Source organism: Peromyscus leucopus, chromosome 19, assembly GCF_004664715.2.
Source record: "Peromyscus leucopus breed LL Stock chromosome 19, UCI_PerLeu_2.1, whole genome shotgun sequence".
In the NCBI taxonomy this organism is placed as follows: domain Eukaryota; kingdom Metazoa; phylum Chordata; class Mammalia; order Rodentia; family Cricetidae; genus Peromyscus; species Peromyscus leucopus.
The window spans coordinates 2,207,815-2,279,903 of record NC_051079.1 but is presented as its reverse complement, the minus strand read 5'-3'; the positions used below and the strand labels follow the sequence as shown (position 1 = coordinate 2,279,903).

The 72,089-nt window shown below is 42.9% G+C and overlaps 1 long non-coding RNA gene across 1 annotated transcript; it reads right to left on the bottom strand.

The window, feature by feature from the left end:
• Nucleotides 1-32,837: 32,837 nt before the first annotated feature.
• On the bottom strand, nucleotides 32,838-39,177 carry LOC119086227. The gene is made up of 3 exons (XR_005089450.1): nucleotides 39,091-39,177; nucleotides 35,394-35,465; nucleotides 32,838-32,968 (listed from the first exon to the last, which is right to left on the bottom strand). It is a non-coding gene; the product is annotated as an uncharacterized LOC119086227 (long non-coding RNA).
• Between the last annotated feature and the right edge of the window lie 32,912 nt (nucleotides 39,178-72,089).

Below are 72,089 nucleotides of genomic sequence, written 5' to 3'. Positions count from 1 at the left end.
GGACCTGGAGTATCCTTATAGTGAAAAAGAGAAATTAACAGAAAACTAGAAACTGCACATGTGAGATCTATGGGAGCCTACAAAAGACCAGATCTATCATGGGCATAGAAGAAAGAGGGGAGTTTCATGCTGTAGACATAGGAATTTTCAACAGAAGTATAGCAGAAATTCCCCAAAGCTAGGGAAAGGAATGCCTATCCAAGTGCAGGACACAGTTACTAAAAGAACAACAAACAGGTTCTTTCAACCTCCCCATATTATATTACAGTTAAAACACCAAATAATGGAACAAAGAAAAGAGAGAGGGGAAGAGGAGGGAGAGAAAGAAGTCACCTCAGATAATAGACAGTTTCTCCAGGAGGGCTTGGAGTCAGTGAAAAAGAGCAACTGCCATCCATCCTAGACCGTATTCAGCAAAATGGTCTGTCATGATTGTAAAAGAAAACCTTTTCATGACCGCTAAGGAAGCTCTACAGAAGATATGCCAACCAATGCTTGATGCTCAAGTGAATGAGAAGCAAATCCACAGGACTCAGGGAAAGAATAAAGCACAATAGGTCATTAGTTAAGCAAATGATAACTAGAAAAGTACCAAACAGTACAAAATCAACGTGACAGGAATTAATACACACTTTTCAATAATAAATAAATCCGAATATCAATGATCCAAACTCCCTAACCCTAAGAATAATGAACTTGAATATCAATGATCTAAACTCTCTAAGCCTAAGTTATGGACTAGCAGATTATACAGAAAAACAGGACCCATGTCTTTGTTGTCTCCAAGAAATGTATCTTGCCATGAGAGACAGACACAACTGTGGGTGAAAGGATGGAAACATTCTGAGTAAATGAAGTTAGGAAACAAGCGGATGCCACTGTCCTGAAGCCTGGCAAAACAGACTTCAAACCAGAATTAGAAGTAAAGAAGGCGACTTTATACCAACTTAGGAACAATCCACTACACATGAAACATGGGCACACTCTGTTTCATAAAACAATTACTACTGTATGTGAAGGAGCAGATCTACCTCAACTCAACAGTAGTGGTTGACTTCAGTGTCTATCTTCTACAATAGACCAGACTTCCTAACAACAAAAATAAAGATAGAAACATCTGAGGTAAATGATGTAATAGATCAAATGAACATAACAACTATCTGTAGAACATTCCATCCAAATGTTACAGAATATATATAATAACACACAAGAATTTTCAACATATGTAGGAAAGCTGATTATTTTATTTAACCACAAGTGAGTAAAACTAGAAATCAACAACAAGAGAAACTATAAAATATAAACAACTAATGGAGATTAAATAATAGGCTACTTAATGATGAATGGGTCATTGAAGAGCTCAAGAATGAAATAAAAAATTCCTAGAATTGTATAAAAATGAAAACATAACCTATGGAGTATAGTGAAAATAGTCAGATATTTTGAGTTACAAGTATCTACATTAAAAATTCAGAAAGCTTTCAAATAACTTATTGATGTGTCTTAGGGCCTTGATTAATGAAAACAAGCCGAACCAGAGTAGTGGATAGAAAGAAACAGTCAAGATCAGGGCATAAATTAATGAAATTGAAACAAACAAATCAATATAAAGAATTAGTGAAACAAAGAGATGCTTCATTGAAAACCTAAACAAGATTGGAAAACTCTTAGCCAAATAACCGAAAGAGGATGAAGACGAAAATAAAATTAGAGATAAACGGGGGGGGGGGCACTGCAACAGATACTAATGAAATTATTAAATATGCACATACCTTAAAAGTATGTATTCCACTAACTTAGAGAACCTGAAACAAATACATTTTTAGATGAACATGACCTACCAAAATTAAACCAAGATAAACATTTTAAATTTAGCTCTAACAAGCAGTAAGATTGAAACAGCAATAAAAATAGCTCAACTAAAAGAAGTGCAGGCCCAGTGGATTCACTGCTGGATTCCAGCAGACCCTTGGAGGACTAACACCAATACTTCTCAAATTATTCCACAAAACAGAAGAGGAAAGAGCACTATCAGGCTTTCACAAAGCTGTTATTACCCAATACCAAGCCAGACAGAGACAATAGAACAATAAGAAAAAAAAGAAAGAATGAAAATTGTAGTCTAATATACTTATGAATGTAGATTTAATAAAATATTAGGAAACTGAATTCATAAACACATCCAAAAGATCATTCACCACAATCAAGTTAGCTTTGTTCCAGATATGGAGAGCACAAAGCGGTAAATGTGATGAATCACGTAAATGTACTCAAGGACAGAAATCACATGATCATCTTAGGAGAGGTAGAAAACTTTTGACAAAACCCATCTATGCTTTTTTTTTTTTTTTAATCAACTTGACACAAGCTAGAGTTATTTGGGAAGAGGAAGCTCTACTGAGAAAATGTCTCTATCAGACTGCCTTGCAATTCCGGTATGGCTGGACCCAGCTCACTGCGTTGCCACCTAGGCTCCTGGTTCTGGTTGTCTAAGAAAGCAGGCTGAGCAAGCTGTGAGGAACAAGCCAGGAGCAGAGTTCCTCCATGGCTTCTGCATCAGCTCCTGCCTCCAGGTTCCTGTCCTGACTTCCCTAGATCATGGACTGCAAGCTATAAGACGAAATCAACAATCCTTCCCAAGTTTTTTTGGTCATAGTATTTTATCACAGCAACAGAAACAGTAACCAAGACACCATCTTTTCATGATAAAATTGCTGAAGAAACTAGGAATAGAGGGAACATATCTCAGCACAACTAAGGCCCTTCATGACAGATCTATAGTCAACATCTTACTAAATGGGGAAAATTGAACACATTCCCAGTAATATCAAGAACTAGACAAGGGTGTCTACTTTCTCCATCCTCAGTCAATATTCTACTTTAAGCCTTAGAGCAATAAGACAAGGAAAAAAATAAAAATGATATAAATAATAAAGAAAAAAGTTAAAGTATCCTTATTTGCTAATGATATGAATCTATTCACGAGACTTAGAAAACTACTAGTTATAAACACCGAGTAAAGTGTCAGCTTAAAAATTAACAGCAAAATTGAGGAGCCTTCCTGTGTACCAATAACAAACATTCAGAGGGGAAAAACTCAGGGAGACAATCACAGTCACAATAGTCTAAAATACACCTTGCAATAAACCCAACCAAGGAAGCAAAAGTCGTCTCCAAGGGAAACCTGAAAGTGCTGAAGAGACGTAGAAGAAACCCTAGAAGATAGCACTTCCCGTGCTTAGGTATCAGAAGAATGAGTAGCGTAAAAATGGACATCCTACCAAGAGCAATCCACAAATTTAATGCAATGCCAATCAAAATTTCAGTGCTAATCTTCACAGAAACAGAAACCTGCTGTGGGATGGTTTGTATGTCAAATGCTCTGATTGGTCAATAAATAAAACACTGATTGGCCAGTGGCCAGGCAGGAAGTATAGGCAGGACTAACAGGGAGGAGAATTGAGAGAACAGGAAGGTGGGAAGAGACATTGCCAGCCACCACCATGACAAGCAGCATGTGAAGACGCTGGTAAGCCACGAGCCACGTGGCAAGGTATTGATTTATAGAAATGGATTAATTAAAGATATAAGAACAGTTAGCAAGAAGCCTGCCATGGCCATACAGTTTGTAAGCAATATAAGTCTCTGTGTTTACTTGGTTGGGTCTGAGCGGCTGTGGGACTGGCGGGTGACAGAGATTTGTCCTGACTGTGGGCCAGGCAGGAAAACTCAAGTTATAGAAACCTACCTTAAAATTCATATGGGAATACAAAAGACACTGAATAGTCCAAATGAGTTATATACCAGATCCTTAGAATAAAAATAGCATCGGATCTGGTGCAAAACAGTCACGTGGATCAATGGAATGGAGTAGAGAACCCAGATGTAGCCATCTGCCGAGGTGCTTAGGGGTAGGACCGCTACATGGAGTCTGAGAATTCAGAAATCCAGGCCGCAGGGAAGAGCGTGGTTGTACACACAGTAGATGAAGTAACAGGTAAATACAAAACCTAGTCTACTTATTTGATCTCTCCCGTTCCCTCTCCCCCACCCCACGCCCCGTGTCTTTGCACACGTGTGGAGGTCAGAAGACAACCCCGAGAGTTCACCCTCTTTCCACTGTTTGGGGGCTCAGGTTAAGGGGTGTGGCGGCAAACGCCTTTACCCACAGGGCCACCTTACCAGCCCCAAGACCTAGCTGTTCTTAGTGAACTGTAAATAGTTCAGCTGGACTGGAGTACGAAATATGAGGCAGGAGATGGAAGTGGGGAGGTACAAAGAGACCATAATCACGAAGTCGTTCATACCAGTTAAGGTGCTTGGAGGCGCCCCGTAGGAGCGGCCACTGCTGGAAGAGTTTAGGTGGTATGGGGTGGAGTGTGCTCAGAAGTGAATAGTGATGGAGCCACTCAGGAAAGGAAGTCGGAGACAGCTACAGGGAAATGGAAAATGGTGGTAACCTGAAGCAGGCAACGGTGATAGGGAGCAGCCTAGAGAATGTACTAGTCAGTGGGCAAGATGGTCAGCTATGATGACAGAAAACCTGAATTAAAGATTAGTCCCAAGTCTCTGACGCGAAGGACTGGATCTGCCATTTAGTGAGCAAAGAATGGGAGGAAAAAATATGGAAGAGAAGAGTTTGCTTTTGGACCTAACAAGTTTGATTTGGTTATAGAAAATCCACATTGAGTTATCTAGTATGATATGATATCTAGTTATCATACGACAGACCTATAAACTGAGAAATGAATTTTCTGTGGACATAATTGAAGGCATGAAAGTTCATAGATTAAAACACCAGTGTCTGTTGTGTGAGAAAAAAAAAATCCCTAGCATAATACTCGTAGAGCAGGGAATCTCTCAGGCAGAGGATGGAGACTCCACAAGGAGACTCAGAGGTAGCCGGTAAGGTAAAGCTGGAGGGTGTGTTGTGGTGGAGGCTTGGTAAGAGTTCAGAGGAAGGAGTGACTAGCCACAGCAGCTGCTAGAAGCCCATGTCAGCCCGGAGTTCACTCTATTTAACCAGTCATTGGTGACCTGCCCTGAGCACTGTTCACGGGAATGCTAGATTCAGAAAGAAAAGGGAGTAACTTGGAAATGAGTCAGGGCTGAACAAATGTGGATCTTTAGGAAGTCTGGCTTTGAAGGAGAAACAGGACAGTTACTGTAATGAGCCACTGACTTTAAAACAATAGCTTAGGCTGAGCTGACTGGAAGCCTGATGGGAAGGAGTCAGTGGGAAGGGAATGATTAGAAGAGTATTCCGAGGAGGGCAGCTGAAGGGTTGAGCCTCCTAACAAGGCTGGAGGGAGAGTTGGAACTCTGTGAGGAAGGAGCAGGTCAGCCTCAGACAGGCTAGTCCAGGGTTCCTGGTCTGTCACAGCTGCAGGGAAGAATGAAAAGTTTTGAGTTTTGTGAGAGACATTGAAACAGACTAACTTTCTATTTCCCTCAAACTTCTGACTTTAAAACCGTTCCTCATGCTTCAATTTGGAAATACCTTAAAAATATTTTCATACTGTAATCCCAAAAGTAAAAATAAATGCTGCCAATTAAACTGTAAGCTGCACAATACTTTTAGAGGTAAAAAAATATGTAAAATGGACATCTTGGTGGTAACCAACAGGACTGTAATTGTACTTAGGACCCTCTCAGCAAGAGGGAAATCATGCCTGATACTGGAGACCTAGCCAATTGCCTGGAACTAGTGAGGCTGTGGATTTTGGTGGAGAACCTAGTACCACTGCTTTAGTGAGACAGTGCAATTCCTACCTGTACTCTAAATATTTACCCACAGATGAGGTGGCTCTCATCCTTCATCAAAGAACCTTTTCTTTGCAGCAGATGAAGATGAGCACATAAAGCCACCACCAATCAAAATGCAGAGAACAAGTTATCTAGTAGTGTCCAGCCAACTGATGCATCTGCTCCATAACTCCCACACCTGAGGCTCGGAGGACATTGCCTCCGAGGGGGTGGAAAGACTAGGAGCCAGAGGACCAGGAAGTCTGTCATGAGATCGTGTCTCCTAGAAATGGCCAGGAAACTATGCCCATGAAGTCTCAACAACATGGCTGCCTAAACACGATCTGAACAAGATGACACTGATGGACATGCTGACATGGAAGAGTTAAGTCTCATAGGACACCCACCCAAGGGACTACAGACCACAAGGGCTTCTGAGAGCAGGAGAAGCAGTCTTGCTCAGGGAAGAGCTCCACCACTGGGTAGCCAATAACTAGGGACCAGCCCTGAAAGCAATGCACAGAAGTAGTGTGATGTGGACTGAGCAGGCTGTAGTTATATGTTTGTGGGACTCTCTCTCTTGAAAGAGGCCAGAGAAAACAGGAGGGCACATGGGAGGAGTTGGAGGAAGCAAAGGGAAGGGATAAACTATGTAATTAAATTTTAATAAAAAAAATTAAAACTCATGAAATAAACTTCAGATTTGTTACACAGGGAATAAAAAGAGTTCATTCTTTTTGTCACAGACAGGTCTGGACAGAACTCTCAATTTAATTAACCCAAAAAGAGCCAACCCTGGCAAATTAAGTATAATATAGCAAATGAGCCAATAGTAGTAAGAAAGAGATAGAAGATAATAAAGACCAAGGAAGAGCTTGGTCTGGAAAAAATATAATGAAAAAGAATGGAAAAAACCTCCATGAGTATTTTGAATGTAGAAGAATTTAGCAATGACATATACATCTATAACAAGCAGTAACTATCAAAATGCATGAGAAGTCACAGAGCTAAGGAGATAGAAGACCAACACCATTATAGAACTAACTTACATAGAGTAACAGACAAATTAGATGCCATAAACCAGAATAAGTGATGTGAAGGACGGGCCTTAGAACCAATGCAAGTCCATATTTAAATAATTAGACATGAAACATAATGGAGGCAATGAGCTTGATATAGCAGAAAGACAACTGGAATCACTAAAGCAGACTGCCAAACAAACAGCACAGAACATACACTGATAAACAGAGAGATTATAGAACATCTATTGTGTAGAAGGTCATATCAGTCAAAGCACCATTCACATATATAACAAAGTTATCCACATATTCAAGTCAGTCAACAGCACATTTGTAACCTCAATGGAGAAACAACTATCATACGAAACCCTGACTTATAGCCAAAGACTAAGTTAAAATACAGAAATCAAGAGTGGAAAAGGCATGATGAATGAACAGTATAAAAAGAATGGGATGAATGAAGATGTAGGAAAAGTGAGATCTTGCTAATTTTAGTATCTTACTTAAAAAGGAACCAGTCGGTACTGTCTGTTAAACCTGTGGTTCAGTCATTGGTTAAGGCCATGCTGCTCATGTGACTTCATTGCTTTGCTTTACTCTGTCTTTGAAAAACACATAAAAGGGATAAATCTACAATAGGTGATTGTTCATCAGGAACAACTGTCAACTGAGTATTACACTAATTACTCCGGGGAATTACAAAGATGTTGAGAACATAGACTTGCCTTTGAATGGCCTCCATTTTACAGACAGGGCTAAAGTTGTGATGAATTTGCTTCACAGGATGGAAAGTCCCCACTGGCTTTTATGGTATACTTCCAGCGTGCTTACTAATGCATTTGTTTTGGACTCCAAGGCATCATTGTTAGCATCTGCAGCGTTTCAGAGTCTCCAGAAGTGGATCAGTTACCCTGCTTGCCGGCAAGAGGACAGAGTAATGAAGACAGAAGTTTATCGGCTTTCACATTTGGAACAAGTTCAGAACAGGAAATGTCAATGAACTAGATCCTAAATTAACCAGAACTGCCACTAAGTGAACTTTTTAAATACACATGAATTTAAACACATAAAGTTATGGCAAACTAAAAAAATATCACCAGAAAAGACTCATATCAAGGATAGGAGATTCACATTCAGAGTCCACGCTGGAAGAGCAGCAAATTCAAGTCCAGTGTCGTTCAACTTACTTTTCCATCCTCATTCCTGACAGTGATACACGACACAGCTCCAAGACCAGAGTCAGGGGTGCTGAAGAACTGGATGAGGGCTCCAAAAGACAAGGAAACCAATGTTTATGATGCTATGCTTCAGCTTTAGGAAAACCTTCAATAGCAAGGATGGATAGAGAAAACATTTGCGTGTGGACTGTGAACAGTAATGTAGAAGACTCACTCGGCTCCTGTGAGCTACATCTCCTTACAGCTTTTAATAGTTTTTACTCTGGCCGCAGGGGTTTGGAATTGTGCTTGCCAGGGTCTCCCAAGGGTCTCCTCTAGGAAGTGCCTTCTTTCTGCTCTTCGTAGCTCTGATCATACCCTGGGACCCTGACGTTTGCTGAGCTCTCTTTGCTTGGAAGCACCTCCCTGCTCCCCTCCCCCGACCCTGCACATTACTCCTGATGGCTCTTCTTATTTGGATGCATCTTCATTTCTTGGGAAGAGGATACCTGTGGAAAGTCAGGATGCCAACATGACTTTCCTTGCTCATATTCCCACCAAAGAAGAAGAACCAGACGTCCTGGTCTGAACTTAGGTTGTCCCCCAGGACCGAGTTGAGTTGTTAGGGCTCATGATGTGGTGTACAGTCATGCTAACATGAATGAGTTCTGTGAACTTTGATTTATTTTGTTTACTTATTTGAGTAAACAATTGGATTACTCACAGTCCTTAGTTCATAAAATACAACTGCCATTGTTTCATGGATGGCATTTTATTTGTTTGTTTTTGCTTTTGGTACTAGAATGAGCAGTGAATCTACTATATACTAAACAGTTAATACATTGCCAGTAACTTATAACTATCTTTTCCTTTTCTGTTTAATTTTTATTTTCTCTCTTCGCAGATGACAGTTGGATTTTTGAAGCTAGCAGATAAAGTGTATGTCTTTATTTAAATACAATCCAATTTACGTGAACACCAAAAAAGTTCCTTGAGATGCCAAGGTTCCAGGTATAGCCACTCACAAAGACAGAACCGAAAAGCTGGTGAGGAAATTCCACCAGGCAGAGATGTTCAGATGGCTATTACGGTAAAAGTGACCTTACTTTTAGAGCACATTGCTGTGGTATGGCAAAGGTACTGTCGGTGACACCAGCACCCATAAAGATAAAAACAATAAAAGCTGGTGCGGGTTCAGTTTTATAAATCAAGAGCTGTGAAAAGGTGAGAGAAGCTTTTAACGTTTGCCAATCAGAATGACTTTTCCTGTGTTCTGCAGTCAGGGCGGATGACTGCAGCAGCCCCTTCCTTTGGTTTAATGCCTGTCTCACACGCCTGTCTCACACGCCTGTCTCACACGCCTGTCTCACACGCCTGTCTCACACGCCTGTCTCACACGCCTGTCTCACACGCCTGTCTCACACGCCTGTCTCACATGCCTGTCTCACACGCCTGTCTCACATGCCTGTCTGTCTCACATGCCTGTCTGTCTCACATGCCTGTCTGTCTCACATGCCTGTCTGTCTCACATGCCTGTCTCACATGCCTGTCTGTCTCACATGCCTGTCTGTCTCACATGCCTGTCTCACATGCCTTGTCTCACATGCCTGTCTTACATGCTCGTCCCTGAGCTTCTAGTCTGTGAACAACTTACTCAGACCAAACTTCTCCTTTTCTCCAAGTTAAACTTCTGATCATATGAGAGGAACTGATAAAGGAGGCCCTGGTTAGCGATTTAGTTATTTGTTGTTCTAAATTAGCAGGAGGGGGGTTTCCTCCCCGTGTCGTGCCCTCCCCTCCCCCACACCAGGCTGTAGTCTTACATTTTTGCCTAAGCATGCCTGGGACTAAAAAAAAAAAAAAAAAGTTTGCTCTACAAAGCACATGGGCTGGTGGCGTTCTGGTTTGGAGGCTTGCAGGATTTTGCTGAAGCTTTAGTCCCCTCCCTGCGCCCAGCCCTGCGTGTGTGTGTGTGTGTGTGTGTGCGTGTGCGGTGCGTGTGCGTGTGTGTGTGTGCGCGCGCGTGTGCGGTGCGTGTGCGTGTGCGTGTGCGTGTGCGGTGCGTGTGCGTGTGCGTGTGTGGTGGGGTGCTCTTCCATTGACCTGTCTCCCTAGACTACTTATTACTTTTTTGTTTTGAGACCAGGTTGCTCAGACAGGCCTTGAACTTGAGATTCTCTTCTCTTTGCTTTCTAAGTAGGATTCTAGGCCAAGTATGAAAATATTAAAATTTTGTAAAATTAGACCTGAATTATGTCATTTGCAAAGCAGCTCATTATAAATAGTTTGAGAAGGAAAAGGTCCATGATCATTCTTAATCTGAGAGTATTTTTTCTTTTTATTTTCAAGAAGTACAGTTAATAACTGAAACTCACCCCTTCGTTTACATGGATAAAAACAGCTAAAAAAACCTAAAAAACCTGGCTGCTCAGATCGTGACATCAGCGCCCCCTAGTGTGCATCAGGTGCACAGACACAGAGCCAAAGTCCAGCCTCAAACGGGGAACTATATTCTTTAGACCTTCGGGGAAGCTACAGGTAGGGCCACCTGCAACAGATTTCTTTGTGATTCACTCTTATATCATCAATACCGTTTTACCAACAAACGAAAACATATAAAATAATAGAATATGTCAAAGAGTAAATGAGTGCCAGGACTGTGGAGGAGGAGATGTACAGGAAGCCTGGGAAGGGAATCAGTGCTTGTTAACTATCTGCTGAGTGCTTTGCTTCTTACCCTTTCCTCAAAGCAGAGGAAGAGATGGTGGTGTTTTCCTGTCAAGTTTTTGTAATGGATGCTAAGATAGGTCAGGTCCCACCAAGTCACCGCCAGATGACAACTCTGATTTTCTTGCCTGGTTTGTAAACAGGCATGGGGAGTGCTCCCTTCTGAGCTATCTTTTCAAGGATGGTTTACAAAGAAAAGTCTTGGAAACAGCATGTCCTTCCAGAGCAAATGTTTGCTTTTGAACAGGGCAACATCTCCATCAGAGCGAGACCGGACGGGTAGGCTTGGAGCCCCTTGTGAGATTGGGGTTTCCTGAGCCTGGCATTGCTGGAGGAATGATGTAGACCTAGTGTGTGTGCACAGCACAGACATGGCATCTCTGTTCTCCCGTGGTGGGACTGGAAACTGAGGCAAACACGAAGTCTATGCTGCCTGCTCTGGCCTAAATAATACACTTCTTTTTATTAGTTAAGGATTCTTGTATCTTCTAGAAGCTATAGAATTTTGGGTGATGAACTTGTGTTTAAGTAGGGTAGCATTTTGAGACTCTCATGGCTCTTGGTAGTCACCACCTAAAGGGACCCCTACCTGCGAGATGTGAGGGCATCCTATAGCCCTATAGTGGCTGCTCTTCCTAATCTCCCAGAGATGGAATATTCCTGCTTGCCAGGCCCTTCCTCTGACTACAATATTATCCCATTTTAAGAAAACCAGAGAGTATGACTAATCCAGGTGTCAAAAGCTGAGGCCAGCAGATGCACAGGACATACTATGATGTGACTTTTTTATTACATACACAGCATATTTCCTTATAATAATGTACTTTTAAGAACTTATTTTGATAAGCTGTACAAATTTAACTGTTTATATTATACATTTCTAGGGCTCTCTGGAATTTATTTATTCATTACATTTAGCATTTTAAAAACCCCAGAAAATTGAAGGCACTTATAAACAGGTTTTTACAAAAAATATTACTGTCTTTCTTATTCTTGGAAACTCAAAATTTGCTGTCAAATTTTAGAATCACAATATAGAGGTGACCAAAATGAAAATGAGCTTACTAAAATGAAAATCATTTAACCTCTTCTTAGAGAGTCTAATTCACCAGATCTGGGCTGAATCCAGGAGTCTACATTTGCAGCATGGACCCAGATAATGCTGATCCGAGTGTTTTGAGAACCACACATGAGAACTCTGTCTTGAGATATAAAAGAATCATCAGAAAGACACATGACTGAAGGCACACAAGTGACTGGTACAATGTCATGTCTCTAATGACAAAGTGGGCCATTTATTCAGTTAGGTCACCGGGAGCATTTATTAGATTGAATGAGTGCCACACAGGCATAGGGCTATTTGTGCTGTCTCAGGTAACAAAGGTAGAAGAATTAGTTATATTTTCTTCTTATTCACACAAGAAATAATTGTTGTCTACTATGTGTAACAATGTATCTGCTATTATAATTTCATTTTATAACCCCAGCCTTCATTCATCTTCTGCATTTTTTCCCAATTCTTTGAGTTTTTATGAGCAAGGGTGGAAATCATAGTGGACATGGATCTAAACTTTCTTATCTCTAAAACATGTCATTGAGTGTACACACACACACACACACACACACACACACACACACACACAAATCCATAAAGATTGGTTAAAGAAAACCTCATAGTATCCTTATTTTACAGGCTCACAGATCCATAAAGTTGGTTAAATAAAGCCCCATAGCATCCTCATTTTGCAGGTGTGAAAACTATTAGGAAGAAGCTAAGTGATTTGCCAAGAGCCACGGAAGTAGGAAGCATCATGCTGGGCCTTCATTCTCCATTTCTGGCGCCTGCCTTCCAGTTTACCCAGTGGGTCTCACAGTTGGCTTCCCACAAAGATCGTAGAAACAGTGAGGTCCCCTGTCACATTCTGGACATAATTTGATTTTGATGAAATGCGATTTACACATACACTTTCAGAACAGAAGACTCTCCTCTTGTTTAAACATGGTACACCTGTGCAGCAAAGAGAAAACCTGACATCCATACCATGTCATAAAAAATTGCCCCAAAGGAAAAGACAGAGTTCTGTTTCCAAAATGAAGCAGTATTTGTAATAAACAGAGGTAAGACAAGCTGAATTATAAGACATTGTAACCCTGTCCTCTGAGGTATGCACACTGAATTATCTTAGCAGTCTTCAAAATGCCCCATGGGAGGTGGGGAAGGAACCATAGAGCAGGCTCAGCTACACAGTTCTCCGTGGATTCTGAAAGAGACTTAGGGACCACACCTTTGGTTTCTTGTTCCCAAGTACGATGCCAGCCATTGCTTTGGGCTTCCTGCCTTTCCCAGAGACTTCTCTAGACTTGTGTTTTCCAGGGCACCCAGACCCTGTCTCGCTTTCAATAAGTGTTCAGTAACAACAATAACACAGAAGTGACTGTTTATTCAGATGGAAATTGACATGGGTGTGATAACATTTGAGATTTCAGTTTCCCACTCCCAAGGTCATAAGGAGGCTTGTGCAACAAGCGAAAGAACACATTTCTGTGGCAGGTTCAGGTCAGCAATGCTTACCTTTTGAGGTAAGTGTTGTTTTCGAATGTTCTCACATGTTCCCGAATTAAACCAACACCGATGAGCAAGCAGGTCTCATATTTATTTCATCTTTGCAAATGAAACTCAAAACAGCTGATTTCCTTACCACTGTAGTTTGTCTGAATTTGAGCCTGGCTTTTGATCCATTTTGGAAATTCATTTAGCTACACAGAGGGTGTGCAGATTGTCCTCTAGTTGGATGGTAGGCATCTCTTTAGAGTTGGGCGTCTGCCTATCTTACAGTGGACACAGTGACCTGGGTTTGACTGTCTGCTGCTTGCCTGGGCGTGATGTTAGTCAAGAAGCTAACAAGTCCCAATGTCTGCATTAATGAAACTTCACGACAAGGACTGGAGTTGAAGTAGTTCAAAGCCCGGGAAGGATTCCATGGTGGGTTTAACTGGAAAGGGCCGGGTGTGGTCGAACTGAGGACCCAGGGCAGCTAGAGTTCATCCTCTGTCTCTCTCCAGCTGCTGTCCTGCCTTTCTGTGCTGTGGGTCAGTCGTAAAGTGCTGACATGTAGCAGTTGTTTATGAGAGGACAGGACCTTCAGCCCAGTCACAGTCCTAAATATTTACTCAGGATTCTTATTCTCCTGGTCAAATCACTCTGAGACTGTGGCCCGAAGGGTTAGAGACTGGAATATTTCAGCTATGGTCACTGGAATCAGGGTACAGGGCATAAAATTGACTCCACTCAAACCAAGTGACTGGGGAGAGAGCTTTCTTTGTATTGGCGCGCGCGCGGGGGTGGGGGGTGTGGGGATAGTGTGTTCCAAATAGAGAAGGTATTCTAGATGTGTACTGTGAGATTTTGTTCTTGGCAACATTTTGGTTTATTTTTTAGATTGTATTTTAATTACAAGATTCCCCCCTCCACACCTCCCATATGCCCTCTCCTGCTCTCCTTCAAATTCACAGTCTTGTTAAAATCAATTGTTACTGCATGCATGTATGTTTCTGCAAATACATATATATTCCTGACCATTTGGCACTGGAAACCAGCTGGTGTGCTCTCCCCTGGGGAGGACCACCTCTCCCTCTCCCAGCACTCCTCGGCTGCCTGTAGTTCTTTGTGTAGGGCTGAGTCTCATGGACTTTCCCTGTCCACTTTGGCAGGTTCGTTGGTGTCCTCTCTGTTCAGCTCATGTTTGGGCAGTCGTGTTGGCGAGACTTTATGGGAACAGCTTCTGATGTTACTAGGAGACACAATCTTGCAGCAGACTCCCTGATCCGCTGGCTCTTTCAGTCTTTCTGTCTCCTTTTCTGAAACGTAGCCTTAGGTACTTTGTAGATATATCCATTGGGAATGGGCTCGGCAGCTGCATTTTGATTGGCTGTGGTTTTCTGTCGTGGTCTCTGCCGCAAAGAGAGGTTTTCTTGATGAGGGGTGAAGACTACACTTATCTGTGGGAAAAAGAACAAATGTCTGGACAGACGGTGGTGGCGCACACCTTTAATCCCAGCACTCGGGAGGCAGAGGCAGGCGGATCTCTGTGAGTTCGAGGCCAGCTTGGGCTACAACCGTGAGTTAGGATCATGCTGGGTTAGTAAATTAGTGGTTGCAGGTTCTCCTGCAGACAGTGATTTCACGGCACTGAGCAGTCAGCTAGGTCTCCTGTACCGGGCCTGGTCTCCGCTTGTGGAGAGGGTCTTAAGTCCACTTAGAGAGCTGTTGGTTACTGCTGAGGGATTGGAATCTATAAAATAGGAGTATAATATTGGCTTTTTCTATCAAATATATATGTCGTTAATTGCAAAGTTATATGTAGTTCCAGATATCTATACATTTAATTGCTTCATGGGCAGTTAATGTACCAGTTAATTTTATTGTTTTTTATTTCATTTATTTGTTGAAAATTTAATACACGTAGACAGTGTATCTTGATCCTACCTCCTCCCAACTCCTCTTCCCACTCCACACGTATATCTAGGTGATACATTCATTTTTCAAGTTGTACAACTTCTTGCTAACTCAGAGACACCTATACCTGGCTATCTGAAGACCTTGGATGCACTAACAGGTGGGTCTAGGACACATCCTTCCCTCAACTTAGGTTGATGGTTGATTTATGCATTGGCTTGACTGGGATATGCAGATACCTAGCAAAGCATTGTTTCTGAATGTGCATGTGGGAGTCTCTGGGGTAGATTAGCCTTTGAGTCAGACTCAGTAAAAGCATTAGTCCCGGTGGGCATCATCCAATCCACTGAAGAGAGAATGAAGAGGAGGAGGGAAGATGAATTCACTCTCCTTGACCTGGGACATCCATTTCCTCCTGGTCCTGACCATCAGAGTTTCTAGTTAAGACTTTAGACTCTGGTTCTTAAACCAGTAGCCACACCCTGCTCCCCGGGCTACAAGGCCTTTGGACTCCAGGCTGAACTGTACCACTTGGCCTCCCTGGGTCTCTAGCTTATGGATGGCACGTCTTGGGCTTCTCAGCCTATGGAGTTGCAGGGACCAATTTCTATAATAAATCTCTTCCTATATATTCATGTCTATTGTTTCTCTGACTAAATATTTCACCAGCGTCTTAAACTCAATAGACAAAGCCTGAACCACCGCCTTCCTCCTCAAGGATGTCCTCTGTATCTTAACCAATGGTCCTTCTGTCCATCTGGTTGTCCAGGGGGAAGTACGGCAGCTCCGTCTCTCTTCTAGACTAGCTTAATTAAGATAATCACCAGACTGTTGGTTCTAGCTACCGTCTGTCAGATGTTTCTAATTTTCTCATTTCCTACTGTCACTGTCTGTGTTCTGGCTTTCACCTTTCTTAGATTTCACCTTTCTTAGATTTCACCTTTCTTAGATTTTACCTTTCTTAGATTTCACCTTTCTTAGATTGCTACTAGCGGATTTTCTACAGTGCAAATTTCTTCCCCAATTAAAACTCTAGTGGGCTCCCTCCCTCCCTCCCTCCTCCCTCCCTCCCCCCCCCCCCTCCCTCCCTTCCTCCCTCATTCTCTTCCTCCCTCCCTCATTCTCTTTCCTCCCTCCCTCCCTCCCTCCCTCCCTTTCTTCCTCCTTCCCTCTCTCCCTCTTTCCTTCCCTCCCTCCTTCATTCTCTTCTTCCTTCATTCACTTCCTCCCTCCCTCCCTTCCTTCTCTTCCTTCTCTTCCTTCCTTCCTCCCTCCCTCCTTCCCTCCCTCCCTTCCTTCTCTTCCTTCCTTCCTCCCTTTCCTCCATCTCTTCCTTTCTCCTTCCCTATCTCTCCTTCCTTTAAGGACTATGAATGTTAAAAATCCTTCTTGTGACCTGAAGTCCCCTTTGTTATTGTCACCTGGACTTACATTTTGCACCTGATCCCTTTCTGTTTCTTTTTGAAATTCTGCATCTGATTGTGTTGAACTGGACATAGTATCCTGAGACATCATGGTGCCTCATATCTCCAGACCTTCAAATGTGCCATAGGTTACTCTTCATTATAGAGCCAACTAATTAATGACAGTATGTCGGCCATGGCAGGTGCTTACTACTGAGAGCACCTATCATTTTCCATTTTATCTCTTAACTGAGTCTTATTTATGTATTGACTGAGGTCCAACCAAACACTTTATGCTAGGATATTTACTCTTGAAGACAAAAGTTACCCTGGCTAGATAGTGATTATTGGGGGCGGCTTGATTATTCTTGGGAAAAAAATGACACCCAAGGATGAGGGCTGTAATTCAGTGGTAGAGCACTTGCCTAGCACACACAGGAACCTGGCTTTGACTCACAGTACTGGCCCACCCCAGTATAGTTCTATGATTAGTGGACATAACTGGAGCTGCCTTCCTGGGGGAATTTCAGAGCTGGTCTTCAGAGAGCCACTGTCACCCAGAAGGGGAAGCTTTTCTAACCCGTTCTCCTCAGTGAATGGATAGATGAATTTATTAGGCTCTGAGAGGCGGAGAATGCATAGTTTTAGTGTTAAGGGAAGGAAACGTGGGTTTTGATGAAGGTAACAAGGCCACACACTAGCCTGACCTTACAGACAGAGGGAGGAAGAAGTCAGCGGAGAGTGAACTGAGGGAGGCTGGTGGGGTTTGTGGGGCTGTGCCGGAGAAGCCAGACCAGGAAGTCCAGCAGCTTGTCATGGACCAGGCTCAGGGCACAGGCTAAGCTGGCAATGGCTGGTATGGGGACGAGTAGAAATGTGATAGTCAGATAAGCAGTGGACTAGCAGATTCATATTCTAGGCCTGGATCTCCCACAAATGAGCTTTGTGTGTTTGTCTGAGCCCAGAGTGTTGGGGGGGGGACTGTTGTAAATCAGTTAGTTTTACTGCATGTACCACCATTGGCAAAGCTGTAGCATGCAATGATATATTGATACGTACACATTATAGTTTCTGAGTTCCTCCTGGGATTTTACGTTAGGACTGGCTGGAGAGAGGGTTCAGCATTGAGAGCATTTGCTGATTTTGCAGAGAACCTGGGTTCTCTTTCCAGCACCCACATGGTGGCTCACACCCATCTATACCTCCAGTCCCAGGAGCTGACCCCAGTGAGCACATGGTATACACAGACTTACACACAGGCAAAATACTCATATGTGTAAAATAAAATAAATCTAAAAAAAACCTCTATAAAAGGTCCAAGATAATATTTTTGTCAAAAAAAAGTTGATTATAAAGGAACTCGATCATTAGTTCCATCATGTCTGACTCTATTCTTCACAAGAAAGTGGGCAACCAAAATTGAATTTACATTTTTATTGTTATATTTTATCTTAAAAAGTATTTCTGAAAGAATTGTTTTTAAAACCCAAATATAATCATTTTGGCAATATGAGCTTATATTAAATGATTTTTAAAAGGCAATGTTTAGAAAATTGTAAAAACAAAACTACAACTTAAAACTCACTGCTTATTATGTTCTATGAGGTCAGAGTTTTTAACGAAGAAAGGAAAGTGAGTTTGAGAAAATAAATAGAACGTTTTTCTTTCAAGTGGAGTCACAGGCGTACTTTTCCTAGGATGGAGCATTCGGTCTCACATGTAAAGTTATTCTGTATCTGGGGTTGGCAAAGCATTGAGATAAATTCCCACAAGATCTGATTATAGCAAGTTCTTGGACAGATGCTTATCTCTAATTAATAGTGTTTTCATCCACACTAATTATGTGGTCGTATGACATAGCCTTGCAAATCATATCACGCTCTGGTAAAGCCGAACTGATTTAATTCGATGATTTCCCAGATGAATTTGGGGATAGTCCCCAGGATAGAGTCCAGAGACTCAGCTGATGTTATTTGGGGAAATGGTTTTACGGTCAATCCAGGAACATGTCATCAGATTTCTTGTACAGATTCGTTTCTAGGAGGTGGAAACCGATCCTTCTGTGGTTACCCTCTGGCTCTGAGCGTTCTTGCAGTGGGTGTCTGTTTATGGCCAAAGGCAAATGTTGAGGTGTCAGAGTCTGTGCAGTTTAGATCACCTCTTCTAGGACCTAAACAGACGCAGCCCAGTTTATAGTTTATGTTGCTCATTTTTCCTTAAGTTTTTGTTTCATTGTGTTACCAGCAGAGGCAGTTACAGATTCCAGATTGTTCCCACGACTCAAGCAGACAGGAGAACCCTGTCCACCCAACTTTGCTGAGGCAGCAACAGCCCCATTCACGGCTGTCCCAGCTCACTCTGTGTTGGAGCAGAAGCACCACGGCCCCAGTGCTGGTGAGAACACTTGGCGTGAAAAGTCACGGGCGAAAGAAAGGCGTCTCATTGAGAATTCCTGTCATGGGGCTGGAGAGACAGCCGAGCGGTTAAGAGCATCTGTTCTTGCCGAGGAAGGACCTGGGGTTCACTTCCTAGCATCCACGTGGTGGCTCTCAGCCATCTGTAACTCAGGCTCCAGGAGACCTGATGTCGACACCAGGCATGCTTATGGTGCGCACACAATCACAAAGGCAAAACACTTACACATAGAGCAATCTAAAAAAGGAAGCTAAGGCCAGGGGTGGTGGTGCACACCTTTAATCCCAGCACTTGGGAGGCAGAGGCAGGAGGATCTCTGTGAGTTCAAGGCCAGCCTGGTCTACTAAAAAACTTCCAGGACAGCCAGGGCTGTTACATGGGGGTGGAGGGGAGCAGAAAGGGGAGGGGGAGGAGAAAAAAACTTAAAAGAAAAAATCCTGTCATTTCTGCTGATCCCCTCAGTCGATGAGAGTCCCAGGTTCTTTCTCCAGTGTAGATCTGGGAATATTAACTAGCTGAGCTGTTAAGCTCTGGTTAAGTCTTAACCAGTCGTTGTTTGCCCTTGCCAGCCAGTCTGTTTAACTAGTACTAAAGGAAAATACTTCTTTGCCACAGAGCTTCTTTTACCCCAGCCTTCTCCACAGGCACAAGCTACAGGTATTGAAGAGGAATTTAAAGTTCATTGGGGGCTGTTGAGCTGGTAAAGGTGCTGGCCACCAACCAATGACCGGAGTTTGATGCTGGGAACCCTCAAGGTGGACAGAGGATGTTATCTTCTGACCTCGACACCCAGCATGTTACATGTGTGCACTCACATCCAAGCCCACACTTCAACACAAACAAAGACGTGTAAACAAGTGTAAAGCTAATTTCTTCAGTTCTGTTATTTTATAGCCAACCCATGCAGCAGTAGGTGTTCATTTACTAGTGGGTGGTATAGAAGCCTAATTTTATTTTCTTTGTCAGGGTGTGCTTTGGGGGCTTAATGTGGAAAATTAGGTGATCATGAATGGAAAGCAATTGTGTAACCATGTACGTTAGATTCATTTTAAAAGAATTTTGAGATGAAACATCCTGACAGTTATACTGGTTCATTAATACTGTCAAAGAAGTTTTGTTGTTGTTTGTTTTTTGTTTGTTTTTTTCTCTTACCCCTGGTATTGGAGATCAAACCCAGGGCCTTTCATCTACTGCAGATTCATGTACCCAGAAGCTCTTGCTTTCTGAGTGAGAGTCCAGCTACCGAGTTCAAACTGGCCTTGAAGTCCGCCTACCTTCTCACCATACCAGGAACTCTAGTTGGAACCTCTCTTTGCACACAATACTTGATAGATACACTTCCTAGAATCTGAAATGTAAACTCCTCTGATGAAGTGCTTTATTTAGAGATCTGCTTTTGTGTAGCTGGTCTGTGCTTTTCACACTTGGGCCCATTTAGCTTTCCCTACAATTAGAGATGCTCCTTCATCTTGTTGGGTGGTGCTGGGGACTGAACCCAGAGCTGTATGTACAAGTGCTAACCACATCCTACCCCTGAGCTGTGTCTCCAGCCCCTAGAGATGCTGTTATGAAAGTGAAGACTTCCTTAATTGAGTGAATTAATCGATGAAGACTTACAAGGAAGACTAAATCTCCCTCCACCAAATCTGTGGCAAGGTCTGGGACGCTATTGCCTTTGGCTCTGTCAGAGGATTTATATCCCTAAGGGCTCTCTTGAATTTGGCAAGTGCTTCCTGTTTGCTGGATGACACATTCCTCTGGCAGTGGGTAGGTGGAGGGGAGTATTCCTGTACAGTTTGCTCAGCTTGGAATTGCCAGGAAACCTAAAGCCTTTGCTTTCAAAAACACACAGCCTAGCTTTGCAAACCCCAGAGGATTGGGGGAGAAAGCCGTGCAAGCCCCAGAGGGAAAGCAGGGCTTTGAAGGAGGACAGGGCCTCCCTTCCCTCCTCTCCCTTTATCTCACTTCAGGCTGTAAATCTGTCCTCCATCTTGGATTGCCTCGTTGTACCCAAATGCCAGGCAGACACATTTTGGCTGAAGTACACTGACTAACCCTGCCCCAAGGGGGACACAGTCCCGAGTCTCCCTCTGGTGGACCTTTGCTGTCCACACTGCTCTGTCAAGTTAAGGGAGGAAGGAACTTCAGAAACACAAATATAAAAACGTATCATCTACCCAGTAAAAATATTTCAGGACACCAGCACTGTGCATTAGTGTTTTCCAGACACTAACTAAATTAAGTTGCACACATGCTTCTGTAAACCCGCTTTATTTACAAGGATTTATCCAGACTTTGAAAGTTTAAGTAAGTCGTTCTTTGACACAAAGCAGTTTCCTCTCTACTTGATGAGGGAAATAAACCATCTTTCTCTCTTTCTATTGTAACAGAGGAAGACCAATGGATGGGCTGTATAAAATGTGTCATTTCTAATTAACGCCTGGGCAGTTCTCTGGGAATTTGCTTTGGGAACTCTCACAGTGAGCCCTACTCCTGGGGAGGTTTAATTTGTCCTCCAGCAGCACGCTGGCAGGCAGGTCTCCAGAGAGCTCATGCTCCCGGGGCTTCCTTTGGGTCCTCGGCACTGCTCCCTTCAAATGTGGGATAAAGTGTGGCCACTGCTCCGTGGAGCCTCGCGGGCTCCTGACCTCTGCCATTATGTTCTTTTGTCTTCATTCACGTTCAGACCCAACTTGGGAGGCCGGACTGGAGACAGACCACGTCTGTCTGTACCAGTTCCTCCCTGACTGGAGACAGAGCCGTTAGTCCGTGCTGATTTTTCCTTTGTTGTTTTTAGGTTAACTGTCATTCAGTTATCCCTTTTAAAAGTTTTCTTTCCCTGAAGCGGGCCATCTCTGTAGCCCAATTATGAATAGCAGCGATACAACATTATTACAGCTAGGTTTAAATAAAGGTCCTTCTTGACTTTAGCTCTCTGAATAGAATCTGGCATCATTTTGTAATTTATTTTTAAAATTAAAAAAGGTGAGAATTTATCTTTGGGTGATAGTTTCGGCTCTGGGGGATTTTATTACATGCAGTCCATTCTGTGACCTCCGCCATCAGCAGAGGTCAGCAGTGCAGCACCCAGCTCCACCCAGGTTGTCCTGTCCTCCTCCACTCCATCCCCTCTCGGTCCCCACTGTTTATCCTCCCCACAATAGCACAGACTGAAGCAAGTAGTAGGCACCATTCTGAATCTGGCTTCCTTCACTCCTATGCTGGTTCGGTGTTTATTGACGTCTTTTCATGCTGTGGACTGGATGGTTCTGTTCTGGGATCCAAATTCACATATTACGGCCCTAATCCCCAATATGGTAATATCAGACTTTGGTTGGGTCATGAGTACGGAGTCCCCACGATGACCTTGGTGCCTCCTGAGGGGATGGTGGTGAGACTGCTCTCGGCCGGGAGCTGCACTTTACAGTGAGGACTTTCCGGAGTCTAGAACCGTCCCTGAAGTTACTCAGCTAGCCTAGGCTCAGCTAGCTAGCCACAGGTTAGTCCAGTGTCAGCACTGGTTCCTGCTTGTTTCTGAATGGTGTCCAAGAAGAGGATGCATTACTGTTAGTTTTCTTACCAACGGCACATTTGAGTTATTTCTCTTTGTTGACTATAAAGGAAGTTACTAAAATATTTACACAGCTTTTAAATTTTTATTTCTGGAGGATAAATACCTATTACTGATATTGCTTAGACACATGACAATTGCATGTTTAATTTCACTGGGAACTAACTGCCCAATAGTTTTCTAGACTAGCTGCATCATTTTGAATTTTATCCACAGTGTATGAGAGTTCTACTCCTTCCATCCAGTATTTATTTGGTTTTCTTATGTTTACATTTATTTATCATCATCATCATCATCATCGTGTGTGTGTGTGTGTGTGTGTGTGTGTGTGTGTGTGTGTGTGTGTACACATGGGTGTGTGTTTGCCATATGACAGGTTTGGCTTCTGTGCGATGGCAGGTATGTGGAGGTCAGAGGACAGCCTTGTGCAGGCGGTTTTTTCCTACTTTCATGTGGGTTCCAGGTCTCAAACTCAGGTTGCCAGGTTTATGTGGCAAGTGCCTTTCCCACTGATCTATCTTGCTCGCCCCTTTGCTTTAATCTTAGTGATCTCAATCGGTGTGTAGTAACCCCATTCCAGGTTTAATTCGTGTTTCTGTAACGATCGCGGTTGTGGGTGTTCTGCTGAGTTTTTAGAGCTCTTTGCACTGGGTGCAGACCCGTTAATGGCCAGTGGTGGGAGATTTCCAGCTGCCTGGTAGCTTGTCCTTTAATCTAACAGCATTTTTCACGGGAAAGGCTCTCTTCCTATGTTTTTAATTCTGTTGTAGAATATGAATATAAATATGTATGTTTATTATTCTAACTTTTTTTTTGTAAAAGGAAACCTATTTATTTATAGTTTGGCCAAACAGTAGAGGAACCTGTTATCGACTTGGGGGATCACAACCCGTGCCCCAAGTCAGGTCTGACCACTTGTCTTCAATAAACCAATTAAAAGAGATAAATTAATAACAAAGCAGAAAGGGGGTTTTTCCAGTGTGGTCACACGGGAGAGGGACAAAGAGGCGGCGGCTTGCCCACGTTTGTCTTCAGGGCCTGAAGTGGGGTCAGAGTTTAAATAGTTCAGAGTTTTAAATGGTGGTGTTCATGCCTAATTGAACGGTGACTTGATTTAGGCACTGGCAGCATTACAGATTACTATAGACGAGGTTGGGAGTCTTCTTGTGTGAATGAGCTGAAGTACTGGAGATCTAGTTCAGTAGAGCACCTACCTAGTGTGGCCGAGTTCCCAGATTTGTCCCCTGCAAAATAACACACACACACATACTTACATACATACATACACACACACACACACACACACACACACACACACACACACACACACTACCTCTTTTTGATACTGGCATTCTGTAGATGTGGTTTGAAAATCAATTTTACTTTAAGGTAAATCTTACTTTTTTTGTGACTGAGGAGATAACTAGCCCTTCTCTTCCCCAGCACACCATCACCCTCACGCTGGTCAGAGAAGGAAGCAGTAACCCATGGGTCGACACAGAAGAGCCTTGGGACACTGTGGAGGGAGGGCCCGCAGCGGTGGGGGCGGCTGGGACACTGTGGAGAGAGGGGCCGCAGTGGTGGGGTCGGCTGGGACAGGCCTTCCCGATTGCTAATCAGCTGGCTTTCTGGAGCCATCAAGTTGGATACTTAGGACAATGCCTTTAACTTGGAGAGTCAAGAAGGGTTTGGATATACATGGGAAAGCATCTGATTATTTTTGTTTTTATTTTTTCATACCAGTTTTCCATAAAGCAGAGAAAATCTGTATCGTCACATCTGACTGGTATGTGAGACTTCATCTAAACTCAAATCAGCACACCCTGGTGAGGTATGTACTTTTTCCTTCAGTAATTTACTGCTTCCCCTGCCTGAAAAGTCTAGTAAACCAAGTAACAATGGAGCTGGGTAGAAAAGGAATTGTCTCATCTTTAAAATAAGAAACACCGTGTTTTGGCAAAAGCAGCCGCAGCTTGCTACTGTAAACACCAGCAATCCTGCCACAGACAGCTGTGTGCTGGTGGGGCCCCCACCCCGGGAAACATGTGCACAGTTCAGACATACACACTGCACCCAGGCAGCAACAATGGAGAATGGGAGCTGGAGGTCTTTTCCCAGGTTTTATCTTTAGCAGGCATCAATGTCCAGTGTAGTAAGTCGGCTACCAAGTTCTCCCAGAAAGACTCTTGCTTCCTCTGTTTGTATGAAGTTTCCTCCAAGTGTGTGGCTGGAGAGACCCAAGTCCACAAAGAACAGCAGTGTGGGACAGGATTAATGTCACCTGTCTTTCCTTGACGGCTCTGCTCTTGAGGGCTAACACACTTTAAGCAATATAAAAAAACTCGAGATCTGTACATTTTGAGTCCCAAGCACCTTTTTCAGGAAAATTACAAAACCTGGCAGGCAAGAGACATGTTTCTGCCTCAGAGCTGAACATGCCACCATGAAGAAACTTTATTTTGGGATGGTTCTGAGTATATTTAAAGATACATGAGTGGCACTGTTTTGGAATACAGGTATTTGGCTTTTTTTGAGCTGACTGAAGTGAGGGAGCAGCGTGGGAATCTTTTATGCGCACACAGTACCGCAACATTACGAAGACAGCAGAGAGCTGAAGGGGCGGATTACTGAAAGCGTAGATTGACAGATGTCGAGACAGATGACATCTCCAAGGAGACGTGAAATGTCGTCTAGTCCGGTTGTTCTTCACACGAAGGGGCATCACTGTCCCTGGTTAGAGCTCAACTCCAGGCTTTGCTCCCCAAACGTGGATGGGGCCTGAGGTTTTAATGATTTTTTTTAAAGAATGTTTTAGATTTATGGCGAATTCATACATACATACATACACACATACATACATGCATGCATGCATACATACATACACACACACATACACACACATACATACACACATACATACACACATACATACACACATACATACAGCATGCATGCATACATACATACACACACACATACATACACACATACACACATACATTCATACATACACACATACACACATACACACACACATACATACATACATACATACATACACACATACATACATACACACATACATTCATACATACATACATACACACACATACATACATACACACACACATACACACATACATACATACACACATACATACAATGAATCTTGATCATTTCCAGTGCAAATCACCTCCCCAAGCCCTGATTCTCACAGTGCTCTCCTCCCTTTATGTCTCTTCACAAACTCACTAGTCCAGTCAGCACGCATCTCCTCCACTCCTGTTCCCCAGCTCCTCAGTGAGGGGTGGAGCCACACACACCCGCGCTCAAGTGTTGACTGGCTCGATCTTGTGCAACTAACCATAGCTGTTGTGGGTCCGGGTCCACAGGTCGTCACACCATGCCCAGAAGACGGCATTTCACAGCGCTCCTCCTGTTGTGGCTTTTATATTCCTTCTGTCCTGTCGTCCACAATGTTACTTGAGCCACGGGAGAGTGGAGGGAATACAAATCTCCCATTCAGGCTTGAGTAGTCAAAGGTCACTTTTTCTTGGCACTTTGACCAGCTATGAGCCTTCGCACTGACCACCACCTGCTGTAAAAAGGAGTCTCTGTGATCAAGATTGAGAACAGCGCTGATCTATGGGACAAACAAATATTTAGAAGATAATTTGATAAGATATCCATCCATTCAGAAAAACAATAAGTAGTTGGCCCTGAACCTCTAGGGCCTATCACTTTCCCAGCCATGGGGTTTTGACCAGGTTTACTGTACCAGGCACGACTTCCTGACTATATGTGGTGGTGCACACCTTTAATCTCAGAACTTGAGATGCAGGCAGAGGCAAGTGGATCTGTGATTTTGAAGCCAGCCTGGTCTACATGGTGATTTTCAGGAAGCCAAGGCTGTGTAGAGAGACTCTGTCTCAAAATACCAGCGTATAACACATATCTGCTGTGTTCTATTATACACGCACACATGCACACACACACATAAATTTAAATACACACATATTTAAAAGGAGTTTATATAAACATACACACAGGGGCTGTAGAGATGGCTGCACAGTTAAGATGGCTGCTCTTGCAGAGGACCGGGCTTCTATTCCCAGCACCCAGTTGCAGGGGGTCAGACACTTTTCTGGCTTCTGCAGGCACCAGGCACATGCGCTGCACAGACACACACACAGGCAAACACTCATACACATAAGATAGCACAAACTAGAAAAGGTTTATAAAATTGTGTATTTTAATTAGCCTATAAAATAGTGGAGTTCCGTAAGTTTTTTCATATATCCTTAGCTTTGGTTAACTTGCCCCACCCTCACCTCCTCCCACTCCTGGTTAAACCCTTAGCCTCTAGCACCCCCCTGCTTTTAATGACGTTTTCTGTAATGTCAGCGGTTCTTGTCTGATTGTACCTTAGCACCTCTACCATAGTCCCGTCTCATTTTACATTTGAGGCAAGTGTCTGCCTGTTTTGTGGAGGTTGTGATTTTATTTGGGATAAACTCTTGTTGCATACAAGTTATTTCCCTCTGTCGAGGAAAGCGTTGTAATAACTGCGTCTTCTGACACAACCTCTTAAGCTAATTCTGTCAGTTGGAGTACCGATGTCGTGTCGTCTGTTGAAGATGAGAGAGCCTCTCACCGCATTCCATCTGTCACTGTAGACGTCCCCTCTAAGGCGTCTATGGCCATCATGGCCCGCCTCTCTTACCAGAATCTCTCACAACATTTCCACTAAAACAGTTCTTCTCAAAGTTCCCAGTGCCCATCGTATTGCTGAACAGAATGGTCTGTTTCGGTCTGTCTCACCAGCACCACCTGTATGCCTCTACTTAATTCTCCTTTCCCTCCTCGGCTTTGGGATACTGCTACTCTGTTATCTTTCCACCTCACGTGCCCTTCCTCAGGAGATTCTGCCTACTCTTCTCTACCTCCCACACTGGAGTTCTGCAGCCCTGTCCTTATTGATATCCGCTCTCTACATGATTATCTTCAGCATTATTGCCCATATAGAGAGAATTTGCAAACATATCTGCAGCCTGCTTACTTAAACGCTAAAATCTAAATTAATATGCGTAGTCCTTGTTTGGGAGAATAGTATGAGGCTGTAAAAAGGAAGCAATCTAAAATGATGCAAAGGCTTTTTAATAATTAACGAAGAAAATTATGATCATTTATGACTTCATTAATTTCGTTACAATACTGGAAAATTTAAAAATAAAAGCTAATACTTAGGTCATTATAGTTTCAGACATTAGAAACATTGAGAACTGAAGTATTTTGTTCCTCTGTGAAACAATAGTTTGAGAGATCCAGAATAAGATGGCGGTGGACTGGAAGTTGATTCTGAGTGACTCAAGTCAAGATAACACAGAAGGGCTCATACTTCAAGAGACCAAGTGAGAAGCCGTGGAAGTCACAGAGGTGGCGACAGAGGAGCCGCAGAGTGAAGAGAAACCAAGGGGGCTCCGACAGGGCAGCGCGAGGCCCTGGCTGTGCCGTTCCTTCCCCAGGAGGGGAAAAGAAGCGCCTCTGACAGGAAGTCAGGCAGCCCGGGTGACTGAGGCAGGCTGGTCCTCCCGGCTGGTCCTCCACAGGGTGGTTTTTGCAGTCCTCGCCGTGAGACACAGTGACCCCTCTGGTCCGATCAGCCAGCAGCAGAGAGATCTCTTCTGCTATTCCATATGTCTTAGAGGGTTTTATCGAGGTGCTGTCTTGACAGGGAACCTATTGTTGAGGATTGAGAGACATGGAGTGGAGAACAGAGAGTAAAGAACCAAGGAGCCATGAGATAACTTGTCAAAGCACCAGTGTGAAGGAGCAACATGAGGCAGTCACAAAGAGGGGAGGGCCCAGACACTAACACACAGAAAACTCCCAGTGGCATAAGGGATAGAGCAGGAAATGAAGTGTGGATGACATCAGCTTGACCCTTGGAGCCTGAGGGGCTAAGCCCATCCCCTGAGGATAACTGCAGAGTACCAGCCGTGAACCTGAATCAGCAGGAAGGCCACTGATATTTGGGGTCACCCTCTGACACTGGGACTGGGGACACCTTCAGTCCAGCAGACTACTTTACACACACAGGTGCAGCCCCTGGACAGCATGTGTGCAGACCAGAGGACCACTGTGGGACTCACCTCTTTTCTTCTGGGACATGGGTCCTGGAGCTTAAACTCAGGTCATAGGCTTGGTAGTAAGTGCCTTTACCCAGTGAGCCATCCCATAAGTCCCTGTTTTCAACTTTCTCAGTGATACCAGGGATTGAACTTTCAAGAGCAGGCTTTACACAACAAGAAGATGCCTGGATAAAATGGAAAGATCCAAAACTAATGAATGCACAAATTGTAACACAGAAACACAAAAAGGCAAGGTAGCAAGACTTCTCCAAACTACAGTTCCACCAATGCCGAATCCAGAGAGGCTGAAGAAGGTAGACTGTAAGAGGAATGATTCAAAAGTTTACTTGAAAACAAGAAAGTTGGCAGTGGTGGCGCACAGCTTTAACCAGGCAGAACTCTGAGCATTTGAGGCCAGTCTGGCCCCAAACACAGCAAGTTCCAAGACAGCCAGGGCGACACAGAGAAACCCTATCTTAAAATAACAAACAAACAAAACAAAAACAACAGCGAACAAACAAACAAAATCAATGGCCTCAAACAAGACGCAAACAAGTGCATGAAGTAGGAAAACCAATATAAGACCCAGAGAAGAAAGTCGGCAAGGAAGTTGAAATTTTTAATGAAGACAATGGAAATGTTGTGTGTTGGTCACTTTTCTATTGCCGTGAAGAGACACCATATCATGACAACTCTTTTAGAAGAAGGAATTTAGTTGGGGCTTGCTTACAGTTCCAGAGGTTAGTCCCTTGTCATGGTGGGGAGCATGGCTGCCTGCACACAGACGTGGTGTTGGAGAAGTAGCTGAGAGTTTTACATACAGACATAGGCAGCAGGAGGAGAGCGACACCTCAAAACCCACCAAGTGTCACACTTCTCCCAGCAAGATCACACCTAGTCCAACAAGACCACACCTCCTAATCCTTCTTAGGTAGTGTGACTTCTTGATGACTAAGCATTCAAATACATGAGCCTATAGGGGCCTCCACATGTTGGAAATGAAAACCTCATGAATTAAACAAAGACAGTAGAAAACAGTAGGTTAGAGCAAGCTGAAGAAATAATATCAGGGATCGAAGGCAAGGTCCAGGAAATACTGCATCCAGGGATCAATAAAGAAAAGGGGGAAAAAAAAACCCAGACCAACAAACAAGCATGACCACAACTTTGGTTCAGCTTCAGAGAACTTTGAGATATGATCAAGAAACCAAATTTAACAATTGTGGCCTTGAGTTCTTGATTCCTGAGAATCATATGAACCGAATCTCACCCAAGCTGACAGACTCCAGCATCAGTAGTGAAGGCTACAGCTTGTCATGGGTCCTGGTCCATCACACTGAACTCCTAGACTTGCTGATATGCTTGTGTGGCATTGCATATCAATGGGAAAGCTCTGTGAGGCAGATAAGTGAGTGATACAGGCAGATGGCAAAAGACTCAGGATGTTGGACTGGCTGTCATCACATCACTTGAAAGAAACTGGAATCAAACAAGTACAACATCCTTTAATATTTAATATTTTAATCTAGACATCTCTCTTTCTCTATATCATACACACACATTTTGGGGGGAGAGGAAGGAGATGAGCAGAAGGGGCAGGGAGAATAAAATTATGGAGTATGAATATGAACAAGGTATAAAAATATACATATATGTCATATTGAAGCTATTATTTTGTGTATAAACTAAAAAAGTTGATGACAATAATTGAATAGCATTTCCTGACATTGCGGCTGACTTGGCCAATAAAATGTAGTTTGACTGTTTATTGTATCATTTATAATATGGAGTATTTTTTCCTATGCTTTGAAAATTGTTATATCCCTTTCTAAGTTTGAGTCAGCTTCTAACATTTAACATTCTCTGGGAATTCCTTTAATTTGAAATAGTTTGATTATATCATTTTCTGTGGAACATCCTCATCTTTTCCCTTACAGCTGTGTTCTTGTTTTATGTTTTGAGACAGGGTCTCAGGGTATCCCAGGGTGGCCTTGAACTCATTATATAAACAAGGGTTGACCTTGAACTGATTTTCCTGCCTCCACTTCCTGGATACTGAGCGTGTAAACATGTGCCAGGCTTATATGGTGCTAGGAATGGAAGACAGGGCTTCATTCACGAAAGGCAAGCCCTCCACTAAGTGAGCTGTGTCCCCAGCCCCACCTCCTCCTTTATGGTGATAAATTTACTTCAAGTGTGTGTGGTTGCACAGCCAGTGTCTCTTAAACAGTGGCCACTTCAAATGTCCTCAGCCTAACTATTTCTTCTTACAGCTACTCCTATTCTTGTTTAAATTTCACTTCACCTCTCTTCCTTTACTACTCTTACCTTTGATGAACGGTTTCCTGTTATGATTGTCTATTTTGTGAAGTATCATGTGGATTTATGACTGAGTGACAGGGAACTACATATTGACACACTTTACTATGCTTTAAATGATAAAATAGGTCATCTATACTTTGCACCTTCCTCCAAGGATTAATTCACACCCTAAGTCCTCCTAGAAACCTTCTGCAAAACTTAGCTTGTAACAACATGGCCTCCTGTGCACCCTGCGGACTTTGTGTGGACTCCTCATTAGTAGCTGTGTCTTGATGCTGAGATTATTATTTATCTTTTTATTTATATGCTCTGACTCAACTTTAATATAATCAACTGTGGGAATAGATTGTATCTTACAATTCAATATCTTCAACACGCCTCATACAATGCCTTGGACAACAAATGCTACGGATGCTAAGACTGACATTGTGGTGAAATGTTTATCAAAGTGTATTCATGGGGTATTAATAGGCACTGTAAGAAAACAGTGTTCTATGTTCAGTTACCTGACAAACTCCAGAGAACTTCTTGGAGCCTTTAAATGAACCAAGTTTTATTTGCAAATCTTTTCTAGAAAAGGAACCTATCAGTTCCTCAAACTTAATTGACCATAGAAACTATTTTGTGTGAAAGTTTTCCTTGGATTAATCTCTTGAGATGTATGCTCAAAGTTTTCCTAAAGCAAATAGTTTGTTTACATAGAAATTTCTGGAGTCTAGGGCACAACAATAGATAGGCAGAGGTCATACAAAGAAGTGCCATATGATCCAAGAGAGGCCTATGTTATATATGAAGAGACAAAATATTCACACCCTAAAAATCACTAATGAACATGTGGGAAGAGGCACTCCATTACCTCACAATACCTCAGACATGCTTGGCACACATTTAATGATCATATATTTTATCCTTTCATTTAAAAAGGTACAATGTTTTATTTTATTTTATATTTGTTTTATCTTATGTTGTAGAATGTGATTTGATCATATTCACCATCATTCTTTGTGCTAACTTCTCCCAGGTGCATCCCCACCTGCTCACCTCTTTCAACTTTATCCTCTTTTTTTTTTTTTTTTTAACAATTCAGTTTTGCTGCCCATCTACTCAAGGGCATGGGGCCGTCCACTGGAGTGCACTTGACCTATCAGGGACCACACCCTTCATGGAAACTGGCTCTCCTCCCCGGAAGCCATCGCGTGTCAGTAGCTCCTCTGCTAGGGCTGGGGGCCCTCGAGGTCCTCCTCCACGCCAGAATGTGGACTGGCTTGGTCCTGTGCAGGCAGCGCCACACTGCTGTGTTCCTGAGGGCAGCAGTCCTATCGCGTCCAGAAGATACTTCCTTTTCTGTTATTCCAGCTGCTGGCTTACAAAACTGTACTACAGGCCTCGACACTGGGAAGTCTTGCTTTTCTGGGATAAATTTTGTTTAGTCATAGAATCTAACTATTGGAATGCATTAATAGAGTTACTTGTTAATACCTGATTCAGGTTTTTTATTTTTATTAATTTTAAGTGTCCTTAAATTTTGTTGGGTTAGCTTTATCGCATTTTACTATTATAATAGAATAATCATGTGGATTTGGAAGCCTTCCATTGTTATTTATGCTGAGAGAAAACAGCTATAGACATCTTGAATTTGGTGCCATTTTTAATGGAAGAGTTTTAGCATAAGTTTTAGCAGTTGGGGAAGTTTTGCTCAGACATTATCTGCTTCCTCATACTTTAAATTTTGTGGGTGTAAAAAACATGGTAGATATTGTCAATGGTTTGTGACATCTTATGAATAGAAAACATTTTGGTGCAGAAACCAGAATAACTGAAAATAATGCAAATTGGGTCTTTCACATACCTGCTAATTTTTCACTAACTTTCTGATGTCTAAAAAGAAACCAATGACCCACAAAGCCCATGTAATGATTTGGCTGCTGCTTACGGCTCCAACCTCATTTCACACCATCTGTCCATGCATCAGTCACAGGGTCTTCCTTCTGTCACAGCAACACACCTGCCATCTCCTTCCCTCTGGTGATGAGGAAAAGTAAAACAGTTGTTGGAGAGTGAGAAAAGGTCTCTTTCAAGAGATGACATGTCATTTGAAAAGGACAATGAGGTTCCTCTTTGGATTCCTGAGCGCTGTGTGCACCCTGTGGCTGCTGCTGAAGCCCAACATGGCAGAGACCTCTTGGGCCTTCATGAAAAACTCTCCCCTTCTGATGCCAATGGGAATTGAGAGCCCAATATGGCCAGTTTTGACAAGCATTAATGTAAGCCTAGAACTGTAGCCATGCAGTTGGATTCTCCAGAAGGTAATGTATAGTAACTGCTTTTTCAAGTATGTTTGAGAACATGTCACCCAGACACCTTGGAGATTAAGGATAACCCTGAAGGTCACTGACCTCCATTTGTTAACAGTAGCATGCATGCCAGCTAAGCCTTTTCATTTTCCCAATCCTCTTCAAGCTGGTGTAGTACCTACTTTTCAGGAGTGGCTCTGTGCAACATTTATTGGCCTCCTGAAATTCATTTAGCCTCCCTTTGAAGATACCTTAAAATTTATGAGCCTGAATATAGGCATTATAAGACCATTAGTTATGATCCTTATGAGCTGCCTGTTGTTTCTTTATGGTTCTTAGTTGTTCTTTTGCAGAGCTGCCAGCTTCAGTCATGATGGGATCAAGAAAAATGGGCCTTGGTGGTTTGTGTTCCTGGAGTTGTATCCATGCCAGTGGATGCTCACACACTCCAGAAGAGAATTTGACATTGCTGCTGCCGTTGTTGCTGTTATAGCAGTGGCAGCCACTGCTGCTACTGTTTCTGGGATTAACATTTCATAATTGCTTACTACATCTAGCACAGTGGAGACCCTGGCAGCAAAAGTAGCTACCACAATTAGTTAATCTTTCATTCTATTGGGCATGATAAATTTAATTCAATAGTTATATACATTTCGACTGGCTTTGAAAAATTTACATTTATAAACTCAAGTTCCATTTGCTTTTGGGATACCATTTTACAAGGACTCCAATTTGCAGTAAGGCTCATTAAGGAAAGGAATGGCTCAGTTGCCTTTAGCCTACTGGCTATGGGTGAGATAGGACCTCTGTTGGTCTTTTCTGTGTCGAACACACAGATTGCAAGCCCAGTGCCACTTTGAGATCTTTGGCAGCAGTTAACTCTGCAGCTCACACACGATTGAGCCTGTATGATAATGAGTATTCAGAGATGGGTAATACCTGGGGGGCACTCACCAACCTAAGACAGAGTGTCTGTGTGGCCTGGGTAGGTGTCTCCATGACGGGTAAGGTGAGCTGCTGACGCCCCACGCAACCTAAGTCAGAAGCTCATTTTTTAGTAAAAGGGGGACCTGTAGGGCCCTTGTCCCCATTTTGGATAACTGTTGCCTTGCTTGCTGACCTTGACCTTGATATCCTCCCTATGCTAATTCCCTGCCAGGTTCCACCCTCCTGAATACTTAAGGGGAGTTCCTTGTCTGTGTGTCCTGAATAATGGGCGTTAACAGCTTAGATGCAAGATTGTAAAACATCAGTAGCGAACTTCTGCCCTCTAGGGTTCTCCCATTGTGCTGTAAGCCTGTAATTAAGACCTTCCCACTCCTTCAATAAATGGCATTTGGCATTAAATAAATAAATAAAAAAAGAAAAGAAAAGTTCAAGGGTTCATAGCTGGGTAAGACTGATGATTACTATTCTTCTCTGGTAACTTGCTTAACACCTTTGAGCCTGTGGAAACTAGGATGAAGCTCCCTGCCAAGTTCCTGCTTGATTTCCCCATGTTCTAGGACTCACGTGTGTGGTGTCTTCAGCAACAGGGCCTTACTATTCAGTTCTGGAGGGTAAACAAGAGCAACAGCAATAGCCTTACTGGTTTGTGTCTGTGGGACTCCACTAGCTAACAAGTCAGAAGAGGTAGCCCATGCCTGCCCTGGGCTTTTTGTTAGTCTGTGGTTTCTAGGGGCACTGTCATCCCATTATAGGACCGCTCCGTTTAAACTCTTCGGAATTGGGTGTATATGTATTTCAGGAAGACCCAGCAGTAGCAGGTTTCCACATAACTTCTTCCCAAGGTCTTTAGTGTTGTTCCTCCCTGCCTCCCATCCTCTTCCTGCTCTTCCAGCTCCTATCCCACTTAAGCTTTCTTATGCTATTATTCCCCTTGGCCCTTTACTCCACCACATCGTATCTCCTCTCCCTTGAGCCCAGGCTCCTCCATGTCCCATTCCTAATTTCCCAATCCATTTACCTGTAAAATTTAGAATTTCATTTTTAACATCGGACTAAAATTCTATCATGTAGATGTACCACATATTCATTATCCGTTCATCCGTTGATGGATGTCTAGGTTTTCCATTTCCTGGCTCCTGTGAATAAAGCCCATATCACTAAATTTTCGTTTGTTTCCCAGTTAGACAAGTTTTTAAAATACGCACATGATCTTTTCCACCTTTGCCTTGCCTTCTTCACAGTGTTCAGCATCAATTCATGCCAGAAAGGACGACATGCTGAAGCCAGGTAAGGACAATGACTGGTTAATGAGCTGTGGACTGGGGGTGAGTTGGAGCCTTCAGGCTTTAATTTATTATCTAAGATAGGATAAACCATTTTACTAGATTTTCAAAAGTAATAAGTGAGACAATATTCTTGAAATTGCCATTACTATGGTCTTCAGAGACAATTATTTAAACATTGTATGACAATGACACATTTAATACAAATTGCATTTTCTTAGCCATAGGACTAAAATTTCATTTTCAGATACAAATATCCTGGGGCTAGCCACAAATGACCCTTCTTCTCCACTTTAGTCAGTGGGAGGAATACCTAGGCACCTCCACAGGAGTGAGAACAAAGTTCCTTAGCCACCAGGACATGATTAGGATCTGAAGTTTTGGTTCTTATGAATTCCCAGGCATGTACATCAGGATTACTGTTAATTTCTATGTTATTTCTGAACACTTCATCACAACAACCAGCTCAACACTTCGGAAAGTTGCAATAGTGTGAGGATTAATGCGTTCACAATGCCTTTACCTAAAGATGGCTCCAACAATAACATTTTGATGTAATGAAGAAAAGGTTTATCCTTTCCAAGTTTGGTTTGAGAGGAGGAATGGTGAGCCCATCAAAAAGATAAGGGTACACAGAAAGAAAACCAATGGGACAAAATGTTCTTCTTCATTCATGTTAATCCTCACACTTTAAATTTCTTATTTTGTGTATACTTTTTGCCTGAATATACGTCTGTGTAGCATGTGTGTGCTTGGTCTTACAGAGGCCAGAAGAGGGTATTGAATCCCTTGGAACTGGATGGTTGTAAGCCATTGTGTGGATGTTGGGAATTGAACCCAGGACCTCTGGAGGAGCAGTCAGAGCTCTTAACCACTGAACCATTTCTCCAGCCTCAGTTCTCATCTCTTAAAACAGAACACTGTACTTATTTCACGTGTATACTTTACATACATACTTACATATGATATGTGTTAATGTATGTGATGCATTTAATTATAGAGACATTTGATCATGTAATTCTGATGTCATCCTACTTAACATCTAATCAACAGTTCATCTCTTGTCATTCCTAAGACATTTACTCTTTCAAGTGAAAAGCCATGAAGTTTCATGTATTATTTGGTTATTATGCCCCCTTTTTTAGTCTCATTGTCTTATGGAATGTGTGCATTTTAGATTATTTTAGTGCCTTCTTCAATGGCTGTTTGTTTGTTTGGTTTTTTGAGACAGGATTTCTCTGTGTAGCCTGGCTGTCCTGGAACTTACTTAGTAGACCAGGCTGGCCTCGAACTCACAGAGATCCACCTGCCTTTGCCTCTGCCTCCCAAGTGCTGGGATCAAAGGCGTGCGCCACCACGCCTGGCTCATGGTTATTTGTGTGTGTGTGTGTGTGTGTGTGTGTGTGTAGCCAGATTCCTCTACTTTGTGCACTTCTTGTAAACTGGAAATTGGGTCAAAGCTTTGATGAAGCACAAATTAAACTCTTGTGTATGGCGAGAGTACACAATCAGTGGTGCACCGTGTTGACGTCATATCAGCTTGTTCCACTGGGGAAGTGTGCTGATGCACGTCTGTAGTCTAGCACGTGGAGGCCAGGCAAGAGGGTCAACGTTCAAAGCCATCCTCAACTGCACAGCAAGTTCCTGGCCAGCCTGCGCCGCCGAGATCCCATCTCAATAAAATAAATAAGTAATTACTCCAGTAGTGAATGCTTGGTTAAGGAGCTGCACCCTTTCATTGTAAATGTATTTCTTTCTCCTTGAGATTAAGTAGGAATTGTGTATAAATATTTTGAGATTCTATGGTGAAACCATTTTTTTTTCCCCAGAGAAAGACATGTGTTGTTTACAGCGGAACCCTGAGAGAACGTGTGAAGATATGTCATACCTCTGTAGTAGAGAAACACGGAGCTGGCAAGACATGACACATTTGAACAGACAGACACTGTGCCTTTGGCATGCTGGGAGAGGACTTAGTGAAGGGTTCAGCTGGGGCTGCCTCGGCAGTGCTAAGTAAGGGAATCGAGATGAATAAGTTCTGAGAGGAGATGGGGAGAGTGTGAACCTTAAGATATGGTCTCTAGGGCAGAAATCTTTCATTTTTCTCTCTGTTAGTATCAAGTAATCACCTAACTAACCAGGGACCAAAAAGCCAGTGAGAGGAGCTGAAGTTTGAAGGCTGCTGATAGAATGGCCATGGCTTTATGCATATTCTTGAGGGGGGTATGTGTTGAGACACAGTCTTTGCAATGTAGCTCAGGCTAGCCTAAAACTTGCCCTCTACCTGCCTCAGCCTCCTGAGTTTGGGACTACGAGCATTTGCTACATGCTTAGCTGTACAAGGACTAAAGAAAATACTTATTTTTGTTTTGTGTGCATGCATGTTTTGCCTGCATGTATGTATGTGCACTACATGCATGCCTAGTGTCCATGGAGGGCAAAAGAGGACATCAGAGCCCCTGCAACTGCAGTTACAGACAGTTGTGAGATGCCATACAGGTACTGGGAACTAAACCCTGGTTCTCTTGCAAGAACAGCAAGTGCTCTTAACTGCTGGGCCGTTCCTCCAGCCCCCATATATATGGATTTAAAAAAGAAATTTAAAGAGCATGGTGTTGATTTGGAGGGAAGAACACTGTCTTCTTATCTGTTTGAAGTTACAGAAAGCCTCATCTTTGGACATTTGTTTGGGGCTATTCCCAGTATTGGGACAACTTTTCTTTTTAAATATATATTTTATTTTTACTTTATGTTCATTGCTATTTTGCCTGCATGTATGTCTGTGTGAGTGTATTAGAAGCCCTGGAATTGGAGTTACAGACAGGTGCGAGTCACCATGTGGGTGCTGGGAGTTGAACCTGGGTCCTCTGGAAGACAGCCAGTGATCTCCACTACTGAGCTATCTCTCCAGGCCCATGGGACAGCTCTTGAGAGCAGCATGGTGAGATGCTCTGGAACAAGGGGACAGGTAACCTGGGACTTTGTGGTCTCATTCAGATCCACCATCAGGCCAATGGTGGAGGATTGAACCACAGTGGATCTAGGCGAGTCCATTTGCTGCCATATGAGGACGCCAAAGTCCTGAGAACTGTGTATGTGTGTTCTGTGAACCAGATGCAGGACATATAGGAGGGAGAAAGTCTAGGAAACTACTGGATGATAATGGCCCATATAGGCTCATATATTTGAATGTGTAGTTCTCAGTTGGTGGAACTGTTTGGGAAGGATTAGGAGATGTGACCTTGTTAGAGGAGGTCTGTCACTGGGCATGGGTTTTGAGGTTTCAAAAGGCCACACCAGGCCTAGTCTCTCCCTCCGTCTCTCCGTCCCTCCGTCCCTCCGTCCCTCCCTCCCTCCCTCCCTCCCCTCATCTCTCTCTCTCTCTCTCTCTCTCTCTCTCTCTCTCTCTCTGCTTCTATCTTGTAGATATGATGTAAGTTCTCAGCTACTGCTCCAGTGCCATGCCTGCCTGCCTGTTACCATGCTCCTCTCCACGATGGCCCTGGGCTTACCCTTTGAAACTGTAAGCATGCTCCCAATTAAAGGCTTTCTTTGATAGGTTTCCTTGGTCATGGTGTCTCTTCATAGCAAAAGAACAGTAACTAAGACAGAAGCCTACCTCAAAGAGCTTGCTGACACAGGCAAGATTATTTCACAGGAAGGAGAGCTGAAACTTAGAGCCAGAGGATGGGGTGTAGAGGCTGTAAAGAAGCATCCATAGGAAAAGCACTGGCCTCTCCAATGGACCTGTTATGATGTCATGATGGAGGAGAGGTCACCAAGGAAACAACATGGTCCATGAAGAAAAGAAACCGTCTTAAGCTCATCCCAGGATGAGAGAGCCCCAATAGGGCAGTTCTGTTCCCCGTGGGGTGCAGCTTCCCTGCTCTTCAGGAACAGAACCACCACCTCCTCTCTCCCACCGTGAGAAAGGGGAGGAAGCACAGTGAGTGAGATGTCAGGCAGGAGGAGAAGAAAGCAGGGGCCAGGGAAGACGCTGGTGCCCTTTCTGCCTCCTACAGTCAGCTCCACACCAAGGAGCTCGGTGCTGGAGAGAGGATGTAGCAACAGGACGTGAAGTCCAGGTTTGGTTTTTGCCTGCGACGTGGGACAGAGTATTTAAATTGTTGAAGTTGACTGGCTTTTTGGATAGAAGTGACACACTTTTCTTTCTGTGTGTGGAGTTTTTCACTTTCGTCACTTGAGAGCAATGTCAACGCAGACCACAATAGACCTGTTCTAGATTCATCTAAAGGGTAGAAGAAAATCAGACAGTGAAGGAGTCTGAGTGAACAGTGGTAGAAAGTGATACTGATGGGTTCTTCTTGCACTTTGGCATTCCCATCTTACAGCACACTGGATATTCTTCTGGGAGGAGAGACATTTTACTCCTGTGGACTTCAAAGCACCAGCATATACCAGAATCTTCTCTCCAAAAACAAATTGTATCCAGCACAGTAAAAACTCCAAGTTAATAAAATCAGATTCCTTCTTGTGGTTAGTGGAGACCACGTGAGTTTCTAAGTGCGGAGGACGTTTGCTTTTCTTTTTCTTCTAGTTGTTTGACTTGTAGCTGAGGAAGATACTTCATCGAGCTTCTGCCAGAGAGGTCTGCAGCTTGGAGAGTGCTCACGGGTCAAGAAACAGGGATAGCAATGGAGTAAGTGGAGGCAGGGGCAGGCCTGACCCCACACTGGAAGACTGGATGTAAAGTGAAGCAAGGCAACAGGATAGGCCTGTTGCTTTTATTCAGTGCATTAACATGAAAAGCATAACGCTACATATCTGTACACATTTTAGCTAAATAGGCTCCCAATTCAATTTAATCTCAGAGACCCCTGCCTCTGTGTTTTCGCTTTGTCTAAAAGGCCCTTAGTTTTTAGTTTAAGGATCTTGGGTTGGGTTGTTTTCAGCACATCGTTTTTCTGGAAGGCCCAAGTATGGCATTACTTCACCCTGCAGTCCCCACAGGGTCTGGGCAATGTTCTTGGAAGCACAAAGATGATCTCACACAATTGGAGAAGGGGCTCCTAATAAAATAATAGTCCTTCTCTCAGGCCACTGCACACTGCTAAAATATATTACTTTTTAACCTTTGGCTAAAATCCCATTTAGAACAACTCAAGTATCAGCTTCCTGTCAGCCTTACCACGTTCAAGGCTATAATTTTTGACAGCTGTAAGAGATCTAGGATTTTGTGGGAGCCCAGATGAGCTGTCTGTAGAAACCCTTTTGTGAGAGTCATTTGTCCAAAAAGGCTGGATCATAGACTCTCCAGCCTTGCAGTCCTCCAAGCACTCGGATTATCACAGCAGTGCCTGCTCAATTTCCTCTTGGCAGGCATGGTTCACCCTGGACCTGAGTTCCACCTGTGAGGGGCAAGGAATTCCCTCCAAAAGCTTCAGAAGTTTCTGAAGCTTCTCAGTCACAGCCATTGAGGAATTTTAATGCAGCCTTGGGTGTGTAATATAGGCATACAAATAAAACATTTCCTGATAATAAATGTATTTTAAAACAATTCTTTGGCATGCATATATTATCATTAAAGAGGAAAGCAAATTTGCATAGTAATAAGATTGCTGTGCTTTACAAAATTTATGCCCAATGTACATAATAATGGGCTTCATTTTGACATTTTTATACATGTACATAATGTATTTAGAGCATGCACCCCAACACCCACTGTTATCCCACTCTTGCCCTTTTGAACCTGTTAATCCTCTCCCCAACTAGTTCTCTTCTATCCTATTTTTGTGGGTTTTCTTTTCTTTTTTTCTTTTTCTTTTTTTTCTTTTCTTTTTGTGGCCCAGTGAGTTAAATTAGGATTGCTTTCCAGGAACATGGTAGAGAATTATTTAAGGAATATTGACACCTTACCGGGTGGCTACATACTGAAGAAAATATCTCTCTGTTATCTGTAGATGAAATGTCTTGCTTTTAACATAAAGAATTAAATCACAGATAAATAGTTAGTAATGCAGGATGCAATACACCTTTAACAGTTTATAGAGCTAATTGATTTTTTGATTTTGTTTATCAGCAATGTGGTACAAAATGGAGGAAGAATTCTTAGAGCCATTCTAAAAGTTCTTGGAAATTCTATCCTATCCCCAAGCAAAAACTTGTTTAATTGTTTTCTTAATGCTTTTTAAAAAAATAAAACTCAAGTTGGCAGGTCAAATAGCAATTTTAAAAACCAAACACGACAATGATACATTTCGAAGATATGGTAATTTGATCGGATATGTAACCTGGCTGGGGGCTGGGACCCTCAGCTGCCCCTAAGCAATCCTGTAGGTGGAAGTTTCTCTCCTGCCTGCCTGTTCCCAAGTACCTAGCATCCACTTCCCAAACAATCCACTCGGAGGCTTAATATTGCTTATAATGCTCTGCCGGTAGCTCAGGCTTATTATTGACTAGCTCTTACTCTTGAATTAACCCATACTTCTTATCTATGTTTAGCCATGTGGCTTGGTACCTTTTCTCAGTGCGACATTCTCATCTTGCTTCCTCTGCATCTGACTGGCGACTCCTGACTCTGCCCTTCCTCTTCCCAGCATTCTTAGTTTGGACTCCCTGTCTATACTTCCTGCCTGGCTACTGGCCAACCAGTGTTTTATTAAACCAACTGATGAATCTTTACAGTGTAGAAGAGAATTATTCACAGCACACATAATCCATTCCATCTTTGACTTATAATTTGTGTGGTGACACATTTTTTTCTTGAGCTAACATCTGCCTCCATGAAACTTTCACTCATGGAACCTAACTCTCCCCTGTAGGTCTGCATGCAGTAAGTTTAATTCCATATTAACTGGTTTCAGATAGTTATTGTTTATTCTGCAACTCTTTTGTTTGGGTTAAATAATATAGTTTGTGGAACTACAATCTTGGGTTGAGGGTCTTTTACCTAGTGTGGTGGTTTCAATGAACATGACCCCCCATAGGTTAGTATATCTGAATGCTTAGACACCAGTTAGTAGAACTGTATGGGAAAGATTACAAGGTGTGGCCATATTGGAGGAGGTGGGTCCCTGGGCGGGGGGCTTTGAGGCTTTAAAAGCCCTCACCAGACGGAGTTCTCTGCTCCAGTTCTAACAGGGCAGCCATGAGCTGAGGGGAAGTGGAGATGGCTTGAGCAGGCGCAAAGGACCTCAGGGACTGTTGTCTACAGCTAATGACTGCTAAGCCCCAAGGCGACATTCGGTGCTGACATGCAGGTCGACTGCAGGGTTTTGCCCTTGGCTTACCGAGGGAGCTGTGCTGCTGCAGGGCCCCCGTTCTGAAGTGCAATGCAAAAGCAACATCATGTATGCGCATTTATTGGAGTTTTTCTTCAGTTTTTCCCCTCTCTTTTAGCTATGAAACTTGAAAGCACGGATCTCCTATCTCGTATAGCTAGACCCTCCCATGGGCAGTATGACCATGTCTCCTAACTGGCCATTTTATAACACAACATGAAGAATCCTCTTCAGCCTTGTTTTTCCTGAGTTGTGTTTTTCAGTCATTACTTCAAGGAAAACTAAATGATTTAGTTGGAGGAAAAACAAAATAAAACTAAAAGCCCCCCCAGGCCCAGTCACTCTCTCTGCCTGCTGCCTGCAGATCCTCGTAAAGCTCTCAGCTGCTCCATCCAGCTTCATGCCTGTTTCCCACCATGATGATGATCATGGACTAACCCTCTAAAAGTGCAAGCAAGCCCCAATTAGAGGCTTTTCTGTATGAGTTGCTTTGGCTGTCTTGTCTCTCCACACAATAGAACAGTACTAAGACACCACACATGTTCCAAATGCATAATTGAGATGCCCAGAGCTGAATTCAGTCTTGTTTACCTCTTTCTCTTCAATACTGTATATTTAGTAAAAGGCTACAAAGCAGAGGACCACTGGATTTTCTCTTAGGATCATATCATACTACTGACACAGCATTTGTTAATGAAAACCCTCAAAATTTAAGTGTCAAATGTCACCAAATTTAGACATTCATTCTTTTAACCTTTGTGTGGGACCTTGTACTTGTTCATTCTAAATTTTATTTATTTGATTTGGTTCATTGTTCCAGCTTTTTGTGGCTCTTTATAAATCTTGATTTTCTTAATCAACAGCATCTGTTGTGAGTCCTGGCTTTAATGAGCACACTTTCCGTATTTCTATCTTCTTCATAGAAATTAGGAGGACAGAGATGTCAGCAGAGAGTGGATTGACGTGGGACCTAGAGCCAGGGCCTTACTGTTGAGTAACAGTGAGGTCTGGGTGCAGATGTCAGAACAGCTGTGTGGAGTGGCGGTGTACCGAGAGGTCAATGATGTTCTGTTGCTCTTACAGTATACTTTCTTAATAAAATAAAAGCAATAAAGGAAGTGTTTAAATTAAAAGCAAGAAGCCACTTAGTGGTACACAACTTTTTTTTTTTCTTAAAGCTAGTCATGTCTGTTTTTGAGGTACAAGTCACTTCTCCAAACCTCAGTTATTCTTGTGTTTAAAAATAATAATAAAGACTTGGTGGTGGTGGTAACGCCTTTCATCCCAGGACTCAGGAGGCAGAGGCAGGCCAATCTCTGAGTTCAAGACCAGCCTATTCTAAAGAGTGAGTTCCAGGACAGCCAGAGCTACACAGAGAAAACCTGTCTTCAAAACCAAAAACCAAAAACCAACCAAACAAAACAGAATACAGTTTTCAGACTTTAGTTTTTAGGTACTCTAGTTCATTTAATTGGTACCTAACAATGTAATTTTGCTTAAGCAGTGCTTACTCTATGTGGGTCTTCAACCCCCCTTAAATCTGCTCTAAGTCTTAACAGTGGCAAGAACACTGTTAAGTGACAGATGCAAACTCTGTTTCAGTTGGTACACTGACTGAACAGGAGGGGGACTGGACTTCAGGAGGTCAGCTGAAGGATGGGTTGGATTTTTGAGCTGGTAGTGGATCTAGAATGACCCTTCATGAGAAAGATTGCCAGTTAAGGTCAAAGAAAAAATACTGGAACTAAATTTACAAAGAGGTAGTAATTCCCTCCTGATTAATGACTGCACATAGATAAAATTGCCAAGACAGATAATGTTACATTCCAACTTCTAAAAAGTTCTCTTCATCAACTGGATACTGAAAGCTATGTTTAAGCAAGACTAATTAATAAGTTGTTTGTGAGTATGCATGCCTAGTAATGGGATCAGAGTTCTTTATTTTCCTTTTGTTTATGCAGTATCATGGTTACATTTTGGCTATGTTTTCTAAAGTTATGATCTGGACTGCAAACAAGTTCCTAGTCAAACTATTATGGGGTGTTTATAAAATAAATTTGGAGTGTAGTTTAACTTCTGATTCTCCTCTCTACATGTATATACACAAATCTACACACATTCCATCCATCTCTCACAGAGTCACAGAATATGTTCATTAGCCTTGTCTAGCACAAATATTGTAATTATAGCTCACTTGTACATGAATATTGTTATGAGCCACCACCTACCCTTGAAGATTTTTACTTTTGTTTGTAGGCAGTATATGTACGGAGGTAAAAAGCCATGTGATGTCTGCACACACTTTCTACTTTAACTGAAATGGATTTCTGTGGACCTCCAGATGTATTATGCTACCCACTTCTCCAAAGCTTTGCAGATCTTCTTCCCTTTGCCTAGAATGTCCCTGTAAGTTCCCCTGATTTCCAGCTCTTGCTCAGTCCCTGGTGCCCGTCATTCACACACCAGGCACCACACAGCACAGTGTGCATTTATTTGACCATTCCTTCCCTGTTTATAAACTCTGCAAAAGGAAAGATCTTGGGTTTCACTTGTATTTCACTGTCAATATGGAGCCCAGCATAGGGGGTCTGCTCAGGGCATCAGATCTTTGAGAGGAACTGGGAAGAAAGTGGGAGCTTTAGTTCAGCTGAATGTGAAGGTTTGTGCAAGGCATGTCATAGAAGTCTAAGAATGCTTGAAAGCTGAACTGAGAAACTGAAGAACACAGCAGGAAGAAGGTGGTGAGGTACAGATGGAGCAGGAAAGGATGGAGCCCCAGGGAACAGAGAGAGGTGTGGGAGATTTTTGCCCTGAGTTCTGGTGGGCTCTCACTGTGCAGATGGTCACGGGAAAGCAGAAGCTGCCAGGATGGGTATGATTGGAACTTACCCAACTTTGAGGACTTTGGCTAAAGCTACTTATCAGGACTTAATAGCCCTCTTCAAAGCAGAATGGTGCTATAGAAAAAGTCTAGACTTCAATGTCAGGCACACCTAGTTCTAGAATGTACTATAACTTTTATTATCCATCTGATTTTGAGTCAGACATTTGACATGACCACATCTTAGTTTTATCCTTTCTTAAAAGAGGACAATCATATTCATCTTGGAAAGAGTGCAGTTAAATGAGAGGATGTTTGTAATGTATCTAACTAGCTGTCTGGCTCAGAGCAATTATTGGATAAATAGTAGCACTTCTTAATATTAACCAGACTTAACCTTTATAGGACTTTGGAATCATTCCATTCTTGACTCTAAATTGGTCAGTATTTTAAGATCAACAGTTTGAAGAAGTATTTTAATCAGTCTTGAAGATGACTCAAAGTTGAGAAAAATAATTTGCTGGCTGACAGTCTAAGGAGTCATAAAAATCTCAACAGCCTAGAAGGACAGGCTGAAACCAGCATAATAAAGCTAATAGGGATAAATTTAGACTCTTGATTTTTGTTAAAAGAAGCGACTGAAACCAGAAAAAAGAGAACTCGCCTGATAGTTTATAAGAGAGAGAAGGCTCAGGAGGGCTAGCTCATTGTCAGTTAACACAGCCAGCTGGGTTAAGGCTGCCAAAAAGCTGATGTGATCTGAGGGCACAGGATGGAAACAGAGCCTCCAGAAGAAATAAGGTAGCTGTCCAAGTGTCCTCACTGGTCGGACTACATCGAGGGAGCTGTGCTTGGTCATCTGTCTGCACTTGAAGAGAGGCAGGTCTTGGAGAGGGTTAACTCAAGGGCCAAAGCTCTGCAAATCGTGTCATTTGAGCTATGGTCAAAGGCAGAAGGGATGTTTAGTCTGGAAAAGAGGACCGGAGAGGTGCAGATCAGGAGTGGAAAGCAGGTGGTTTGTAGCCCTCTCCGGCTTTGAATAGTTGCAAAACAAATCTGTAAGAAAAGAGCATGATTGGAAACGACAGGAAAGGGCCCATGCGGTAATGAATGTGGTCGTGTAAGCACACGTACAGACACACTCCCTGGCATTATGAACTTTCTAGATGTGCAAGGCTGTCATTTTGTCACTACAGCAACTTTGCTAGGTGAGAAATTATCATTTTACAGAAAAGGAAATGGAGACACAGACTCAAAGTCTGTGGGACAAATGGTGAGCCGGGGCTGTGGTTCAGATCCAGTGTGCCTGGAGAGCCTGGCCTTGCAGCCCTGGAGCAGATGAAACAGTACTGTCTGCGACACAGGAGTTTCAGGCTAAGCCCAAGACAGATTCCTGACAAAACAGAATGGGGGTTCAACCTCATTTCTTAATGTTTTCTCACTCCCAGAGATGGAGAGTTTTGCTGCTTAGAAAGGCAGAATTGTAGCTCAGGATTTTTTTCTTTGCCACAATTTATTTTTTTAAAAATGCTTCTAGAAAATTTCAACTATTCAAATATGGAAAAGGGCATCTCTAATACCTGTCAGAATTGTAGATGTGAAGTTTTTCTTGGGCTTTGTCTGTGGAGAATGATTCTGTAGTCTCTTTGTCTCTGTTGCTCTGTGATTCTCAGGAGGTACATTTGCTTTGGCCCCATGGCAATTCCCAAAGCTCTTTATACACAAGTAAGAGCTCACCTCCGGGGCTGCTTTGAGGTCTCAAGACCCTTGCAATGTGGGTTTTGTGTCATTCCTGGAGACATGACCTTCTGCTATGCACAGCTCCAAGTCTGTGTATATGTATCTTGAGCTCTCTGTCTTCAGAACATGGTTTAGATTTTCAATCTGAGGCTCTTCTAAGAAAGATTTAGACACCAACTTACTTTATACACATGTATATATCATTTGTTTAAAAATCAGCTCAAAAGGGGAAAAATAAACCGTATCTTGGTTCGCCCTTTGGAATGGAGCATTGCTGAAGGCATTTCATTGTGGCCTTTTCATGACTCAGTGTCTGGGAACCCATTAATAGTTTTGAGAAAGACCTGTAAACTTTTCTAGACCCTTGAAATTCTTCCAGTGCATATCATACCGATACAGGGTTGTCTCAGAAAAATCTTTTTTTCTTGTAACATATGTGGGAGTGAAACTGATATAAGTAAAACGGTCATCACAATATTGCCTCACATAAGTAAGGATACTCTTAGTGATATCACTTCTGGTCTTATGCAGAGCATCCCACAGCGCAGTAAGATTAAAACTGTGTCTCCATCAGGAAGCCTTTGTCTTCAGTGAACCCTCTGTCAACTAGAGGAGATGCCCTCTCCTCCCTGGCAGTAACAAGAGGCCGAAGAACTCTGGATCCCATGGGAAAACTGAAAGCAGAGTTAACATCTCTAAAGAAAGTGCCCGTAGTCTACTAAAGCCCACACTTCAATCCTGCCGATGTCCTTACTCCGTGTGGAATTTATCCCAAGGGCCCAGGCAAGCAATATCACTCATTTAAGTCTGACAGACATGTGCCTGTTCTTTACACTTCTTCTGGTTCTGTTTGTCATCCACAGTTGAAGACTCCGGTGGGATCAGGTTCTGTACTAAGTGTTTTACATTAATATCCGTTGTCTTAAACTCCCACAACAACTTCCTGAGGTAGGCAGTGCCATCTCCCCTTCTATAAGTGAGGAAAGAAATTAAGCCCTAGGCAGGTTAAATACCTCATGCCCATAACGCAGCTAGCAGGTTATAGAATTTAAGATAAAAATAATGTAAAGATTTCCAAGCAAGGATTATGTTCTGAGCACGACACCCTGGTTTATATTATTAGAACTGCAGATGTACAATAACTTCATAAATGAAGGACTTCTCTTGATATTTCTTTTTTTTTTTTTTAAGATTTATTTATTTATTATGTATACAGAAGAGGGCACCAGATCTTATTACAGATGGTTGTGAGCCACCATGTGGTTGCTAGGAATTGAACTCAGTACCTCTGGAAGAGCGTCGGTGCTCTTAACCTCTGAGCCATCTCTCCAGCCCCCTTCTCTTGATATTTCTATGCATATGCACAGCACACTTCAATCCTGTCTACGGTACCCTCTCCTGCTTTTTATCCTCCCATTTCTCTTCTCTCTTTGCTCTCCTCCCCTTGCCTAGTAGACCCGTTCTCTGTGTAGCATCCACAATCAGAAACAGAGCAAGGAATATCCACAATCAGAAACAGAAAGGAATACACGTACACTTATTATTCAGGTTCCTTTTTTCCACTCTTACACAGTCTCAGAGCCAGATCAACCCACAATGAGCTGCGTCTCCCTACATCACTTAATGTAATCAAGACAATACCATGCCACAGAAGACACGCCCCCCGCAGGCACGCCCCCATCCATGCCCTCAGCTGACCCATCCCCCGCAGACACCCCCTCAGACACCCCTCCGCAGACACGCCCCCGCAGACGCCCCCCGCAGGCACACCCCCACAGACACGCCCCCGCAGACACGCCCCCGCAGACACGCCCCCCACAGACACGCCCCCCACAGACACCCCCACAAACACCCCCCCAACAGACACGCCCCCACAGACACACGCCCCCCGCAGACACGCCCCCCACAGACACACACACCCCACAGACACGCCCCCGCAGACACACACACCCCACAGACACGCCCCCGCAGACACGCCCCCGCAGACACGCCCCCACAGACACGCCCTCCATACATGTGCTCAGCTGACCCATCCCCTGCAGACACGCCCACAGGCCAACCTGGTCTACTGTCCCCATCATTGAGACTCTTTTCCCAGGTGACTCTAGGTTGTGTCAAGTTTAAAAGGCTGATGAAGAAATAAAAGGTTAACGTGAAAAGTGTATGTAACTGTAAGAACTTGAGATACAGCATTAGAAAATGGAGTTAGTGAATTAAAAGGGGGCAATAACTTTAAATATATTATAGACATACTTTGCAAAACCATTTGGAGCTTTTAATGAAAAACGATAGCATCGGTTTTGACATTGATTCTGTGAAGCAGTGGAGTAAGGATTCTTCAATTTTATTGGATGAGTCTCCACCTCTTTGTGTTTCTTTCATCTGTGAGTGCAGTCTCTAATGTCTGTCTTTCTGTTAACATGCTAACCCTCCAAACTTCCACAGTGATCATCATTAGCCCTTTCCAGCCCCACTGTCCAACGCTTCCACGGTCCTGACACACCTCCCACCATGGCCTCAGCCACACTGCTGTATCTTCCCTGTCATGGTGGACTCAAACCATCACCCCCAATAAATGTTTTCTCCTGTATGCAGTCTCTTGCAGCTAGTTTGATTACAGGAATGTAAAAGTAACTGATATAGGAAGTTGGTATCAGAAGTCAGGTCTTTTCTGGGGTTATTACTTGCTCCCCACTCCATCCTATCCCATCCCACCTCACCCCACCCCATCCCATCCCATCCCATCCCATCCCATCCCATCCCATCCATCCCATCCCATCCCATGCCATCCCCACCAGTGCTGGCTTTATACCCTACCCCAATCATCTACTTACAACCAGACTTTTCATATGCTATAAACATGTATAAGAATGGCGATATTTTTATATAAAATTTAAAAAGACTTATTTATTCTTTCTCCATGTGAGCCACTGTAGAGAGACCTGTAATAGTATACTAAACCAAGAGGTCATCCTCCACCTAACCTACATCTTTTTGATTTAGAACTATGACAATCCAACAGCAGAAGCCAGGATGCTCCGTCAGAATCAAGTCTGAGTCTTCCTTTTTAAACTGGATTGCCACCAGGAGGCATGGCAAGTGGGTGTGTTTAGAGGAAAGAGTGAAGGGCTGTGTTCCAGACGGCCAAGGGAAACTTGTAAAGTAGGGCTGTGTAACACCCCAGCTTAGTTCCTTCCCTGTAACTTTTTAACTAGGGGCAGGTGAAAGAAGATGAGCATTTACATTTTCTTTATTTATTATGATATGGGTGTTTTGCCTTCATGTGTGTCTGTGGACCACAAGCATGCAGTGCCCCTAGAGATTGAAAAAGGTGTCAGAGTCCTGGAACTGGATCTCAGATGGGGGTGAGCTGCCACAGCCATGTGGGTGTTGAGAACCTGAGTTGTCTGGAAGAGTGAGTGCTCTAAACCATGGAACTGTCTTTCCAGCTCAAAGATGAACTTTTGAATTATGGCTATTCTGAGTGACTAAATCAGGGAATGATGGATATAAAATGAGAAATAATTTTGTGTTGATTTAAAGAAAATATTAATTTTAATTTTTATTCGTGTGTGTGTGTGTGTGTGTGTGTGTGTGTGTGTGTGTGTGTGTATGTGTGTATGCCACATATGTGTTGGTGCCCTCAGATGCCAAAAGAATGAGGTCAGGTCACCTGGAAACAGAATTAACAGGCAGTTGTGAGTTGGGTTAACTCCTAGGAACTGAACTCAGGGCCAGTGGAAGAACAGAGAGTGCTCTCAACTCCTGAGTTGTATCTTCAGCCCTTTCTACTTATTCTCCCTCTTACTGATGAAGAAGAGTGTTAAATGTTCTTTAGATACTTCAAGTATCAACTCTTTGAGTGTCTTTATGACAAAAGGTGTAAGACCATAAATTGTCTGGAAAGCCCAACCCGAGAGCTTGGTTATGAGGGTCACAGTGTGTGTCTTGGTTCAGTTTATTCAACTAAAGCAATAACACTGTACACCAAGTGTTGGCAGCTTTGGGCTTCCACTGTTAGCCCAGGAAGGGCCCCAAACTCTTATACAGTCAACGTTTAGAAGGGAGCAGGACAACACCATGGCCTCCTTCCACATGAGACAAACGGGCTCGTTCTAGCCATAAACCACAAAGCAATGACAGCGTTTGTACCAGAGGCTTCCTTGTATCCAGTTTACAGTGATAGACAGACTGCCATATCTTATGTAGTGATGAGACTGTGTGGCAAGGTGTCTGGTGGTGCAGATTTGATTCTCGCTGGCCTTATCAGAGAATAAAGCCCTACTATAGAGGATAATATATGTGATCTAGGCTACGAGACTGGCCGTCAAAAATAGCTTTCACAGTTCATAGCTTCAAAGAAGATGTATGGACTTGGGGTTTTTACCTCCAAATGGCAAGCAGGTGGCGAGGCCATTGGCAACAATCCAAGAATCAATAGAAACACAGCACGTTTAGTCCTGGCCAGTGCTGTTTGAAGTGAGGGTTAGGCTTCCCAGGCTGTCTGTTGTGCTGATTGGCTCCTGACTGCCGTTCTTCTGGAGCTGTCCTTGCCACTGGAAAGCTGCGACTGCCCACATCAGCTACACAGTTTTCAGAATCATCAGGGAAGAGTTGTGTCAGGTGGAGGAACCCTGTGAAGTGGAGCAGATTTTCCCCAGTGAGGCGGTGAACAGCTCATTTTTGTATGAGGCTGAATACTATTTGGGACAGGGCAGCTGTGCTCTTGATTATACTGTTTCCATTTATATTAGCAAAGCTTGTTGGGTCCTTCCCAACCTGTTGGTCAGTAATCCCTGGTTGACTCATCTCAAATGGGGATGAGCTACAAGGTTCCATGCATCTGCTATTCAGTTTTAGCAGGAATTGGCTGTCTAACCACCGTTTCTCAATGGGATTGTCATACTGTGGAAATGATGACACTCTTCCTAAAGGAATGTCTTTGGGTGGAAGCTAATCCTTCTAGAGCATATCACCCAGATGACCATGTCTAGAGCTATAGTACACAAAAACTGTGCATTAAAAAATGTAGATACTTTTAAGCATGGGGCTCTGGGTAATTTGTTATATAGTAATAATTAACTAGTATAACAGTGCTAATATTTAAGAATGTTGTGAAGTCCCAACAATAATTTAGAGATTTTATTATCAATATCAGCTCCAGTCATCATGAAGGGTATAAAAAACCAAATATAATTCTTAAGTTCAAATTAGCACTTCAAGATCTTTACTTGGCAAAATCATTAATCATAGAGATTGGTAGCTAAAAGGTCACAGGGTTTTGGGGACACAAATGTAAAGTTTGCACAATAGCTTGTTTGATAGCTTCCAGAGTGAGTGGGTTTGAGCTCTCTTCAATCTCCATGCTGACTTCAAAACTAATAGCTATAAAAGATCAACAAGCTTGTCCACATCTCAATAGCAAAAAAAGGTCCAGATTTTGTATTTGCTTTTTTTTTTTTTTGGGTTTTTTCGAGACAGGGTTTCTCTGTGTAGCTTTGCGCCTTTCCTGGAGCTCACTTGTACCCAGGCTGCCTCAACTCACAGAGATCCGCCTGGCTCTGCCTCCCGAGTGCTGGGATTAAAGGCGTGCGCCACCACGCCCGGCTTGCTTTGTTTTTGAGAGAAGCAGCGTGACAGTAGATTTTCCTTGATTCTTGGGTAGTTTAAGCATTGAGAGTCCATTCACATAGCTCGAGGGAACTACTTAGTAAGCAGAACTCTGAATTTTGCTGATGGCAGTATGGTAATTCCCTTGTGAAGGCTGTTGACAATAAGGTTTGTGACAAAACATCTATGCAGAGAAGGCTTTGGACATTGTGAGACCAGGGCATTTATGTCGAGTTTTTACCTGTCCACTGTTGGCAAAGCCAGGAGTTTAGGTTCCGCTGGAAAGAACTGAAAAATATACATTGAAGGTTTTCTATTTGATTGTGAATTATTTTGGTATTTAGGTGCTAATGGTTTATTAAAAAACATGTCGGTTGTTTCCAAGGCAGGAAACAAGTGCTAGCATTGACGAAAAGATGGAAGTATTGCCACAAACTGACATCAGTTTGGCGACATTCTACTGTAAGTCTATGCAGCTTCTGTTAGTCTTTCTCCTTGTCCGATACAGGATATTTGCTTTGTGTTGAGACACTGTGTTATGTACTACCTCAGCAGCCTTCAAGCCCTAGCTAAAGGCTGTTATTTTGCCTCTGGAACTCTGTTATTTCTCTTGGATCATTTGGGAAGGGACAGGGAAGTAGTTTAGAAATTGATTTATGTATCTCGTTAGTACTTTACACATAGGGCTCTTCCTGATTGGAAGATCCCCTGTGGGTTTTATGGGAGCTCACAGTATAGGCATCTGAAACATCAGGGCTCAGGACAGTGCACTGAATTCACCCAAAGTGTCCCACAAAAGGTTGCTTTAGCTCCTCAGGCCCATGGGTTATATTCCTGGGTTCTTCTCTGTAATGAATCAAAATAAGAATTTTTGTTAGAATTTCTCCGCTCCAGCACTGGTCTCCAACACAACCACAAAAACTGGAATCTTTCTCTTTGCAGCTTCTACAGCATAGCCAGATATGGGCATTTGGCTTTCAAGGCTTTTGGGATCAGGGAGATTTCTGTCCTATTCATGATCACCTTTCATCTTGAAGTGCCGTGGATGAGGGAGAGAGAGAGGGGTCAGTATATGAGGACAGAGAGAACAGTTCCGGGTCTAGTAAGCAAGGCTTTGCATCGACTCTCACTCTTCAGACAGATGAACTTGTGTGTGTTTGTACCAATTACCCAGATTCCCTTTGTACAACCCCCTCTACCTTCCAGGACATACTATTAAACATTCACATCAGTTTATTTTTAGCTTTCACATATGAGTGAGAACAAGCGGTATTTATCTTTCTGTGTCTGGACCATTTCACTCAAGATAATATCCTGTAATTCCATGCATCTTGCCTCAAATAACAGCATTTCATTATGTTTTTCTTTTTTTTAGCATTTCATTATTTTTTGTGGTCTCTATATATGTATCTATGTGGGTGTATGTTTGAATTTATTCATTTATTGAGGGTAACCTAGGTTGATTTCATATTTTAGTTATTACAAGTAGTGCTACAATAAACATGGATTTTTTGCTATGTTAATTTCCTTCCCATATATTGCTTTGGGATGGACTTTCCATACACTGTGAATATGTGTTGCTACTATTGGCTAATAAAGAAGCTGTTTTGACCTATGACACAGGATATAGCCAGGTAGGAAATCCAAGAGAGAGACAGGGGAGACACTGAGCACTGCTGGAGGGTGGATGGGGTCGGGGCTGGGTGAGGGATGGGTGGGATGAGGGTAGGTAGGGGGTGGATGGGTGGCGGTGTGTGTGTGTGTGTGTGTGTGTGTGTGTGTGTGTGTGTGTGTAGATGTAATGGAACACAGGTAAAGCCATGAGACACATGACGGTACATAGATGAACAGAAATGGGCTAATTTAAGATAAAAGAGCTAGTTATCAGGAAGCCTGAGCCATAGACCAAACAGTTTGTAATTAATATAAGCCTCTGTGTGTTTACTTGGGACCGAGTGTCTGTGGGACACAGGAAAACTTCCAACTACAATATGTAGCCAGAAATAGGTTAGCTGGAACATTGGTAGATCTACTTTTAGTTTTTTTGCAGGAGCTCCTTGTACTGGTCCTCATAATGTGAGTTTTAGGTACTAACTTCTGTTCACTGTAGTGTAAGGAGTGGAGAATCCTTTACTCTTCTACTTACCACTTAGCCAGGGAACTTACTGGTAAAATGGATTGCTGGTAGGCCTGTGTCTCTAAATCTGGTGCTTAGGGCTTTAATCCTTTCCATCCCAGAGCTGCTTTGCTGTTACATCCTGAAGTGGTTGCCTCTGGACTCTGATTCACTCTGCTCACCAGCTCAGTGTGTGCACAGATTCACCGTCTGCTCACCAGCTCAGTGTGTGCACAGATTCACTGTCTGCTCACCAGCTCAGTGTGTGCACAGATTCACTGTCTGCTCACCAGCTAAGTGTGTGTGCAGGTTCACTGTCTGCTCACCAGCTAAGTGTGTGTGCAGGTTCACTGTCTGCTCACCAGCTAAGTGTGTGTGCAGGTTCACTGTCTGCTCACCAGCTCAGTGTGTGTGCACAGGTTCACCGTCTGCTCACCAGCTCAGTGTGTGTGCACAGGTTCACCGTCTGCTCACCAGTTCAGTGTGTGTGCACAGATTCACTGTCTGCTCACCAGCTCAGTGTGTGTGCAGGTTCACTGTCTGCTCATCAGCTCAGTGTGTGTGCAGGTTCACTTTGCTCACCAGCTCAGTGTGTGTGCACAGGTTCACCGTCTGCTCACCATCTCAGTGTGTATCACTGAAGGAACACAGAACCAAGGGCATTGTGAGCAAGGAAGAATAAACATCATCTCCCCTCCCCCCCACTGCCACCAACCTCACACACAGAAAATGATTGTGTAGGTGGTTGTTAGACTTAGACAACTTGACCTCCTCAACTGTCTGTATAAAGAGCTACCAGGGGGGCTCCGCAGGAACCTTCTAGCCAGTGAGAATGTACTGGGACCCTCACAGTGCAGGAGGGCTCCCTCTTCCAATAAGGGTGAAGCGCGTTACAGGCACTTTCAGGTTGTGCCCATATAAAGCTAATCTGAACACACTTGTGATTGGTCCCTAATGCAGCAGCTGGACCAAAACATCACCCAGGAATGCCGTGTAAATGAGACTTAGAGGATGAACGTGAGGTGCCCCATGCAGCCCCATAGAAATGTAAGGCAATATGATCTCTCTACTGTGGTCCCTCCAGAAGGGCTCGCAGTCCCTCTTCTACACGGTAGCATCCCACAAGAACCTGAATGTCCCTGGGTGGCACTGCTTGCTTATTCATTGTATTTTGTGAGTAGATGTCTTCGTCACTGTTCTGTTGTTGTGAAGAGACACCTTGACCAGGCAACTTATAAAATACAGCAGCTAATGGAGGGCTTGCTTACAGTTTCAGAAGGCTAGGTGTCATTTTCTTCTCCTCCTCCTCTTCCTCCTTCCTTTTCTTCTTCTTCTTCTTCTTCTTCTTCTTCTTCTTCTTCTTCTTCTTCTTCTTCTTCTTCTCTTCTCTCTCTCTCTCTCTCTCTCTCTCTCTCTCTCTCTCTCTCTCTCTCCCCTCAGTAAAATGTGTTACATTCAAACTATTGAGTGGATTTTCTAGTTGAAAACTGACTTTTGTCAGTCTGTCCTTCCACACTTGATTCATGATATTTAACTCCAAGATACAGATGCATCATGGGAAATTACTGTCCACATCTGTTCAGGGTTTCCCCCAGCTGGAGCTCCTTCTGTTTAATCATTAAAGCTACAAACACACTTTAGAATTAAAGGACACTATGCTCGTACCAAAGGCCATCAGCTGCAGAATAAATAACTCAAAACACCCTCAAGGGAGATCTTATTAGTATAGTGAGTGCACAGGATTCTGTTTTTTAAGGTAGAAAATCTGAGCATTCAAAGCTTGAACACCCAAGCCTTCCACTGTGCAGGAGGTGTAGGGAACACTAGGTTGTACTGAGTGAATACGTGAGGTATATGGTCAAACACTGGTGTCATTTATATACCAGACAGGCTTCCCTCCGTCAAGTAACTCTCAGGTCATTTTATAGCCGAGATGTTCAATATTAGGAAGTCTGTCAAATCTTGCCTTAAAATAGAAACATCCTCCAAAGAACACTGGGTGAAGTTTTCAGTGAGCCAGACAACCCTTTCTGAAGAAACACCTATGGATAGATTGGAAGAAGGAGGGACCAGCGAAGAAGGAGGAAAACAGATCAGTGTAATTTGGGGGGCATGTGGAAATTTTTTTTAACTCTTCTGGGTAAATATCAAGGAACATTCGACAGATAACATGACAAGGATATGTTTAGCTTTGTAACACACTGCCAAAACTGCCTTCCAGAGTGGCCTTGGCCATGGCTCGCCCCGACCAACAATGTTTTTCACAGCATTTGGTGACATCAGTGTTCTGGCCTGCAGCCATTTTGATAGGCTTCTAATGGTGTCCTGTTTTAACTTAAATTTCCTTCTTGCATTATGATGTGAATCATCTCTTCATGCTTATTTATTACTATCCATATGCCTTTTTTGGTGAGATGTTTGTTAATGTCTTTGGCCTGCTTTTTGATTGTTCTTTATTCTTTCTCTTTGGGAGGATGCATTTTAAAAGTGTGTGTGTGTGTGTGTGTGTGTGTGTGTATCTGTCTGTCTGTCTGTCTCTCTCTATGTGTGTGTGTACAGACACCTCCTTGCCATGTTACCACTTGCCATGTGGAAGTCTGAGGATGACTCTTAGGATCTGGAACTCAGGTCCACTTGCACACACTTGCTGGCTTTCCCCCCTCGTTTCTGAGTTCTGAGACCTCTCTATACGTTGTATAATAATCCCTCATACGTGGTTTGCAGCCTCCCTCCAGTCTGCTGTTTCCTCTCAACTATGTCTTTTGCAAGACAAAGTCTATCTTTGTAGGGGAATTTTTCTCAGCTCTGCATTTCATGGGTTTTGCCTTTTTAAAGTCACAATTAAAAGACCATCTCCAAAATGCTGTCATATAAATATGTTTTTCTAAGAATTTTATGGCTTTCAATTTTTCATTAGGTCTGTGATGTATTTTCGAGGTTATTGTAAAGTTTGTGTCCAGAATTATTATTTTTTTTTATTTTTGCATGTAGACATTAATTTGTGAGAGAATCATTAGTTGAAGACTTTTCTGTCCACTATATTGCCTTTTCTCCTTTGTCGAAGATCGGTGGATGATATTTATGGGCTGGAAAGCTGGAATTCCCCTAATAATCCATTTTAAAAATTCATATACTTGGAATTTGTGCTAGTTCTTTTCTTTATTACTGTGACAGAGGCAACTTAAAAAAGTTGACTTCAGTTCATGATTTGAGAGGTCCGAATCCTCCACTTCTGGGAGACACAGTGGTGGGAATGTTTCCGACTGTGGGGGTAGGGACATGAGATGTCAGTTGTCAACACAGCCCAGGCCAGGAAGTAAAGACGCCTGGCCTGACCAGGGGACATAACCTTCCAAGGGATCTGGCTCCTCTGTCCAAGCCCCAACTCCTTATGGCTCTATAGTCCTCAACAACAGCACAAGGGGCCCATGGATGTCTCAGTGACTAGAGGTGATTTCTTTCTTTCTTTCTTTTTTCTTTTCTTTCTTTTTTTTTTTTTTTTTTTTTTTTTTTTTTTTTTTTTTTTTTTTTGAGACAGTTTCTCTGTGTAGCTTTGTGCCTTTCCTGGAACTCATTCTGTAGCCCAGTTGTGACTTGAACTCACAGAGATCCTCCTGCCTCTGCCTCTGCCTCTGCTGGCACTAAAGGCATGCGCCTCCGCCACCACCACCACCCGGCTTAGAGGTGATTTTTAAAGGAAGCAGGAGATAACTTATGCTCACCCACACCATGGCATCAGTTCACCTGCACACAAGCGTCTCCACATATTCAAGTTGGAAGGAGAGCTGCTGCTGTCTGACCCCACACACACACTGTGGCACAGACACACACAATCACACATGTATTATGTAGCACTGGGGACCAGCATTCAAAACATGAGCCTGTGAAGGATGCTACAAACTGTCTTTTGGACCTGACAGGATGGTGTGCTCACAAACTCAAAGCACCTGTTGCTATCTGCATAAAACCTAAGACAGGTCCCATCAGCATCCCAGGATGGATGGGGGAGGGGCTCAGGAGGCCCTGCCTCCTGCTGAGGATCTATTTATTGATAGTTACTGACTGTTGGGAGAGGGGAATAATTTTCTTTAGGGGTATAGCCACTAGTGTGCCATGATCCAGTAAATAACCTCACACCCATGCACACATAAACTCTGTAATGTAACTCAGTCATTTGTACATATTAAAAAATGATTTGAGCCGGGCGGTGGTGGCACACGCCTTTAATCCCAGCACTCGGGAGGCAGAGGCAGGCGGATCTCTGTGAGTTCGAGGCCAGCCTGGGCTACCAAGTGAGTCCCAGGAGAGGCGCAAAGCTACACAGAGAAACCCTGTCTCGAAAAACCAAAAAAAAAAAAAAAAAAAAAAAAAAAAAAACGATGTGAAAGGAGGCAGCAATAAAGAATCCACAGGAAGTGTGAGGGGACAGAGGAGTGTGAGGGGACAGGGTGTGTGTGTGTGTGTGTGTGTGTGTGTGTGTACGGGGGAAGTGTAAGGGCACAGGGGGAGCGTGAGGGGACAGGGGGAGTGTGGCGGGAACATGACAATAAATTATATGCATGTATGAAATTGTCAAAGAATAACTACAAATATTTTAAAAAGAGTAATGCCAAGAGGAAAACATTTATATTAAGAAAAAATAGGACACAAAATAGTACACAGATTTAAGGTTCTAGTTTTGTAAAAAGAAATGTGAGCTGTAATCTTAGCTACTCTGGAATCTGAGACAGGAAGATCCCAAGTTCAACACTAACCTGATCAACTTTAGTGAAACCCCATGTCAAAAAAGGGGGGGATGGGTGTACCTCAGTGTACAGCATGTGCCTAGCGTGAACAAGACTGTGCATTTAACCCGCTGTTTTTAAAAAAGGTGCTGATGTGATAGCTGTCTGGAGATGAAAGATCACAGACAGCCCACGCAGGGAGACAGGGTTGTCTGTTCTGGATAAATATTAGTAAACTATAAACTCCTTTAAAAACTAGTTCATGGGGCTGGAGAGATGGCTCAGTGGTTAAGAGCACTGACTGCTCTTCCAGAGGACCCGGGTTCAATTCCCAGTACCCACATGGCAGCTCATAACTGTCTGTAACTCCAAGACCTGACACCCTCACACAGACATATATGCAGGCAAAACACCAATGCACATAAAATAAAAATAAATTAAAGAAAACCTAGTTCCTATTTCCCACAATCAACTCTCAATCTCAAACAACAGTTCATTTTGGGGGCTTCTTTATCATTGTGTTCTTATTTCCAAACTCTTTGGCTTTTACTTAGGCATTTTCTTCTGATCAGAGGCAGTTTTCAATTACATGTCTCTGTTTCCCAAAAGTAGCCCCCTCATACCCAGTTGACAGACTACCTTATGAAGGCAGCTACCAACGTTTATCATGTTTTTAAAAACATTTCTGAGTTCCCCACAAATGTAGGAACTGACTGCGGTCACAGAAGCCTTCTTTCCTCTATTATCCAAAGATGGGCAATGACACAGGGGTCGCAGAACGACTGTGGAGTGTGTGCCGTCTGTCAGAGGCTAGAAGGCGCAGGAGTGGGTAGGGACTAGAGAAAGTGAGCACCACACCTTCACCTGGTTCCAATATGGCTGCTGTACCAGCCGAAAGGCCTCCTTCATGGTGGCAGCCATAGGACTAGCCTGTTCCCAAAGGCTCTGGCAAGTTCTCTACAGAGATACTTAAGGGCTATGGAGCTCCCAGGTACCTGCCCCAACAAAGCAGCAGGGCATCAGGTAGTCCAGGCTGGCCCCGTAGTTGTTATGAAGCTGAGAGTGACCTTGAACTCCTGCTCATCCTGGCTCCACCTCCCAACGCTGGGATTCCAGGCTTGCCCCACCACACCTAGTCTACCTCTTCTTGATGGATGTAGTCCTGCTAGGAAATATTTTTGTAAGTGCCTGGAAATGGTCACAATAATTCATTTCTGAGTGTGTTCCAATGGCTTTTTTTGGAATATATTAATAATAAATATTTTTAAGTTTATGACTCCTAAAAAGGAGGAAGTGTGGCGAAACTTCAGGATGAGCCTTGAGATCTTTGAAAGGCTAGCATTTTGTTGCATTAAACATTCTTACCTAAGTGACATTCCAAAATCCGTAATCCTTCTTTTGAGGGAGTGGACTGGGAAAGCTGCCAATGATGCAATGGGCTTCGGGGTTGCTCACTTTTGGGAAATCTGTGATGTGCTAGAATACCCAGACCCCAGGGATAGTGATGCGCAGAGCTGGCTGTACACCAAGACTCACTCAAGCCTCTGGACTCGGGCACCCAGTTTTCCAAAGTGTGCAGTACACATCACATTTTTATTTTGCTTTGAAAATTTATTTCTGTAAACCCCTGTTTGTACATGCAATTTGAAACTTTTCTTTGCTTATTTCAAGTGTGTTCATAATCATTCGCTGAAAGATTTTATGATGATTACTTTAGAATTCATAATTCATTATTTTAGAATTCATAATTCTAACATCTGTGACATCTCAGTATTGGCCTCTGTCTTTTCTTATTCAAGTGGACATTTTTCTTTGTATGGCGAGTGGTTTCTGTTTGCATAAAGACATTTAGGGTATGATGTTTTGAAGACTAGGACTTTAGTTAATTTTCTGTTTTTTATAGTCCTCTGTTTCCATGTTAACATGAAGGGACTTGACCTTATTACTACCAAAGGGAGGCAAGAGTCTAGAGTCTAGTTTCCATTTAGCCTCCCCACATACTTGAGGGGATGTTTTGTGGGTTTTTTTTCTGCCTTTACTGACACCCTGGAGGCAATGGAAGCCATGCTACCTTACTGGTATTAGAGGGAAGGGGACTCACTGTCCTTGGGGACTGGTGGCTTCCCATCATCTTTTCATCCATCCTGGCAGGGAGAGGTGGAGTGTCCAGTCATTGTGGAAGCACACATCCGTAACTGGCTGTCTTAAGAAGCTTTTCACACACACAAAGTTATGTGTACAATGAACTCTTTATACCTATTACAGAACTTCTACAAGTTCTATAATATTATATTTGTCAGGACAGCTTCATCTGCCTCGCTCAAATCTCTGTTTGCTTGCTCAAGTATTTCATAAAGAACCCCAGATATTACTTCTGTCATTATGAGTACTTCATCTGGAATTTTAAAATTCTATACTCTCAATTTCAATTTAATTCTTAGTAAAATTAACAATCATTCTTCAACATAATTTTATATTAATCTTCATTCAAATGTTTATAATTATGTCAAGAAGGGATTTTCATATGGTTGCTTTTTAGTTGCAACTTTATTTAAAAAACAAACCACAACATAAACTGCACCCTCTGGATAGTAATTGTTGCTCATTTTTCTACCCTCGTTTGTTATAAAACTTGATAAAGCTATCCAAACTCGATCTCCAGCCCTTCACCTTCAGTTTCTCATTAACCCACTGCCTCAGTCAGTGTTCTATTGCCATGAAGAAACACCATGACCAAGGCAGCTCTTATAAAAGGAAGCATTTAATTGAGAGCTTGTTTACAGTTTTAGAGGGTTAGTCCGTGATCATCATAGCAGGGAGTGAAAAAGCATGGTGCTGGAGCAGTAGCTGAGAGCTTTACATCTTGATTCACAGACAGCAGGCAGATTTTATACATGTGTATAATATATTATATATATATTTTATATTTATATAAATAATCTCTATCTTATCTATCTATCTATCTATCTATCTATCTATCTATCTATCTATCTATCTATCTATCATCAAGATTGAGCCTAGCATGGGCTTTTGAATCTTCAGAGCCTACCCCCAATAATATATCTCCTCTAACAAGGATACATCTCCTAATTCTTCAAACAGTTCATGAACTGGGGATAAGCATGCAAATATATTAGCCCATGGGGGTCACTCTCATTCAAACCACCATACCTGTTTGGAAGGAGTCTGGTGGAAGATCCATCTGGGCTATCCTTCCTAGCTCCTCCCCAAACCCGCCCCTTCAGAGCCCGCCAAACACAGCTCCTCCCCCAGAGAGGATCAAGACCACTCCCACAGGGGATATATAAGCAGCATCCCAGAAAACAGACTCCTGGTTCTACCGGTCTCATTCACTTCTCCTCTCTGAGGGCCGGGGAATCGCCCAGGAACACTTTACCCATCAAACCTGGGCTTTTCCTGATTCGGTCTGATTCAGTTTGTTGCGATGGTGGAGAGGCCTTCAGGAGGCTTAAAATTCATCAATACCTACTTTGATTGAGATTTTTGTCCTGTAAGCCCTGCCTGCAGTTCCATATTTTCAAATTCAATAATTCTTGCAGTAGTTGAGAAGCCCAATTTGTTCCTCTCTCCAGAGCACGTTCTTTCTGGACCACCCGGTTGCTTCATTTCCTGTCTGTGTGGCACTTCCTCCTTTCTTGATCTCTAATTTGTGGATGCTCTGGGAAACACTCTGTCTTCTCTTTCACATGCATGTGTTTCTTAGGTGTCTTTTAAAACAGTGTTCAACCTGGTGTTTCCTTTGCGTCTAAGCCAGCTCACATTAGCATTTTTGTTTCCTTTTTTTTTTAAGCATTTTTGTTTCCTTTTGGGTGTCTAATGGACATCTTAACAGCCTTGACTCCAACTCCAGCCGTGCTCTTCCTGATATCTGTAAAAGCACAAATATAACAGAGGGAAAGTGCCCTGCATTACCTTAGCGCTGTAAACCAGAGCTGTTGGAGGAAGCGCCATTGAACAGGTGATACTTGAATAAAAATTTGGAGCCAACTAGTTTTTAAGAGTGGGGAGAGAAAGTGAAGAGTGGGAGGGAGCAGAACAGGGGAGGGAGAGAGGGAGAGTTAATGGTCATTATTTCTTTTCTTATCCCCACTCTAATTTATCAACAAATCCTTTTTGCTCCACATATAAAGCAAATCTACACACTAATCCATTTTCATCCATCCCTGCTCCTTCCCATGCCACTGTCACTTTTCAGCTGAACCAGTGCTGTGGCTTCCCAAGGGGCCACTGGGATAGGATGCTGTTTTAGTCTCTTGATGCTCCCGACGAAGGCTGGAGGAGGGTGATGCTCCCTATTTTGTTACTGTGTAAGCAAACTGTTTTCATCAGTCATAATGATGTTTTAGTAGGATTTGGTGAACCTCTTTGTTCAATAAATGCTGTTTAATAGTTTGTATCACCATTAAACTTCAACTCTCTATAACTTTAAACCATTTCTTCTCTGTTTATCTTTCCGAATATCTCCCATCACCTTTCTCCAATCTTACATTGTTTTCTTTTCTTTCTTTCTTTCTTTCTTTCTTTCTTTCTTTCTTTCTTTCTTTCTTTCTTTCTTTCTTTCTTTCTTTCTTTCTTTCTTTCTTTCTTTCTTCTTTCTTTCTTCCTTCTTTCCTTCTTCCTTCCTTCCTTCCTTCCTTTCTTTCTTCCTTTCTTTTTTGAGACAGGGTTTCTCTGTGTAGCTTTGCGCCTTTCCTGGAACTCACTTGGTAGTCCAGGCTGGCCTCAAACTCACAAAGATCCGCTTGGCTCTGCCTCCCGACTGCTGGGATTAAAGGCGTGCACCACCACTGCCTGCCTTACATTGTTTTCTTGACACACCCCAAACATGATGACTAGCTTCCTATTTCATAGCCGTGTGTGGTTGTTCCTTCTGGATGCAACAACTTGCCCCAGCCTTGCATCTTGACTTCTTCGTCTCAGGTTCTTGCTGCTGTTTTTCTTTTGGCTCTGGGCGTCAAGGCAGGACCCTGCACACATACGCTCAGCCATGCCTTGAGCTCTCTCTGAGCAGCCCTCCCTGGCACCCCAGAGTGACAGTTTCACTCCCTTCCATTCCATTTACTAGGACCTTCCCTTATAGCCCTTATCACCACAGGACATCTATTAACTAGTTTTATTATCTACTATATCTACTAGAGAGTAAGATCCACGAGTCATCTGCTTATGGAGCTGAGATGGATAACACTGTTGAATGAAGAGATTCTTCAATCCCTCAATATAACTTGGTTTTATGGGTGAGGACACTGGGAACCAGAGAGATGAGGTTGCATTTTAAATTGCTTGCTGAGCTGGAACCCCACCGCAGTCCTGTGAGGTCTCAATCAAGATTAAATTTTGCAGTGTAGCACCCTAAAAGACTCCATCCTCCCTATTCCCTGCCCATCATAAATGCAGGGTGTGCTGCGTATTTGTTTTTATTTTTTCATGTCTTTAACAATGATGCAAGCTGACTGGCACTTTCCAGGATTTCCCAGAGGGGAGAGGAGCAGAACACCTCTGCTGGTCTCTGCTTTGAAATGGAGATTTTGCAACATCAGTCACCGTGCCATTGTTGGACAACAATATGTGTCTCAGAGGCAGGGAAAGGTTCCCACACTCGTCGCTTACCAGACGGCTGGCTGGTGAGCCCTGGTCTCCCCATTACTCCTGGGTTTCTTGTTTCTTTTTCCTCTCTCTTTGTTATGTCATCTATTCATGACTGGGGCAAGATGCCATGCTATTCTTTCTTAGTTCTGGATCAGTCTGTTATTAGCCATTCTCCTTGGGTGCCCTATTCATGGAAAATGAACCACCCCCGGCTGCAGTAGGTGAAGTACGTGGAAAAGTTCAAGGACGTTTTTCCTGCTGGGTTTGTGTGTTTCCTGTGATTCAGCAATCTTCAGAGGGAGCTCTTCATCTTCTTAACCATCATGGCCCATGTCTGTGGTCCAGATCGTGTGGATGTTCTCAGAGAATACCGAAGCTAAGTCCCAGCAAGTTGAGTGCTACCCCGAAGTGGGCCTCTGCTGTGGGCTGTCCAATCAGTCCGTGATATGTTTATAAGTCCTGAAATGGAGCCTTCGAGACTAAGTTGAGAAGACTCATCACAGGCTAATCAGGTCGCTTGTGGTTAAGCCTGAGTTTTTCTTCAGGAATCCTCCACAGCATTCTCCTTCCTCTACCACAGCATTCCTCTCTAAGAGAGTGAGGAGTAGCAACCTGATAGAAAGTTGCTGTTGGGTTTTGTGCTTTTTGCTGTTTTTAGAAGTCACGGTGCCCTTTCATCTGCAGAACCTGAGTAGGATGTTAAGAAGCGGATCTCTACCTAACTTGTTGATTCTGTTGCCTGGGAAGTATAAGCTCCCCCTCTCTCAGAAGTTGTACAGACAGACAGACAGACCCTAATTTACTTAAGATTTTCCATCTTTGTAATGGTACAAAAGTAATGTGAATTTAGTAGAAATCATTCTTCAAATTTTTAATTTTTCTTTCTCTGCTCACTCACTCGGTCATAGAGATATAAAAACTGGTTTGTATAGTAGGTAAAGTGTATTAAATGAAGCCTGCATTGTTATTGCTGGTGCGTGTGTGGGTAGAAACCAAGAGGAAACCTGGGATGTTCTTTTGCAGGTCACACATACTTTCCCCCCTTTTTTGGAAGTCTCTCACTAGCCTGGAGCTTGCCAAGTAGACCAGGCTGGTTGGTCAGAGAACCAAGATGTCCCTGCTTTTCTGTCTCCCCAGTTCTGGGATTACAAGCCTGTGTCATCATGCTCCCACCCACTTTTGAAGTAGGTCCTGGGGACTGAGTTCATGTGTCTTGGAAGCACTTTACAAATTGAGCTATCTCCCACTCCTAAATGCATTTTTTTTTTTTGAGATACATTTTGTCTGTGTAGCCCTGGCTGGCCTGGAACTTACTTTGAGGACCAGGCTGGCCTTGAACTCAGAGATCTGCCTGCCTCTGCCTCCTGAGTGCTGGGATTAAAGTGTGTGCCACCACCGCTCAGCTCTAAATTAATTTTTAACTTATGTTATTTTCAGGTTTTAATTGGTTTATTGGCATAAACCTCATCATATCTGATATGTTCTTTTTGTATGAAAATGAAGACCCGAGTCTGGAAGAACTTTTGAAATGTTGAATCATCAGGTAAAACAGAAAAGTGAAGGAATATATCTTAAACTTACAGATTAAGTATGTCCTAAATTTTTTAAAAACTGATACTTAAAAATTGTGCATATTTGTAGGGCACCATGTGATATTTTGATATATCTAATGTTTGAATTCCAAAAACTTATTTATTTCCACATGTGTTTGCCACTTGTTTTTGATGAGAGAGAATATATAAAAAATATTTCTTCAGGCTTTTCTAGTAAAATGTATAGTATATCAGATTAATATTATAATTTATAAAGTATTTTAAATTTACAGTGTTTCATAGTATTGATTAAAGAATTGAAAGTGAAGACTGCACTAGAGGAAATCTGAACTCAAAGTTCTGCTGCACATCTTGCAGGAGTGTGATTTGGAAGAAGTTTCTTTTCCTTTTTGGTCCTTGTTTTCCTTACACGAAAAAAAAGTTACTAATAAAGTATCATGGGGGTTCTATAATGTATACACACATACTTAAATAAAATGTTTGGTATGGTTTGGACATACGATAAGTGTTCATAAGTAATATCTCTGATTATCATTATTAATGTAGTGTAGGATGCTGCAGAAGCAGGAAGCAGAACGGGGTGCTTCCTCAGGGAGCAGCTTCTGCCTTCCTAAGCCGGCCCCTCACACAGTGTGCCCGTCCTTTGGGGACTTTCAGGCACTCCTTCCCAGAGGCTCACAGGTCCTATGTTTACATTTCCCCCTTAGTTCTATTTCTGAAGATGTAGGAAAGGGACAGGTTATTGTGTGACATTTACTGTCCCTCTTAATCTTTATAAACAGGCAAAACCAACCTAAGATGTATATGATTAGAATAGTTTAAAAAACAAAAGGAGCGTGGAGGAAAAGATATCATGTGAGAATGCCAGTCTGCAAGTTAGCAGTTTGGTCAAATGTATCCAGTTCCAGTAACAGTGGCTCAAACAAGATGTATAGGCAGCCTGGCCATTGTGGCACTCCCTGGTCTTCCATAACTAGACTGTCCATAAGTCTTTGGCTTTACTCTCTTTTTGGAAGCTGCTGGAGTCTTCAGACAGCATTCTTAGACATGTAATACAACAGATAAAATACAAGTTTCCCAGTTAAAAATGAATTTTAGATACCAACAATTATTGTTTAATATTAGTATGTCCAAAATTATATAGTACACATTTATGCTAAAAACTGTTTATCTGAAATTCAAATATAACTAAATAACTTTTACTTACTTTTTAATTTTTTTTGAGACAGGGTCTTTCTACATAGCTCTGGCTATCTTAGAACTCACCATGTGGACCAGGCTAACCTCCAACTCACAGAGATGCCCCTGCTTCTGCCTTTCAAGTGCTGGGATTAAAAGTGTGCACCACTTTGCCAGGCTTTAAGCACCCTTTATTTGGGATTGCCAAATGCAGCAGCCTGACTCTAAAATGAGAGAAGTGCCTGTCTCGTGTCTGACAACTGAATGTGTGTGTGCTTTTAAATATACTTCTACTTATATCTCATTGGTTGTCCATAGCTGCAAGAGAGAATGAATAAATGAACAAATGAAAGACGGCTCATACTCAAGTCACAGCTAATCTTCCTTTTCTTTTTTGCATTTATTTCTTTTATGTATGTGGGTGTTTTGTCTACATGTATGTCTGCACACCGGAAAAAGGAACCGGATCCCACGGCACTATAGCTACAGACGGTTGAGAGCCACCACGTGGGTGCTGGGAATTGAACCCAGGACCTCTGGAAGAGCAGCCAGTGCTCTTACCACATTGGATACAATTGTTTAGGAGACTGGTGGGGTAATATACAGTGTATCTGTGAGGGCATTTCCAGAAAGGACTAACTGCAGGGAAGACGAGGAATGCAGGCAGTATCACCCCTTAGATGCAACAAAAGGATGAAAAATACAAAGCCAGCCAAGTTCCAACTGTCCTTGTCTGCATCTCGGCATGACGCGATGGCAGGCTCTGCGCTGTGTGATGGGCTGAACGGGCTGAAACTGTGAGCCAAAGGACTCTCTCCTCCTTCAGGTCCCCCCCCCCCCCCCCCCCCCCCCCGCGCCCGCCCGTGGTCATGGCAACACAACACAACAGTACCTAACTCCTACTGCGGAAGAGGGTGGGGCTGGTCCTGATACACGTGCAGACTGTTCGGCCTTGGGTGGAAATTTGTCCCAGGGCTTTTTTTCAGACAGATGAATGTGGAGATCATAATCTCAGTGTTTTAAACATTTTTCTCAACTGGAAGCAGGCTAGAATTTTCCTTTCGCTCCCTCTACCTTCTCTATACGGGGCTATCAGCTAGCTACAAAGCAGCCAATACACTGTCCATTTTTCTGGAAGAGTTTTCCCACATTTCCCGTCTTACATATGTAGGTAAACACAGAAAGGATTGATTTTTGAATGCCCCTAGCTTTTCGTGAGCGTTGAAGTATTTGGGACAGTAGTCTGGGGCTAAATCTTGATCTGTGTTATGTAATTTCATCACCATCTTCTGAGATAAAAATGTAAAATGCAAACAGCAACTTTAGAATAGTTTAAACTAATAACACGGGACAAAATGTGCCTTCTAGTCTACTGTATTTCATGGCTCTTTGTGATGTCAGATTTTGTTAAAAATTTACTTATGTAGGAGTTAATTTACTGATAAGTAAAGTAACTTATTTTTAATAGGTATACACACATGAACATGCACACAATTTCCACACATTTCCACACAAAAGATTAACGTAAACTTTCTGTAAAAACTTTCAGTTTGGGGATGGAGAGAGGGCTCAGTGGTATAAGGCACTTGCCACCAAGGCTGAAGGGTTGAATCGATCCCTGACACCTACGTGATAGATGGAGAGAACCAACCACCTCACACTGTGTTCTGACCTCTATAGGTGTGCTGTGGCGTTCATTTGCCCACACGTGTACATGTATCCACATATGTTATATAAGTAAATGTAAAAACAATTAGTTTATTTCAGAATTTGTTAAATGTAAGACAAATTTCAAAAGCTGAGTTCTATATCCTTGCCAGATAATGAACATTTAAACTGACAGTAATATTTTTATCATATAACATGAATTTTTTGCAGAAACACATTTGCAAAACAAATGTTCAACCCAAATAATAATTATTAAACTGAAGGTCTGGAAGTTATTTTTTATTCCCTGATATTAGGTTATATTAGTGTCTTAGTTAGGGCTTCTATTGCTGTGAAGAGACACCATGACCACAGCAACTCTTATAAAGAAAAAAAAACATTTAATTGTCACAGTTTCAGAGGTTTATTCCATTATCATCATGGTGGGACACAGTGGTGTGCAGGCAGACATGGTGCTGGAGAGGTAGCTGAGAGTTCTACATCTTGTGCAGGCAGCAGGAAGGGCACTGAGACACTGGGTGTGGCTTAAACATATAGGAAGCCTCAAAGCCCACCCCCACAGTGACACACTTCCTCCAGCAAGACCACACCTCCTAATAGTGCCACTCCCTTTGGGGGTCATTTTCTTTCAAATCACCACAATTAGGTCAGATAGTCAATTGATATTTTATAAGCAAAAGGTCTATCCTCGTGTGTTCCTGAGACCTTTGAACAATTAGCATCTATATCATATTGCTGTGAGCATCCCCACTCACTCACCATGCTTTATCAACCGTAAGGATACGTCACTTTGCATATTAGGTAATATGCACATTGGTAAAACTCTACAAAGGCCTCTCATTATTGCCAGATAGCAGCTACTCTTTCATTCTTGAGTTCCCCGCCCATTCTTCCATCTAAACCTGTCACCTGCCACACACACACTCTGGCTGTCCCAGGTCTCATTCATTCCGACTAAATTTGGGTTTTCACTTTGTCTATTCCTCTTTCTTTCTGGGAATTCCCCCCCCACACACACACACAGTGAATTCTTTTTACCAACGTGCATTCCACACCAGATTCTCTTTCATTTTACAAAACCTTCCCCCCTTCAGCTTCCAGCTGTATTTTCTCTCATTCACAGCCAAAGTTGTCTGTGCTTATTCTGCCAAATTCTTTTCCTTTCTTTTCTGTTGTCTTCATCACTATTTCATTGGTCCTGCATTTGCTAATATTAATATCACCCGCGTTTGTCATGTCACTTAATGCAAAGAGCCCCTTTCTGCTCTTGTATGATTTCTGGGCATTCTTTGAATGCTTAATCCCTACCCTTTGCATGACTTCCCTAGGACTCTTCACATCTTTGTGCCTGGACTCCTCACATCCTTGTCCTGGGACTCCTCACATCCTTGTCCTGGAACTCCCACATCTTTGTTTCCCAAGTCCTCTCCCATCCTGATGTCTTAGTTAGGGTTTTATTGCTATGAAGAGACACCAGTGACCAAAAAGCAAGTTGGATAAGAAAAGGGTTCATTCAGCTTACACTTCCACTTTGCTGTTCACCACGGAAGGAAATCAGGACAGGAACTCAAACAGGGCAGGAACTTGGAGTCAGGAGCTGACACAGAGGCCATGGAGGGATGGCTGTTTGTAGTAGGATAGGCTCATAGGGTTGAGGAAACTGGCCCAAACTAGTTGCCAAGGCATGCACATAATGTACTTCCTTACGAGCCAACCTGGAGTCTGCCTAAAGGCCTAGCAACAGGCTCTGTCAGAGTTCCTGATCGTGTCAAGTTGACACACAAAACCAGCCAGTACACCTGGTATCTTCATTCTGCAGTCTCAGGACCACTTGCTTTCCAATGCATACATTCTCACGAGTGCTGTCATGATCCTTACGGCTGCTGGATATAATGCCAACATTGAACTATTAATAAACTATGAACACATCTCTCTACAGACCTTGTCTGAGCTCCAGACCAAAGAATAGCCCACCTGAATGTCTCACAGTTTCTGCATCAGCATGTTCAAACTTGAACTTGAAAGAGATATTTAATGTACATTTTAAAGATGAACTTGCTTATAGTGACATTTTGAATTTATAAGTTTCTACACAAAACTCTTCAATGTCAGGCTGTCCTGCTCTAAGTAAAAACTACAGGCATCGAAATTCCCCCAAGACTATAATCGGCATCAATGCTGTACTCCCTGCCCTTATCACCCCTGCTCTTCCCCTGACGCAGAGCACTCTAGCCAAACTGACCAGACTTGCCCTCAATGCAGAGGGCTCTGTAATTGGTCTTCCTCCAGATGTATGTAGTCTCTCCCGTCTTTGAACACTGGTCAGACACTAACTTTTGCTGAGGCTTTCCCTCACAAC